Below are 72089 nucleotides of genomic sequence, written 5' to 3'. Positions count from 1 at the left end.
TGAGGACCCTGGGATGCAGACCATCAGGCCCAGGGGATTTATCATCCTTCAGTCCCATTGGCCTACCCAATACTATTTCTCGCCGAATGAAAATTTCTTTCAGTTTATCTACCCCCTTAGATCCTCTGTCCTCCAGTACATCTGGGAGATTGTTTGTGTCTTCCTTAGTGAAGACAGATCCAAAGTACCTATTCAACGCTTCTGCCATTTCCTTGTTGCCCATAATAATTTCACCCGTGTCTGCCTTCAAGGGACCCACATTTGTCTTCGCTACTCTTTTTCCCTTAACATATCTAAAGAAGCTTTTACTGTCCTTCTTTATATTCCTGGCCAGCTTCCCTTCGTACTTCATCTTTTCAGCACGTATTGCCCGTTTTGTTTCCTTCTGTTGTCCTATGAAAGTTTCCCAATCCTCTGGCTTCCGGCTACTCTTTGCTGTGTTATACATCTTTTATTTTAGTTTTATTCTATCCCTAACTTCTCTTGTCAGCCACGGTTGCCTCCTACTCCCCTTAGAATCTTTCTTCCTTTTTGGAATGAATGATCCTGCGTCTTCCGGTTTATGCCCAGAAATTCCTGCCATTGCTGTTCCACCGTCATTCCTGCTAGGATCCCTTTCCAGTCTACTTTGGCCAGCTCCCCTCTCATGGCTTCATAGTCCCTTTTGTTCAACTACATCACTGCCACTTCTGATTTAACGTTCTCCTTCTCAAATTGCAGATTAAAACTAATCATATTACGATCACTACCTTTCAGCGATTCCTTTACCTCGAGTTCTCTTATCATATCTGGTTCATTGGACAACACTAAATCCAGAATTGCCTTTTCTCTGGTCGGCTCCCTTACAAGCTGCTCTAAGAATCCATCTCGGAGGCATTCCACAAACTCTCTTTCTTGGGGTCCTGAACCAACCTGATTTTCCCAGTCTACCTGCATATTGAAATCCCCCATCACCACAGTAGCATTACCTTTGTTACATGCCAGTTTTAACTCCTGCTGCTACTTACACCCTACATCCGGGCTACTATTTGGGGGTCTGTAGATAACACCAATTAGTGTCTTCTTGCCTTTACAATTCCTCAACTCAATCCACAGTGACTCTACCTCGTCAGTCCCTATGTCTTCCCTCGCAAGGGACTGAATTCCCTCCCTCACCTGCAGAGCTACCGCCCTCCTCTGCCCACCTGCCTGTCCTTTCTATAGGATGTATAACCCTGAATATTAAGTTCCCAGGCCCGATCCTCCTGCAGCCACGTCTCAGTAATCCCCACAATGTCATTACTACCAACCTCTAACCGAGCCTCAAGCTCATCTACTTTACTTCTTATACTTCGCACATTCATATACAATACTTTTAATTCCTTACGCATCTCACCTTTCACATCGACCCCTATTACACTAAGCCATACTCTCCTATCCCTTTGTGAGCTTCCTTTCCCGTTAATTCTGGGGTCATTAACCATCTGCTGTGGATTTGGAAGCAACAGCAACAAAGAGCAGCAGGAGAAAACACTGATTGGCTCTAGCCCAAGTGGGAGGAGAGAAGTGAGGCAGAGGGGGGAAAACAGTTGAAAAGGAGAGGCAAAGCACAGGCAGACTTTACTCAGAGCTGCTGTGAATTTGGAAGCAACAGCAACAAAGAGCAGCAGGAGAAAATACTGATTGGCTCTAGCCCAAGTGGGAGAGAAGTGAGTCAGAGGGGGGAAAACAGTTGAAAACTGAGGAATTTGGTTTGTAAATTGGTAAATTAGGCAATTTATCAGTCAATATAAGCAAGACGGCTCTAAGGGAGCGGCAGTGAGTGAGTGGCCTTGTGAGGGAAGTGTCCTGTGAGTAAAGTGTGAGTCTTTGCCTCGAGAGTCTTAGGAGAGGAGGCAATGCAAAACGCTGGAGAGGGAGAGACGAAAGAAGGAGATGTCAGGCAAGCTGATTCGGTGTGATGCTTGCAGTATGTGGGAGGTCAAGGACACTGCTGGTGCCTCTGCCTGCTACAAATGTGAGAAGTGCATCCAGGTACAGCTCCTGATAGACCGTGTTGGGGAACTGGAGAAGCAAGTGGATGACCTCAGGTTCGTCCGAGAAACTGAGTCATTCCTCGACAAGTCATACAGTAAGATTGTTACACCTAAGGTACTGGAAGAGAGAAGGTGGGTGACGGTGAACAAGGGAGGGAAGCATCGGATGCAAACGCCCCCGGGTGTTGTACCTCTTGTGAACAGATTCACCCACTTAGAAGCTGTCGGGTCAGAAGACGTTATTACAACGAGCGGCGGACTGGCTTGTGATGCGAATAGGGCTGTTGAGCCAAAACCAAAGAGGCCAACGTCAGGCAACGCCATTGTAGTGGGAGACTCCATTGTGAGAGGTACGGACAGGGGTTTCTGCGGCAACAGATGGGATTCGAGGAAGGTGTGCTGCCTTCCTGATGCCAGGATCCAGGATGTCACGGACAGAGTGCAGAAAATCCTCAAGGGCGAAGGTGAACAGCCGGAAGTGGTAGTGCATGTCGGCACAAACGATGTCGGAAAGAAGGGGATGAATATTCTGCAGCGTGACTTCAGAGAGCTCGGAAAAATGCTGAAAAGCAGGACGTCCAGGGTTGTTATCTCCGGTTTGCTTCCAGTTCCTCGTGCTGGCGAGAGCAGGAACAGGGAGATACGGGACCTGAATGTGTGGCTGAGGAACTGGTGCACAGGGCAGGGATTTAGATTCTTAGATCACTGGGATCTGTTTTGGAGTAAGGGGGAACTGTACAAAAGGGACGGATTGCATCTTAACAGGTGGGGGACCATCATTCTGGCAGGCAGGTTTGTCACTGCTACACGGGTGGTTTTAAACTGAATAAGGGGGGTGGGGTGTCAAATGGGATAGTCGAGGATGGAGTTATAGGGAAAGGGTTTCTTAAATGTGTGAGCATAGAGATAGGGGTGTAAAATGAGGGTAGAAGCAATAGGTAGCAAGGTGAAAAGTAAAAGTGGCAGGCAGACAAATCCAGGGCAAAAATCAAAAAGGGCCACTTTTCAACATAATTGTATAAGGGGTAAGAGTGTTGTAAAAACAAGCCTGAAGGCTTTGTGTCTCAATGCAAGGAGCATTCGTAATAAGGTGGATGAGTTGAATGTGCAGATAGCTATTAATGACTTTGATATAGTTGGGATCACGGAGACATGGCTCCAGGGTGACCAAGGCTGGGCGCTAAACATGGAGGGATAGACAGAAAGGAAAAGGAGGTGGGGTAGCGTTCCTGGTTAGAGAGGAGATTAACGCAATAGAAAGGAAGGACATTAGCTTGAAGGATGTGGAATCGTTATGGGTAGAGCTGCGAAACACTAAGGGGCAGAAAACGCTAGTGGGAGTTGTGTACAGGTCACCTAACAGTAGTAGTGGAGTTGGGGATGGCATCAAACAGGAAATTAGAAATGCATGCAACAAAGGTAAAACAGTTATAATTGGTGACTTCAATCTACATATAGATTGGGTGAATCAAATTGGCAAGGGTGCTGAGGAAGAGGATTTCTTGGAATGTATGCAGGATGGTTTTCTAAACAACCATGTAGAGGAACCAACGAGAGAGCAGGCTATTCTAGACTGGGTATTGAGTAATGAGGAAGGGTTAGTTAGCAGTCTTGTGCGTGGCCCCTTGGGCAAGAGTGACCATAATATGGTTGAGTTCTTCGTTAGGATGGAGAGTGACGTTGCTAATTCAGAAACAAGGGTCCTGAACTTAAAGAAAGGTAACTTTGAGGGTATGAGACGTGAATTGGCCAAGATAGACTGGCAATTGATTCTTAAAGGGTTGACGGTGGATATGCAATGGAAGGCATTTAAAGACTGCATGGATGAGCTACAACAATTGTTCATCCCAGTTTGGCAAAAGATTCAATCAGGGAAGGTAGTGCATCCGGGGATAACAAGGGAAATCAGGGATAGTATCAAAACAAAAGATGATGCGTACAAATTAGCCAGAAAAAGTAGCCTACCAGAGGACTGGGAGAAATTCAGTCCAGCAGAGGAGGACAAAGGGCTTAATTAGGAAAGGGAAAATAGATTATGAAAGAAAACTGGCAGGGAACATAAAAACTGACTGTAAAAGTTTTTATAGATATGTGAAGATAAAAAGATTAGTTAAAACAAATGTAGGTCCCTTGCAGTCAGAAACAGGTGAATTGATCTTGGGGAACAAGGACATGGCAGACCAATTGAATAATTCCTTTGGTTCTGTCTTCACTAAGGAAGACATAAATAATCTGCCTGAAATAGCAGGGGACCGGGGGTCAAATGAGATGGAGGAACTGAGTGAAATCCAGGTTAGCCGGGAAGTGAAGTTAGGTAAATTGAATGGATTAAAGGCCGATAAATCCCCAGGGCCAGATAGGCTGCATCCCAGAGTACTTAAGGAAGTAGCTCCAGAAATAGTGGATGCATTAGTAATAATCTTTCAAAACTCTTTAGATTCTGGAGTAGTTCCTGAGGATTGGCGGGTAGCTAATGTAACCCCACTTTTTAAAAAAGGAGGGAGAGAGAAAACGGGGAATTACAGACCAGTTAGTCTAACATCGGTAGTGGGAAAACTGCTAGAATCAGTTATTAAAGATGGGATAGCAGCACATTTGGAAAGTGGTGAAATCATTGGACAAAGTCAGCATGGATTTATGAAAGGTAAATCATGTCTGTCGAATCTTATAGAATTTTTCGAGGATGTAACTAGTAGAGTGGATAAGGGAGAACCAGTGGATGTGTTATATCTGGACTTTTAGAAGGCTTTCGACAAGGTCCCACATAAGAGATTAGTATACAAACTTAAAGCATACGGTATTGGGGGTTCAGTATTGATGTGGATAGAGAACTGGCTGGCAGGCAGGAAGCAAAGAGTAGGAGTAAACGGGTCCTTTTCACAATTGCAGGCAGTGACTTGTGGGGTACCGCAAGGCTCAGTGCTGGGACCCCAGCTATTTACAATATATATTAATGATGTGGACGAGGGAATTGAATGCAACATCTCCAAGTTTGCGGATGACACAAAGCTGGGGGGCAGTGTTAGCTGTGAGGAGGATGCTGGGAGGCTGCAAGGTGACTTGGATAGGCTGGGTGAGTGTGCAAATGCATCGCAGATGCAGTATAATGTGTATAAATGTGAGGTTATCCACTTTGGTGGCAAAAACAGGAAAGTAGACTATTATCTGAATGGTGGCCGATTAGGAAAGGGGGAGATGCAACGAGACCTGGGTGTCATGGTACACCAGTCATTGAAAGTAGGCATGCAGGTGCAGCAGAGTGAAGAAAGCGAATGGTATGTTAGCATTCATAGCAAAACGATTTGAGTATAGGAGCAGGGAGGTTCTACTGCAGTTCACCAGGTTCACCAGACTGATTCCTGGGATGTCAGGACTTTCATATGAAGAAAGACTGGATAGACTCGGCTTGTACTCGCTAGAATTTAGAAGATTGAGGGGGGATCTTATAGAAACTTACAAAATTCTTAAGGGGTTGGACAGGCTAGATGCAGGAAGATTGTTCCCGATGTTGGGGAAGTCCAGAACAAGGGGTCACAGTTTAAGGATAAGGGGGAAATCTTTTAGGACCGAGATGAGGAAAACATTTTTCACACAGAGAGTGGTGAATCTCTGGAATTCTCTGCCAGAGAAGGTAGTTGAGGCCAGTTCATTGGCTATATTTAAGAGGGAGTTAGATGTGGCCCTTGTGGCTAAAGGGATCAGGGGGTATGGAGAGAAGGCAGGTACAGGATACTGAGTTGGATGATCAGCCATGATTATATTGAATGGCAGTGCAGGCTCGAAGGGCCGAATGGCCCACTCCTGCACCTATTTTCTATATTTCTATCCCTTTACCCTCTTTCCCTTTAACTCCATCCTCAACTATCCCATTTGACACCCCACCCCACCTTATTCAGTTTAAAACCACCTGTGTAGCAGTGGCAACCCCACCTGTTAAGATCCCTTTTGTACAGTTCCCCCTTACTCCAAAACAGATCCCAGTGATTTAAGAATCTAAATTCCTGCCCCCTGCACCAGTTCCTCAGCCTCACATTCAGGTCCCGTATTTCCCTGTTCCTGCTCTCGCCAGCACGAGAAACTGGAAGCAAACTGGAGATAACAACACTGGAGATCCTGCTTTTCAGCACTAGTCTTGCAAGTCAGTGTTTGGCCCATATCCCTCTAAACATGTCCTATCCATGTACAGTATCTGTCAAATTGTTTCTTAAACTCTGCACTTGGACCTGCCTCAACTCCCTCCTCCGGCAGTTCGTTCCACACACCCACTACCTTTCGTGTGAAAAAGTTACCCCTCAGGTTCCTATTAAATCTTTCACCCCTCACCGTAAACCTATGTCCTCTGGTTCTCGATTCCCCTACTCTGGGCAAGAGACTCTGTGTGTCTACCCGATCTATTCATCTCATGGAACATGGATATCAATCTCCGCTTTAAAGATACTCAATGGCTTGGCCTCCACAGCCGTCTATGGCAAAGAATTCCACAGATTCACCATCCTCTCACTAATTAAATTACCCCTCAACTTACACTTCATATATTTTATATCTTGTTCCAGCTCAAGATGTATTAATATAGTTAAAATATATGAGACATTTTAAAGCAACAATACATTTTGCGCATCTCGATTGTACTGTACCTCCTTAATTGTCTAGATACAGTGGATGTGGAGAGGATGTTTCAGGAATGCACTGACGTGGAGGGAACCTGCAGGTGGTGGCGCTTCCTTGCTCCATCTGCTCTTGTCGTTCTTCAGTTTAGTTTATTGTCACGTGTACCGAAGTACAATGAAAACCTTTTGCTGTGTGCTAAACCAATCAGCAGAAAGACCAGACAATTACTATCGAACCATTTACAGTGTACAGAAACATGATAAGGGAATAACATGTAGTGCAAGATAAAGCCAGTAAAATCCAATCCAAGATATACCAAGGGTCACCAATGAGGTAGATAGCAGTTCAGCGCTGCTCTCTGGTTGTAGTAGGATGATTCAGCTGCCTGATAACAACCGGGAAGAAACCGTCCCTGTATCTGGACGTGTGTGTTTTCACACTTCAATACCTTTTGCCCGATGGGAAATTGAGAAGAGGGAATGGCCAGGGTGCGACTCATCCTTGATTATGATGGTTGCCTTGCCGAGGCCGCGTGAGGTGTAAATGGAGTCAATGGAGGGGAGGTTGGTTTGTGTGATGGTCTAGGCTGCGTCCACAATTCGCTGCAATTTCTTGCGGTCTTGGATGGAGCTGTTCCCAAACCAAGCTGTGATGCATCCCCATAAAATGGTTTCTATGGTTCATCTTGGTGGTAGATGTTGGGCATTGGGAAATGTTGTTGGACTGGCCTGGGTGAGTGGCTCCAGTGCATGTACCAATTGTGCACACTGCGACCATTTTAGCTCCCCTTCCCGTTCTGCATGACAACCTTTCTGTCCTGGGCCTCCACCATTGCCAGAGTGAGGCCACATGCAAAATAGAGAAACAGCATCGCCTAGGAGAAGGGTCCTGAATCGAAACGTCACCCATCCTTTTTCTCTAGAGATGCCGCCTGACCTATTGAGTTACTCCAGCATTTTGCGTCTATCTTCGGTATAAACCAGCATCTGCCGTTCCTTCCTACATATTCTCATGGCCATCGGCCAGATCAATTCAATCACTCAGTGTTCTCATTGCTGTTCATAGTCATGGAGTCAGACAGCACGGAAACAGGCCCTTTGGCCCAACTCATCAATGCTGATCGAGATGCTCCATCCATGATACTCCCACTTGCCCACGTTTGGGTCATATTCCTCTAAACCTCTCCTATCCATGTAGCTTTTTGAAATGCTGTTATATTACCTTCCTTAACTACCCCCTCTAATAGCTTGTTCCATTAACACCCACCGCTCTCTGAGAGAAAAAGTTGCATCTGAGAGAAAACTCTGAGAGAAAGAGCAGGAAACATGTTCCCGATGTTGGGGGAATCCAGAACCAGGGGCCACAGTTTAAGAATTAGGGATAGGCCATTTAGAACAGAGAAAACTTGTAACAGGAAAAACTTTTTCAACCAATGAGTTGTGAATCTGTGGAATTCTCTGCCCCAGAAGGCAGTGGAGGCCGATTCTCTGGATGCTTTCAAGAGAGAATTAGACAAATGGCCTACTCCTGCACCTATTGTCTATGTCTATTGTCTAAAATCTTGCCCATCTCACCTTAAAACAATGTCCTCAGGTCATTGATTACCCTACTTTGGGTAAAAGACTCTGAGCATTCCCCCTATCCATTCCCCTCATCATGGTATGCACTTCTATAAGATCGCATCTCAATTTCTTTCTACACAGCACGTTATATTCCACGCTTACAATTATAGAATATAGTGCAGCACAGGAACAGGCCCTTCGGCCCACAATGTTCATGATGAACATGATGACAAGTGAAACTAATTTCATCTGCCTGTACATTATCCATATCCATATCCATCCATTCCCTGCATATCCATGTGGCTGTCTAAAAGTCTTTTAAATGCCACTTTTGTATCTGTCTCCACCACCACCCCTGGCAGCGTATTCAAAGTCCTCACCCCACTGTGTGAAAAACATGCCTCACACATTTCCTTTAATCCATGCCCATCTCACCTGAACTCACTCTCAGGCAAAGATCATTTAGCTCTGCTCTCAAGTATTACCATAGATAAGCACTTAGATACCTTAGATAAGCATCTTAGATACAGTACAAGTGTATAACAGTAGTACACTGAGACAGCATAAGGAGGCGCCAGTTTAGCACCATTTTCAAGTCCCAGTTGTTTTATGTTTAGTTTAGTTTAGAGATACAGCATGGAAACAGGCCCTTCGGCCCAGCAAGTCCACACCAACCAGCGATCCCCGCACACTAACTCCCTCCTACACACACTAGGGACAATTTACACTTATACCGTCTATTTACCTACAAACCTGTCCGTCTTTGAACTGTGGGAAGAAACCAAAGGTCTACGAGAAAACCCACCCAGTCACGGGGAGAACGTACAACCCGCGTACAGACAGCACCCATAGACGGGATCGAATACGGGTCTCCGGCTCAGCAAGCGCTGTAAGGCAGCAACTCTACCGCTGCGCCACCATGCCGCCACGTGTAGAGTTTGTAATCTGACCATGATGGCCCGTTGTGGCGATGTTGCAGAGTCAGCCTGGCCAAGCCAAACCAAGTTTTCATGGCTTCTGTACAGAACACTGAGATTTTTAGCAATGCTGGGGATTTTAATGGTAACTAGACCAAGACGTGTGGTTGCGGGGGAGAAGGGGGGGGGGGCTGGGAGGGGGGGGGGGGCTGGGATGGGAGGAGAGAGAGGGAGAGACAGGGAGAGAGGGAGGGGAGAGGGAGGAAGGGTGGGGGGGAGGGGGTGGAGGGGATGGCGGTAGGGGAGTGTGGAGGGGGAAGGGGGAATACTCTCAGCAGCTGGGCAACATTAATTTTTTTTTAAATGTCATGGAGGGGGAGAGATCTCCCACTCCTGTCCCATTGTGATGTGATTGTACATTTGTGAGATAGCATTGACTCATGCAGCAGTTTGATTTTAGTGGAACCACGTGAAGGTTCCAATCTCCCATCCCTGACCCATTGTGATGTCATATATGTAAATGAGATCCATTGTGATTGGATCTGTGCAGTGGCCCTGTGACTCATGCAGCAGTTTGATTTTTTTAATTTTTTGATGTTTTGTGAACAATTTTATTCAAAATCTGGGGGATTAATTGACCAAATCTAGAGAGGAGTGCATTTATGAAATCGTAAGTTAAATTCCTACCGAAATTGTAAAAATCTCCACTTTTTTGCGTCTGGTTTTCGCGAAAGTACGTTTCACATGCAAAATGACACACACACATCCACACACACATCCACACACACACACACACACACACACACACACACACACACACACACACACACACACACACACACACACACACACAGTTTTAATAGATACTAGACCATGTGCAGACCCGTTGGGTCTGTTCCTGCAACGCGCGGTTGCAAGGGGAGGCGGCCTGACGTCATCGCGCAACGCCACGCGCTAGGCGTACACCATCAAGATGCTGCGTACGACGTCAAGACGCTGCGTACGTCGAGACGCTGCGTACGCCCTCAATGCGCCTGCGGGCAGACAGGCCGTTGATGCGCGGGATTTTCGGACAGTGCAAGCCCGCGGGGACGGCGAAAAGCAGCGGGGGAGCAGCCAATCTGTGCCTTCCGCCAGCGTGACAGAGTCGGGCCATGGGGGGGGGGGGAGTGGAGGAGAGCCAGGCGGCAGCAGCGAAAATCACTAGCGAAATGTGAGAAGTGTTCTGTAGAGTGTTTGTTCTGCAGAAGTTTCTCGATCTCTCTGTGCCTTTAATCCACAGCGGCGGGGGGGGGGGGGGGGGGGGTGGATTGGTCGGCATGTGGCATTGTGACGTCAGCAGCTCGTGAGTCCCGTTTAGATTTTAAAATGAGTGAGTGGGGGGGGGGGGGGGTGAGAAGAATTTTATTTAAAAATGAGTGCATAAAAATGTCTAAATGAAATGAGTAGTGGATTAGCAAATGTAAAAGTGAATTCGCTAGCGAAATGGAAAAAAGCTTGGAGTTTCAGTGTTTGGTTTTGGCGGACCAAGGAATCAAAGAGCAAAAATCTAATCTGAAAACCTTTTTTTAGAAAGTGTTTTGTGTGTTGATTTGATTGCCTGTTACTGTTAGACTGTGTTAGTGCAGCAGTGCACCTTTCATGGTCCTCCTGACCTAACAACTTCACATCACATCAACTTCAACAAGAAATAGTGATGTGAATACAACATTTAGTTCGACTTCAATTTCCATCATGAAAATTGAAGTCAAACTAAATGATACATTTACAATACTATGATCGCTTTCAAACGAATCTATTTTACTGTCATACTATTATAACAAATTCTAGTTCCATGATGTCTCATAAACAAGATCACAAATCACATTTTGAATTCTCAAACATAACGTGATTGCGAATAATTGCAGAGCTGCCAAGTTTCACTGAGCATTTCTGTATTTTGATGGCTGAAAATTAGTATTTTGCTGGGGAAATTGGTATTTCTCACATACATGCAATAGAACGTACTACACAGAAACTGGATTTTTGAAAATCAGTATTTTGCATGCAACCTCATGTATTCTCAAATATTAGTATGGAATATTGAAAATCAGTACTACTGAATTGTGAAACCATTTTTGAAATGTGAATTTATAATTCTTGATTTTGTTTCCATTGCATAAAAATATATAATAACATAACATAACATACATTTCACAATTCATCATATAGTTTACCAAACAATCAAACATGCTGGCATGATGCTGCATAATCATTCAGGTGCTCCTGGTAAATGTCACAAAGGTGAGTAGAATTTTAAAGAATCACCCAGTGTTACTATTGTTGAGCGACACTGACTAGCATGACTGGAATTAGTTCATAGTTCACTGTCACTCAGCACTGCTGCAAAATCATTCAGGTGCTCATTATGCCATTTACCACTACTTCTACTAATGCTAAGGCATTTATAACCATATAACAATTACAGCACGGAAACAGGCCATCTCGACCCTTCTAGTCCGTGCCGAACACGTATTCTCCCCTAGTCCCATATACCTGCGCTCAGACCATAACCCTCCATTCCTTTCCCGTCCATATAACTATCCAATTTATTTTTAAATGATAAAAACGAACCTGCCTCCACCACCTTCATTGGAAGCTCATTCCACACAGCCACCACTCTCTGAGTAAAGAAGTTCCCCCTCATGTTACCCCTAAACTTCTGTCCCTTAATTCTCAAGTCATGTCCCCTTGTTTGAATCGTCCCTACTCTCAGTGGGAAAAGCTTATCCACGTCAACTCTGTCTATCCCTCTCATCGTTTTAAAGACCTCTATCAAGTCCCCCCTTAACCTTCTGCGCTCCAAAGAATAAAGCCCTAACTTGTTCAACCTTTCTCTGTAACTTAGTTGCTGAAACCCAGGCAACATTCTAGTAAATCTCCTCTGTACTCTCTCTATTTTGTTAACATCCTTCCTATAATTAGGCGACCAAAATTGTACACCATACTCCAGAATTGGCCTCACCAATGCCTTGTACAATTTTAACATTACATCCCAACTTCTATACTCAATGCTCTGATTTATAAAAGCCAGCACACCAAAAGCTTTCTTTACCACCCTATCTACATGAGATTCCACTTTCAGGGAACTGTGCACAGTTATTCCAAGATCCCTCTGTTCACCTGCATTCTTCAATTCCCTACCATTTACCATGTACGTCCTATTTTGATTTGTCCTGCCAAGATGTAGCACCTCACACTTATCAGCATTAAACTCCATCTGCCATCTTTCAGCCGACTCTTCCAACCGGCATAAATCTCTCTGTAGACTTTGAAAATCTACTTCATTATCCACAACCCCACCTATCTTAGTATCATCTGCATACTTACTAATCCAATTTACCACACCATCATCCAGATCATTGATGTACATGACAAACAACAGTGGACCCAACACAGATCCCTGTGGCACCCCACTAGTCACTGGCCTCCAACCGGACAAACAACCATCCACCATTACTCTCTGGCATTTGTTGGCCTTAGCCTATATGCCACCCCTGGTTCCTCGAATATAGCACCTCAGACCAGTTTATCCAGCATGGCAGTCCTCAGTTTGTTAATGCTATCAAAACATGTGTCGTTCCGCAGTACACTGATGTAGGTGGCCCTACTTCTACCTCTTCTTGCAGTGCCCCGTTTGGTCTCCCAAAGTGTGACTTTATCTTTAATGGCAGTCCTCAGTTTGTTAACGCTGTCCAAGGCCTGTGTCATTCCACAGCTAGTACACGGATGTTGGTAATCCAACTTCTACCTCTTCTTGTAGTGCCCTGTTTGGGCTCCCAAAGTGTGAGGGGATTAGCAGACAGTTCAGGGTTCCTCTCACAGACTTTGACAACACTCTTGGCAGACCAGCATATATTGCCATTTAGCCAAAAATCACAATTTCCAGTTCAATTTTCCAAGAATGTAATTGTGAAAACCTACTCACCACTTTGTGCAAGTCATATTGAATGTGCATTAAGGTGAGTGCAGACAGCATGTCACTGCTCATGGAAGTCCTGGTGTAGTGATGCAGGTGATGGACACTCGTGGCACGCCTGCAGATATTGCCATTTAGCCATAAATCATGTTTTCCAGTTCCATTTTCCAAGAATGTAACTGCACAAACCTAGTCACGACTTTGTCCAAGTTATGGGCAAAGTCATAGTGATTGTGGATTAAGGCAATTGCAGACAGCCTGTCATTGCTCATGGGAGTCCTGGTCTTTGCTTCTTCGCAGATGTGAAAATGTGTTTGTACTCGTTGGCTGGATCAAAGTAAGTTGCCGAGCGAGATCGCGCCCACTGCAAGCATGCCGCCTCAGGCGAGCATCCCTCTGCCGCTCAGGCTCATGACCAAAGGTCCCGGCTACCTCCGCAGTCAAATGGAGGGGGACAGGGGGGGTCGGCAGAACGCCGTGGAGAGACTGGCTGCCGACAAGGCCAAGTACTTGAACAGCCAGATGGCAAGGGGGTGCAAAGTGGACCCCAATGGTTTGGGCAGCTCTGCCCTCGAGGAAGGTAGTGGCAGTGGCAGCGGGGCCAGCAGCAACACGAAGACTTACCTGGCCTTCGGCAGCCCCCAGCAGAGCGGGCAGCTGGTGCTCCCGCCTGACATTGTGCGTCGCTCCAGCTCCAAGAAGCAGCTCAGGCCCGACTCGCTGGTCATGTACCGGCAGAAGTGCGAATTCGTGCGGGTAGCGGCGGCCACCAGCAGCGCCCGCAGTTTCAAGGGCAGTGGCAGCCTGGTCCGTTGGCTGCTGCCCGGCTCTAGTGGCCGGGGCGACAAGCAGCAGGGGCTGGCAACGGGAGCAGCAACGTCGGAAGGGGGAGAATTAGCATAGGGTACAGGTTGCAGCACCCCAGGGTGCACAAGTAACTACACCAGCAGCACTCCAGGAAGTACCAGTCGCCACACCAGCAGCATCCCAGGGTGCACAAGTAACCACGCCAGCAGCGCCACGAGAAGCAGCATCAGGTCGCTCCAAGGAGCCGCTCAAGCGGCAGGTTGGTGAAGACAGATTATGGCGCTTGCACTCCGACCTCAGCTGCGCTTCTCCCGAGCCTGCTCGGGCTTGGACAGTTTCCTCGAGCACTGCGGATTCGAGCTTGAGGTGATCGAGAACCTGGCCAGGGAGAAGTTTGCCGCCGACGCTGCCTTTGAAAGCCTTGCCCTGATGTTTTGCATCGTGAAAGGCCTGTCCCACTTGGGTGACATTTTCAGCGACAGCCTGAAAAGAGGTTGTCGCGTCGTGGTCGGGTTGTGAAGCGGCCTGATGCGTGGTGACGCATGTAGTGACGCTCGATTACTCCTTGTCGCTGCTGGATTTTGGAATGTTCAAAATCCAGGAGCGACATCTGGCTGTCTCATCATGTCGTGTGCCCTGTCACACGCTGACGTATGCTGTCCTGCGGGTGACCACCGGTTACGGTTAGGGTTGGGGTTAGGGACCACAGATGGGCTGTAAAATATTCTTCCTTCAATGCATTAATATATTAAAATTAATACAATAAAATCAATTGTGCAAATGAAAAGATATCCGTCCAGTTTTATTTACAGATGTATTTGTCTGCTTCCAGATCCAATCACCATCTCTAACTTTTCACAGGGATGGATTCAGTGAGTGTAGACTGAACTCTCCTCTCCCCTCCACCTCCCACTTCCCTTCTCCTGCCCCAATCCCTCCTTCTCCACTCCTCCCCCCCCCCCCCCCCCCCACCCCCCCCTATCCTTCTCCTCCCCCCTTCTTCCCTTCCCCCCGCTCCACGCTTCCCCTTCTCCACTCAGGGCTCTCACTTAACTTTCTTTCCCGGTTGCCAGCCGGGCAACCTAGGCAGCTTTTTAGGTTGTCAAATGACAGTTTAGGTGGTCATTCAAGACAGCTTGCATGGCGCATGCAATAATGTGCTCGGACGAAGTGCATAGTTACCAGTCGGAATTATGCACAATGAAGCATTCACATTTTATTTCAAAGTCACGTGAGTGACTACGTGAAGAGTCCGCCAGCCCCCATGCGCGTCAATGCGTCCAGCGCATGGCGTGAGTCGGAGCACTTTCGAACTGCTCTGACCAGGTAAGTCCATTTTTCACCGGGCCGCTCTATAGCGGGCCCAGAGTAGCTATGGAGAAGGCCGGGGGTTTGGGCCGCCGTGGAAGCTCCAATGGAGCTAGAGTAAAAAACATTTTTTCGCCGCAGTTCGAGCTCCCCACGGAAGCAGGCGGCTGAATTTGGAGACCACTGTAGGTGGTGACCGCTGCAGAGCTCCATACGGGAACAGGCAGCCAAAGGTGGAGGCAGCCGTGGAGCTCCGCAAGCAGCTAGAATTCAATATAGCGCTGCATGGCAGCAGGCGGAGGAAATTATATACCGCCGTAGGGCTCAATAGGGGCTGGGATAAGTTATTACCGCTGCCGGCAGCAAAGCTCCATACGGGAGAGGCAGCCATGGGGCTCCGTAAGGAGCTAGTATTCATAAATTGCGGCTGCCAGCAGCCAGGTCTATTATCGCTGCAGGAGGTTTCCAGCAGCCGGTGAGTTTTTAAAAATAGCCGCGGCCAAGAGCTACTGCTTAGGCAAGCTCAACTGCAGCAGCACCGGACAATTTTAAACATAGTTATGCTACACCTATGCTGCAACAGCATATAGTGTATACTTTATTTTGGGCAGCTATAACAGAGTAGGCATTATTACAGTGGCCACTCGGTCACGTTTGTGACTATCATTCTAAAAGTTATGTTTAATTCTTTGGCAATATAACAATATGTCTTATCATGCCAATGAAGTTTATGTTTTAAAAAAGATAATTACAAGGGACAATTATTATCACATACACCAATGGGGTAGTGAAATTGGACTTGCCATTGCAGTCCAGAGCTTCTGGCTTAGGAAGTATTTTGAGCTGTGCCTATCAGACACCTGTGGGAGCTACACCTGGTGGCGTCATGGTAATTTCCGCTCACTAGAGGGGACTGTTGAAGATTATTTTACAAGAGACTCCAACCATATGCATATCGATAAAGTAGTCGAATCTCTGATTTAATAGGGATAGGCTTCTTTTAATCATATAAACATAATTGCCTATGACAACATCTGGCAGGGTTGCAGTGTTTCTCCCACTCTGTCGGGGACATCCCCAAGTTGGGGCAAAGTCATAGCCAAGTCTTGGGACATCTATGGCAGATGTGATTGGGCATTTGTCTCAATTAGAACATCTGATGATTCAGATGATAGCACAAGAAATGCTCTGTGTTGCAAAGGCATGTCAGGCAGCAGCTCCTGGTTCAGGGTTGCAATTTTTCTCTCACTCGGATGTAAGGAGTAGTGGAGATGGTGCAAAAATATATGCACATATGCCTGAAGCAGCTCCTGGTTCAGGGTTGCAATATTCCTCCCACTCGGATGTATGAAGTGATGGAGATGAAACCATATATATTATGCTCCGTATTATGGAAGCATGCACAGGCAGTTCAAGTCATATGCCTGTAGCTGCCCTGGTTTCAGGGTTGGTATTTACCTCCCACCCGAAAGACTATCGGAGATGGTGTCACAAAATATCCTTGGTGTTATGGAAGCATGCACAGACAGTCTGAGGCATACGGATATGGCAACGCCTGGTTCAGGGTGTAAATTTCTCGCACTCTAAGAGAGTGTCAGAGATCAGTATGGACTGACTCCAAACGTGCCCCGAACATGACTATGTCCCGGATCCCATGCTTTAATGCATAATGTGCGACAATCGCATAAGGAAAAGCTGTGTGCTCTTGCCTCTAAAATTGCTGTTCCCTCGGGGACAGACAAACCACTACAAGAGGAGTTGGCCAGCGGCATCACCTATCTAACAGAAATGACAAACATGATGGACAGGGTCTGCAAATGGAACTTTGCTGAAGCTCCAACAAAGAAAATCGACCTGGGGTTAGAGACGCTGGTAAGTAAGGTCTCATTATTAACCTCCATAAACTCCGAAATGGAGCAGTCTGTCGGCCCAGCTTGGGTTTACTGCCAGCATGGGCTGTCTAGTCGACTTTCACTGTCTCTGGGATAAGATCAGGTTGATGTAGAGACATTGGCAAGGTGCCTTGCATAGTAACCTCTGTAAGTTCCAAGTAGCAACAGTTTGGTTACCCTGGATCAGGGTAGACCATCATGGAACGGGCTGGCCACAGGAGTCATAGTGACCAGGGAAGCACTGCTTCATCATCTATGAGAGGTTATCAGATTGCTCAATAGAATAAAGTAGCTGATGTTTTTCTCAACATATGGTTTATTTCTCCTCAGTTAGTAGAGTTACTGGTTCATTGGAATCATCATTGCCATCCTCTCTGGGGCAGGTAGTTACCAGCAGGAAGCTCGTCTGGCATATAATATCTTTATCTGACCTGCAGGTTTCATGTTGTGAATCAACTATGTATATATAATAATCCATAGGCTCGCAATACCAGTATTCCTGATTGAGTGGGGGGTCGAAGAGTTGGTGTTGTGCACTCTGGTGACTTAGACATGTGGTTTCAGTCAAAGGACTGCGAGGTAATTCCTGATTCAGCCTTGCATTATACTAATCTCCACTGAAGGAAAACGCTGAGTATTCATGGTGACTCTTAGTCAACAGTTCACAGGGAACTCGTATTCCCACATCTAAGGAAGACTGTTGATTCAGCTCTAGTCATTAGCTGCTGATTATATATTATCAGCGATATGTATGAATAACTAGATGATGCATTTTCTAGGAAAGACAAATTTTTCCGTCCGTAGGACCAATAGAGGAACAGCGGTTCCGAGTGCAATCAGTGACAGCTCATCCGAGGATGAGCGGTCTGGCCAAGGACTAGAGGGGTATATTTCTTAAGATTACAGAAATATGGTACAGGTCGAATCGGGAAGCAGTAGGCTAATCAAATTTTGGGTTTACTTACCCAGTTTAAGATGGATGATTGGGTGTCTGCAATTTAACTGACTCAGACAATCGATCTGGTAGTTGCATACTCTGCCATATCTATACACATATGCCACAGATTCTGCTGTTTAATAACAAAGCTAGTGGTGAAAGCCTATGCTGCCCTTCTCAGATTAAAGGGCATTATGTCATTGAGTTTTAGGTACCGCACCGGTAGACTAAAAAATAGTTTCTACCCATGTGCGATAAAAGAACTTAACTCTAACAGAGAACACTGGGGGAAGCACAATATATTTCGGGGTGCAAGATAATGCGCAATATTCTTTTAAAATATTTTTAATACCTGTTTATTATTTTCTTTACTGATCTTGTGTATATGGCTGTTGTGTTTTGTTCTTTTTAAATCTTTTATCCTGTGTCTTCTATGAACACACCAAAGGAGATGCAATGGAATTTCGTTGTAAAGTTGTTGTGCAATGACAATAAACGTATTCTATTCTATTCTATTCTATTATGCAAAATTGCAACTGATAAAATGGGATTTCGGTAGATATCTTTTGCGATATTACAATTGAGGCAACATGAAATTTAACAGTACCAATTTGCCTATTCAATCACGCCATGGTAGGCGGCTGAAGCAACTCTTATTTACTCAGTCACGAGTGACGGCTGGGATAGCCTGTCTTCTCGGGCAGCTAGCTCTGCACGATTGTATGAGAAGCTTGTGAACAACATATGTGAGTCAATTTTATACGGAAGTATCAGTGTGGCTTCCAGTTTGAGCCTAGAGGAACTTTATGGGATATTTCTGTAATACCATAAGTGGGACATAAATGATTGGTTCTTCACCCACTATTCACTATTTGACCACTCTAATAGCCTACACTCATTATTCTGTCGAAGAAGGGTTTCGGTCCGAAACCTTGCCTTTTTCCTTTGCTCCATAGATGCTGCTGCACCCGCTGAGTTTCTCCAGCATTGTTGTGTACCTTCGATTTTCCAGCATCTGCAGTTCCTTCTTAAACTCATTATTCTGTCCTCTGCTTGAATTTATGTGCAATAGCGCTATCTGTTGGACCTTTATTGTGAAAGGTCAGGAAGTAGGAAGCAGGAGGTAATTGGTCCATTAGAGAGTCAGAGTGGACAGCTATCTGCAGAGCCAAAAGAGATGGGGAGATATTGAACAATTTCTTTTCTTCGGTATTCACCAAGGAGAAGGATATTGAATTATGTGAGGTAAGGGAAACAAGTAGAATAGTTATGGAAACTATGAGATTCAAAGAAGAGGAAGTACTGACACTTTTGAAAAATATAAAGGTGGATAAGTCTCCAGGTCCTGACAGTATATTCCCAAGAACATTGAGGGAAGTTAGTGTAGAAATAGCAGGGGCTATGACAGAAATATTTCAATTGTCATTAGAAACGGGAATAGTGCCGGAGGATTGGCGTACTGCGCATGTTGTTCCATTGTTTAAAAAGGGTTCTAAGAATAAACCTAGCAATTATAGACCTGTAAGTTTGACGTCAGTGGTGGGCAAATTAATGGAAAGGATACTTAGAGATAATATATATAAGCATCTGGATAAACAGGGTCTGATTAGGAACAGTGAACATGGATTTGTGCCTGGAAGGTCATGTTTGACTAATCTTCTTGAATTTTTTGAAGAGGTTACTCGGGAAATTGATGAGGGTAAAGCAGTGGATGTTGTCTATATGGACTTTAGTAAGGCCTTTGACAAGGTTCCTCATGGAAGGTTGGTTAAGAAGGTTCAATTGTTGGGTATTAATGCAGGAGTAGCAAGATGGATTCAACAGTGGCTGAATGGGAGATGCCAGAGAGTAATGGTGGATGGCTGTTTGTCAGGTTGGAGGCCAGTGACTAGTGGGGTGCCACAGGGATCTGTGTTGGGTCCACTGTTTTTTGTCATGTACATCAATGATCTGGATGATGGTGTGGTAAATTGGATTAGTAAGTATGCAGATGATACTAAGATAGGTGGTGTTGTGGATAATGAAGTAGATTTTCAAAGTCTACAGAGAGATTTAGGCCATTTGGAAGCGTGGGCTGAAAAATGGCAGATGGAGTTTAATGCTGCTAAGCGTGAGGTGCTACATCTTGGCAGGACAAATCGAAATAGGACGTACATGGTAAATGGTAGTGAGTTGAGGAATGCAGTTGAACAGAGGGATCTAGGAATAACTGTGCACAGTTCCCTGAAGGTGGAATCTCATGTAGATAGGGTGGTAAAGAAAGCTTTTGGTATGCTGGCCTTTATAAATCAGAGCATTGAGTATAGAAGTTGGGATGTAATGTTAAAATTGTACAAGGCATTGGTGAGGCCAATTCTGGAGTATGGTGTACTATTTTGGTTGCCTAATTATAGGAAGGATGTCAACAGAATAGAGAGAGTACAGAGGAGGTTTACTAGAATGTTGCCTGGGTTTCAGCAACTAAGTTACAGAGAAAGGTTGACCAAGTTAGGTCTTTATTCTTTGGAGCGCAGAAGATTAAGGGGGGACTTGATAGAGGTCTTTAAAATGATGAGAGGGATAGACAGAGTTGACGTGGATAAGCTTTTCCCATTGAGAGTAGGGAAGATTCAAACAAGAGGACATGACTTGAGAATTAAGGGACAGAAGTTTAGGAGTAACATGAGGGGGAACTTCTTTACTCAGAGAGTGGTAGCTGTGTGGAATGAGCTTCCAGTGGAAGTGGTGGTGGCAGTTTCGATTTTATCATTTAAAAATAAATTGGATAGGTATATGGACGGGAAAGAAATGGAGGGTTATGGTCTGAGTGCAGGTAGATGGGACTAGGGGAGAATAAGTGTTCGGCATGGACTAGAAGGGCCGAGATGGCCTGTTTCCGTGCAGTAATTGTTATATGGTTAAATGGTTAGTATATCTTCCTTTTCCTTTATAGTTTTCACTCGTTTTTCAATATTAAGAATGTGACAGCACTGGAAAATCATTAAACTTAAGAGCTGAGATGCTAACTTCCTGACTCGTGTTTGATTATTGAATCGAGTTTACCTGGCTATCAATCTATGTTCTACTGTTAACAATCACGTGGGGAGGACAGTTACACTCATTGTAACGTGCGATGTATATCAGTAAATTGTTATGCAAATATTCCTCAACATTTTCCTAATGGGACCAGTATCTTAAGATGATTATGCTTTCAGCAACTGATCTCAGCATAAAGAACACAACCTTTACTCAATCTCTGGCTGAGTCTCCACGTCATACTGACATTAGGGTAGCTTGTTATAGAAATAATCTCATAAGCAAATGAGCAGGATTGCGTATATTTGAGGTTGACAGCATACCCACCAGAGCAGAGATCAGGATGTCATTAGGTATACAAGTGCACTCATTTGCTAGTGCCTATGAAATGGAAGATAGTTATTTTGTTTCAATAGTCTCAAGATATTGCTGATGGCTCATTAGCAGCCAATACAATGGATTACCCTTTCATCATACAGCATGAGGTTTACATAGTGCAGGTTAATAAATGATAGATTTTGTGGCATATGTCAGGATGCTTTTTGTTGATTACAGCTCAGCTTTTAATACAATCATACCCAGCAAGCTGATCACAAAAATGCTAGACCTTGGCCTCAGCAGTCAACTGTGTCGGTGGATATTGGACTTTCTCAGTGAACGCCCACAGACGGTGAGACTTGGACCCTACACCTCGACATCCCTGACCCTCAGCACAGGAGCTGTGTGCTCAGCCCGCTCCTCTACGCCCTACACACATGACTGCTTGCCCCATCACCCCGCAAATAGGATCATAAAATTTGCGGACGATACAACCGTGGTGGGGCTCATCTCAAATGGGAACGAGGTCGCCTATAGAGAGGAGGTTCACAGACTTTCTGAGTGGTGTGCTCACAACAATCTCTCTCTGAACACTAAAACGACAAAGGAGATCATCACTGATTTCAGGCGACATGGAGCGGAGCTCAGGCCACTGGAGATAGGGGGCGAGGAGGTGGAGAGGGTGCCTAGTTTTAAATTTCTGGGAATCAACATCAGTGAGGATCTTAAATGGTCTGTGAACTCTGCTGTAGTTGTAAAAAAAGGCGCAACTGAATCTTTACTTCCTCAGAACACTGAGGAAGGCCCATCTGTCTGCTAAACTGCTGGAGTCTTTCTACCGCTGTTCGGTAGAAAGCATACTGACTTACTGCATAACTGCCTGGTTTGGGAACTGTTCAGCATCTGACAGAGCAGCTCTCCAGAGGGTGATAAAAACTGCCCAGGGTATCATAGGACTCCCCCTGCCCCCTCTGGAGGACATTTACCACTCCAGATGCCGCAGCACCTGTAATATCGTGAAAGACATTACACATCCTTGTCACCACCTTTTCACACTGCTGCCCTCAGGAAAAAGGTACAGGTCGCTAAAGTCACGCACTGCCAGACTCAAGAACAGCTTTTACCCATCAGCAATCTTGGAACTGAACTCTGTCTCGGGTGCGGGTTATGGGGAAGGAGGGGGGGTGGGAGACAGTGTTAATTTATGTAAATGTGAATCCATGGGTGGGTTTGGGGAGGGAGGGAGTGTAAAAAGTATGAGTATGTGAATGTTTGAAGTTCTTTTAAATGGAGAGACACAGTAATCTCGTTGTATGTGACACATGCAATGACAATAAAGCATTCTGATTCTGATTCAGATTCTGATATTTGCAGATAGGATTATGCACATTGTTACATAAGTTATTGTCTAACTCAACAGCCTATTGGGACTACAGGCCAGTTTAGAGCAATGGCCATGTATGTAAGTTAGCATCATGATATTAATAACTCATGTTTTTTCCTACCATTAATGGTTTATCTGTTTAAGTGTTTCACACACAGATTATGTCACTGAATGAAACAACAGACTTTGAAATCTTCACGTAGTCACTCACGTGACTTTGAAATAAAATAGAAAGATTAAACGAGAACTTACCGTTTGAAGTTTGATCTTTATTTTATGAGAAGTTGGAGTGAGGGATTATGTGCCCTCCACTCCCAACCCTATTCTCATAAAGACCATTCGGTAGTTCTAGCCCTTCGATCTTTCTACAGCTTAGCTCAGCGACTGTTCTGTGGTTTCATACAGCTACTTTGAAACATAGAAACATAGAAACATAGAAATTAGGTGCAGGAGTAGGCCATTCGGCCCTTCGAGCCTGCACCGCCATTCAATATGATCATGGCTGATCATCCAACTCAGTATCCCGTACCTGCCTTCTCTCCATACCCTCTGATCCCCTTAGCCACAAGGGCCACATCTAACTCCCTCTTAAATATAGCCAATGAACTGGCCTCGACTACCCTCTGTGGCAGGGAGTTCCAGAGATTCACCACTCTCTGTGTGAAAAAAGTTATTCTCATCTCGGTTTTAAAGGATTTCCCCCTTATCCTTAAGCTGTGACCCCTTGTCCTGGACTTCCCCAACATCGGGAGCAATCTTCCTGCATCTAGCCTGTCCAACCCCTTAAGAATTTTGTAAGTTTCTATAAGATCCCCTCTCAATCTCCTAAATTCTAGAGAGTATAAACCAAGTCTATCCAGTCTTTCTTCATAAGACAGTCCTGATTGAAGATTGATGCTCATGCGGGCTGGCGGGCTCTTCACGTAACCCCTCACTTGCGAGGGTGCGAGGGCCCTGGGGGGGGGGGGGAGGTGGGAAAGGCGAGGGTCCGGGGGGGTGGGGGGGGGGGGTGGCGTGGACCCGGCCGGAGCACGGGTCCACGTCGGGTCACGGCCGCTGCCAGGACTGTGTGCAGAGTTAGTCGTTCCCGCTTCCTGCCCGGCGACGGGAGAACGGTCTCCCCGGACCGACCACTGGCAGCGGACGGGACCCGCTGGCGAGGCTCCGACCCCGCGGATGGAGCGGATGGACCGGGCAAGCAGACACCGCATCCCCCCACCCCCCCGGACCCGGAGAAACGGGAACTCCTTTTTTTGCAAATCATCCCGCGGGTCGGATTGGACCCTTCACGGGTAGTTTAGGTGACCATATTCCCGAATCAGAAGCCATGGATGAACAGCGAGGTCAGGCTACTGCTGAAAGCACGGGACACCGCTTTCAGGTCAGGCGATGCTCGAGCCTACAGTTCAGCGCCAGGGCTAACCTGAAGAGGGGCATCAAGAAGGCCAAGCACTGCCATAAGCTCAGGATTGAGGAGCACTTCAACAACAACTCCGACCCCGACGCATGTGGCAAGGCATCCAGGCCATCACGGACTACAGACCCTCCAACACCACCCCCACATCCAGCGACGCCTCCTTCCTTGAGGAGCTTAACCACTTCTATGGCCGCTTCGACAGGGACAATCTAGAGACAGCCATCAAGGCTGTGCTACCTGCCGATCACCAACCCCTCACACTCACCCCCTACGACGTATTCGTGGCACTGAGTAGGACTAATGCACGTAAAGCTGCTGGCCCTGACGGCATCCCCGGGCGCGTGCTCAGGGCCTGTGCTGCGCAGCTGACAGACGTCTGGACTGACATCTTCAACCTGTCACTTGCCCAAGCAGTTGTCCCCACGTGCCTTAAAATCACCTCCATCGTGCCAGTGCCAAAACACTCCACTGCGGCAAGCCTCAACGACTTCCGCCCAGTTGCACTTACCCCCATCATCACCAAGTGCTTCGAGAGGCTGGTCCTGGCACACCTCAAAAGCTGCCTACCCCCCACACTGGATCCCTATCAGTTTGCCTACCGCAAGAATAGGAGTACGGAGGATGCCATCTCAACGGCACTTCACTCTGCCCTCTCCCACCTCGACAACAGAGACACTTACGTAAGAATGCTGTTCATCGATTACAGCTCAGCATTCAACACCATTATACCATCAAAACTGATCACCAAACTCGGTAACCTGGGCATCGACCCCTCCCTCTGCAACTGGATACTGGACTTTCTAACCAACAGACCCCAGTCTGTTAGGTTAGACAAGCACACCTCTTCAACCCTCACCCTGAACACCGGCGTTCCACAGGGCTGTGTGCTGAGCCCCCTCCTCTACTCCCTCTTCACCTATGACTGCACACCTGTACATGGTACTAACACCATCATCAAGTATGCAGATGATACAACGGTGATTGGCCTCATCAGCAACAACGATGAGTCGGCCTACAGGGAGGAGGTCCAGCACTTAGCAGCATGGTGCGCTGACAACAACCTGGCCCTTAACTCCAAGAAGACCAAGGAGCTCATTGTAGACTTCAGGAAGTCCAGGGGCGGCACGCACACCCCCATCCACATTAACGGGATGGAGGTGGAACGTGTTTCTAGCTTCAGGTTCCTGGGAGTCAACATCTCCGATGACTTCTCTTGGACCCACAATACCTCAACTCTGATCAAGAAGGCTCACCAGCGTCTCTTCTTCCTGAGGAGACTGAAGAAGGTCCATCTGTCTCCTCAGATCCTGGTGAACTTCTACTGCTGCACCATCGAGAGCATCCTTACCAACTGCATCACAGTATGGTATGGCAACTGCTCTGTCTCCGACCGGAAGGCATTGCAGAGGGTGGTGAAAATTGCCCAGCGCATCACCGGTTCCTCGCTCCCCTCCATTGAGTCTGTCCAAAGCAAGCGTTGTCTGCGGAGGGCGCTCAGCATCGCCAAGGACTGCTCTCACCCCAACCATGGACTGTTTACCCTCCTACCATCCGGGAGGCGCTACAGGTCTCTCCGTTGCCGAACCAGCAGGTCCAGGAACAGCTTCTTCCCGGCGACTGTCACTCTACTCAACAACGTACCTCGGTGACTGCCAATCACCCCCCCCACCCCCCGGACACTTATTATCACTTATTATTATTTATTCAAATCATTTGCTATGTCGCTCTTCCAGGGAGATGCTAAATGCATTTCGTCGTCTCTGTACTGTACACTGACAATGACAATTAAAATTGAATCTGAATCTGAATCTGATTAACACCCCCGATAAAAAACAAACAGATTCCCCTTCTTGGCAATGCAACGCAATATTTCACGGTCCCACTCACCCAAACTAGGCCCGAGGCATCGAGGCGATGCATTGAAAATGGCGGTGATCTGATCCCGCCCACTGCGCACGCGTGGAGAGACAGCATCACCAGCTTTCCACCCCCCCCCCCCCCCCCTGTGCAGGCGCGGATGGTCGCAAATATTTTTTTACAAATCATCCCGCGGGCCGGAGCCGGTTTTAATTAATTTTGCATTAATTCCTTCAAAGTGGAAACACTGATTGCGATCCAATTTTGTTTTTCTCAGAATTTTTTTTACTCTGGAAAAAAAAGGGTGGTGCGATCGCCTGCCTTAACTACCTCCTCATCTTTACTCTGGTCAGCACGGATTCGGTGAGCCGAATCGCCTGTTTCCACGCTCTCTTTGAAAGACAAATTTAAAAAAAAATTCTAAACTAAATGTGATAATTGATCAGATCAAAGCTTCACTGCATTCTTTCCACATCAATGGTAATGCTGGTTACTTAATGTTGCTGGAATGTCACGGTATTCCCTTTCCACTATTGACTCCATCTACACTTCATGCTGGCTCGGAAAAGCAACCAACATAAAGGCTTGTCCCACCCCGGTCATTACTTCTTCTCCCCACTCCCTCTGGCAGAAGGTACAGAAGCTTGAAAGTGCGCACCACCAGACCCAGGTACACCTTCTTCCCCTCTGTTATTTGAGGAAAGATTGAAAATACTAGGCTTGTATTCCCTGGAGTTTAGAAGGATGAGATCTTATAGAAACATATAAAATTATAAAAGGACTGGACAAGCTAGATGCAGGAAAAATGTTCCCAGTGTTGGGCGAGTCCAGAACCAGGGGCCCCAGTCTTGGAATAAAGGGGAGGCCATTTAAGACTGAGGTGAGAAAAAAACGTTTTCACCCAGAGAGTTGTGAATTTATGGAATTCCCTGCCACAGAGGGCAGTGGAGGCCAAATCACTGGATGGATTTAAGTGAGAGTTAGATAGAGCTCTAGGGGCTAGTGGAATCAAGGGTTATGGGGAGAAGGCAGGCACGGGTTATTGATTCATCACAATGAATGACGGTGCTGCTCGAAGGGCCGAATGGCCTCCTGCACCTATTTTCTATGTTATCAGGCTTCTGAACAGTACTTCTCTAATCTACTGTCTGATTCACCCTTACCCCATTGCGGACATTAAGCCTTTGTCTAAGGAACTGATGCACTACAATGCTGAGAACTATATTCTGCACCTTTTGTTCGAAGTATTGCACTTGAGTTTGACTTAATTAGATTTGTATAGTTTTATCTTATCTGTTTGGATAGCATACTAAACAAAGCTTTTCACTGTACCTCGGTACAATTGACAATAATAAACTTAAACCTAAACCTGAACATCATGTGTAGGAAGGAACTGCAGATGCTGGTTTAAATTGAAGATAAATACAAAATGCTGTAGTAACTTAGTGGGACAGGCAGCATCTCTGGAGAGAAGGAATGGGTGATGTTTCGGGCCGAGACCTTTCTTCAGACCCTTCTTCTTCAGAAGGGTCTCAATCCGAATCATGACCCATTCCTTCGCTCCAGAGATGCTGCCTGTCCTGCTGAGTTACTCCAGCATTTTGCCTAATCTGATTGCCAACAGCCCCATGTTGAATGTGAATGCTGTGGGCGGTTTCCTCCATCTTGTCCAGGTGTGCGTGACACAGAGTCTCACTCAGGACCTCTTCACCCACTGAGGTTTCCCAGAGCAGTGTTTACCTCAGATAGTGCAGTTAGCAGAGCTGCAGCCTCACAGTGTCAGAGACCCAGGTTCAATCCTGACCTCGGGTGCTATCTCTGTTGAGTTTGCACGTTCGTCTTGTTTCATAGAATCATACAGTGCGGAAACAGGCCCTACAGCCCAACTTGCCCATGCCGACCAACATGCCCCAGCTACATTAGTCCCATCTGCCTGCTTTGCCCCATATCCCTCCAAACCTGTCCTATCCATGTACCTGTCCATACGCTGCATTAGTCCCTTGCCTCAACCACCTCCTCTGGCAGCTCATTCCATACACCCACCACCCTTTGTGCAAACGAATTACCCCTCTGGTTCCTATTAAATCTTTTCCCCCCTCACCTTAAATCTAAGTCCTCTGGTTCTTGATTCCCCTACTCTGGGCAAAAGACTGTGCGTCCACCCGATCTATTCCTCCCATGATTTTGTACAGCTCTATAAGATCACCCGCTCCAAGGCATAAAGTCCTAGCCTGCTCAGCCTCTCCCTGTAGCTCCGACCAAACCCACATAAAGTATGGGTTTCCTCCAGGTGCTCCGGTTTCCTCCCACAGCCAAAAAGATGTGTGAGTTTGTAGGTTAATTGGCCCTCTGTAAATTGCCTCTAGTGTGAAGGATGAGAAAGTGGTCCTAGTGATCCAGTCTGATGTAAAATGTAGGAAGGCAATGTAAAACTCGATGGTCGATGTGGACCTGGTGGGCCGTAGGGCCTGTTCAAAACAGTGCCTCTCAATAAGAAATAATGAATAAGACCCTTCGTTTGGGCAGCTTAAAACCCAGTGGTATGAATATTGATTTCTCTAACTTCAAGTGACCCTTGCTTTCCCTCCCTCTCTCTGTCCCTCCCCCATCCTTGTCGTCGTACTAGTTTCATTGTCGTCCTGTTGAGTTTCATTGTCTGTATAACTCATTACATCCCAGCGCACAGCCAACAATGGACCATTGTGGGCTCCACCTTTCCTTGATCATCATTACTTTTTTTGCATATCTTAATTCATTTGTTCTATGTCCCTTCTATCTCTTGTTTCCCTTTTCCATGATTATCGGTCTGAGGAAGGGTCTCACCCCAATGCTGCCTGACCCATTGAGTCACTCCAGCTTTTTGTGTCTATCTTCCCTTGAATGCAAAGTTTGCTCTATCTCATCTCTGAGCATCAGTGCGATGATGGGAATTGGGAATTTGTGGTCCCAGCACCTTTTTACTGATCCACCTGACTTGATATCACTAAACATTGTGGAGCACTGGAGGGCCGGGGCAAGTACGCAAAGTATGCAATCACATCTGATCCAAGAATGATTTACCAGTACCAGTTATTACTCCAGAAGGCAGAACAGTACAACTGACTCAGCTGGAGAGAGTCACAAAGGAGCAGGCAACATTAGCAGCTGCTAATGTTGCCTTACAACGCCAGAGACCCGGGTTCAATCCTAACCTTGGGTGCTGCCTGTGTGTGGAGTTTGCACGATCTCCCTGTGACCGCGTGGGTTTAGGTTTGTGCTCCGGTTTCCTCCCACATCCCAAAGGCTTTAATTGGCTTCTGCAAAACAGCTCCTGGAATGTAGGGAGCGGATGAGGAAGTGGAATAACATAGAACTAGTGAGGAACAGGTGATCAGTGGTTGGTGTGGACTCGGTGGGCCGAAAGGCCTGTTTCTATGCAGTGCCTCTAAACTAAACTAAACTAAACTAAACTAAATTAAATGAAACTAAACTAACTATACAGTAGAACGCATATTGACTGGTTGCATCACGGCCTGGTTCGGCAACTTGAATGCCCAGGAGCGAAGAAGACGGCAAACAGTGGTGAACACTGCCCAGTCCATCACGGGTTCTGACACCAAAGGGATTTACAGGATGCACTGCCTCAATAAGTCAGCCAGCATCATCGGAGACCCACACCACCATGGCCACACTCTCATTTCACCCCTGCCATCAGGAAGAAGGTACAGGAGCCTGAAAACTGTAATGTCCAGGTTCAGGAACAGCTTCTTCCCTACAGCCATCAGACTATTAAACACCACAATCTCAAATAAGCTCTGATCTCCAATAGACTATTATTGTTATAATTGCCCTTGTATTGTTTGTTTTTTGTGTGTGTGTGCATGTGTGTGTATCTATAGTGTGTGTGATCTAAATATATGTGTATTTGTGAGTATGTGTATATATACACACACTGAACTTTTTTTCTCTCTCTCGTTTATTATACTGTTTACAGTGTACTATGTTTACATATTCTGTTGTGCTGCAGCAAGTAAGAATTTCATTGTTCTATCTGGGACACTTGACAATAAAACACTCTTGACTTGAATCTTGGCTCTAAACTAAACTAAACTAACTAGCGTGGGAGCCAGTTCGCCATGTTCCGTTGTCAAGGTAGGATTAGACTGTCCCTTATAGCTTTAGCTTCAGTTTTAGTATTAATCAAGACTCTTTTAGCTTTAGTTTTAGTTTCCTCCGGGTGCTCCGGTTTCATCCCACATCCCAAAGGCGTGCGGGTTCTCAGGTTAAACGGCCCTCTGTAAAATGCCCCCAGTGTGTGGGGAGTAAATGAAAAAATGGGATTTACACACAAGGACTCAATGTTGTGAGGATCAGGGGATATGGGGAAAAAGCAGGAACGGGGTACTGATTTTGGATGATCAGCCGTGATCATATTAAATGGGGGTGCTGGATTGAAGGGCCGAATAGCCTATACCTGCACCTATTTTACTTCAGAGTCAAGTGAGTAATTCCGTGAAGACTCCGCCAGTCCGCATGCGCGTCAATTCGTCGTTCGCATGGCGTAGCACCGGACTGGCAGGCGCGTCGCTCCTGCCAGCGGTAAGTTTAAACCTACAGGTAAGTTTTGTATTTCTTGTGATTTTCCTGCAGGATCCTCTTCTTACAGAGGTTTCCTGCTGGATATTGTAGCGAAATCCGGACGAGCCATGGGGAAACCGGCTTTGGGCTGTGGGGAGACTCCGGTCCGGACCGCGGAACGCGGGTAGCCGGCGCACGTCGGGTTCACTACTCCAGTCGCTGACAAGGCGGTCAGCGCCTTCTAAATCCAGGAGGAAGGTGGTATCACCACCAGAGTAGCTGACAGTGTGGTCAGCGGCTCCTAGACCGCTGTGATCCCCTGGACATGGGGTAAAACCAACAATAGGTCGGTCAGGCCTATGGACTGGGACGAGTCGGGCTGGGAGGGTTCCCCTCCGGAATGGATACCGTTTTTTGTGCGGTTGTCCAAAATGGAGCTCCTAATGGAGAGGATGCTCCATCAAGATACACTCCGGCAGGAGGAGTTGTGTCTGCGCCGGCCTACGGGAGAGCCCGCGCCAGCAGTGCCTGAAACAGGGCTGCTTAATCGCTCCCTCTTGGAGGAGGAGAGCTTAACGGGTCAGTTTTATTCTGACGCCGAGTCTGTGGGTATAGCTGTGGAGCATACCCCAAGGGATGAAGGGCACGAGCCAGAAGTATCATTCCTGGCAGCAAGGTTTGCCATCCCAAGAGAGCACTCCAACAAGGGAGTTGTGTCAGCGCCGGCCTATGGGAGAACCCGCGCCAGCGGCACCTGTGTCAGGGCTGCTTAATGTCTCCCTCTTGGGCGAGGAGAGCATGCAGGGGCCTGAGCCAGCACCTGTTTCAGGGCTGCCTACGAATCTCCCTCTCTGTGGAGGGGAGTGCGAGTGGTCAGTATGTAACTGACTTCAAATTCAAAAGTATGTCCGTATGGCTTCAAGTGAATCCTCGCAAACAAAGGAGTTGCTGCCAGAAGAGTTGGTTACCAGCCGTTGGCAGAATATCCGGAAGGGGCCAGAGTTCCCCTCACGCTACAAGTGCCGGCAGTGAACAGTGCTATCAGGGGACGTTAGAGCCAGCCGCCGAACCTGCTATTCAGGTAAGACCTATTCAACAGGATGAGGAAGCAAAAGCTGGATGAGGAAGCAAAAGCTGTCGGACCATTCAAGGTACCAACGATGAGCAAAGCTTCATCGGTTCGGCGACAACACACCCCACGCCTCCATCGGCAGTAAGCGGTTCACTGAAGCTGATGGCAGCGTGAAAGCTGGACAGAGGTCCACGCACCCTACCAGTCCTACTCTACAACAAGGTAACCAGGCAGGTAGGTGGGTCTGGCACTTCCGAAACATGAGGTAAGTGGACCACTTACAAGTTGGTAATATTTACACTTGTCTGTACAACACACAAATGGAAGGCATTGTCATCTACTTAGCGGCATCTAACCATGTAAAACTGCACAATACTAGCATTCCAAGCAGGTTTGGAATTAGGGCCAGAATTGTCTTTTGAGGCAGGCTCAGTATTATGGCCAGGATTGCCTTCGAGACAGGATCGGAAATATGGCCAGAATTGTCTTTCAAGGCAGGCTCAGAATTATGGCCAGAGTTGCCTTTAGAGGCAGGTTCAGGATTATGAGGCAGGCTCAGTATTATGGCCACGATTGTCTTTTAAGACAGGCTGGGAAATCGGGCCAGACTTGTCGTTCGAGGCAGGCATGGAATGATGGCAGGCGTGGCCTGTTCATTGTGAAAGATGGAGAATGTCGTTTAACTCGCATGTGCAGTATAACCTTTTCCGAATAGGAAATTTTGTTACTTACTAACAACTAATTTCATAAGGATGTCAAAGATACATTCTATGCAATCCCCATTTACAGGGATCTCCGGAGTCATTTGAAATTATCAGACAAGACAATGATAACTGTGATGATAACAGTAAAACATTGCAAAGTTATTTACCCAGGGTATTTACCAAATTACTAAAATCAGTGCTTGGACTACTCAGAGTTCAAAACATTTGTTATGTCTTGTCTGGATGATATTCTTATGCTGTATTTTGCTAAAATCTACTGTTTCAGCCTCAAACTATATTTGTGAAATTGGGCCTCATTCATCCAGTGAATTTAAGTTGTTACCAAATAAACTTGTTGGTCATTGGGATTTACCTTTAACTATTAATTAACCTATGACTCCGCCCTGGAGCAAGAGATTGGCGTTAATAGAAACCTGTAACAACCTTGTTATTATAAAGCAGCCTTCTATTCATCAAGAGTAACTGGCAATATAGTAGCTGTGATTCAGCTGTGCAAGTGGGGGAACTGACATTGTGCAAAGTAGCAACCTCTCAAGTGCCATGTAGGTCATTGTTAACAAACCTATGCTATTATCAGCTGAAGCTACCAAAGTCACAATGATGGACAAACAGTATTCAGCATTGCTCCAGTAGTTTGGTCTGTAAATTTTCAGTTATATTACAAACTGATGTTAAGGGCTCTAACATGGAAAATTGCGAATGTCATCTCTAGTTCGGAGGTGGAGGAGATTTGCATGAGTTGCCAATTCTTCAGTTATTGGTTTCAACTATTTATAGACACTAGGTGCATTCTATGGGATAAAGGGTTATTGAGTGAATATGCATAATCTGCATGCTCAACTTCAAGTTGATACACTATAGTGGTGGCATATGTTAGGCACATGGGTGCAAACAAGTAAAAGTATCCTGTAATAATTTACCTAATCTCATTTGCCACTGGTGTATCATCAAGTACAGATCAATGACAACACAGAATGGGTGTTGGATCACAAAATATTTATGAACTTATGGTTTGATGAAACATCGAATATTGATATGTTGCTTTCATGCTTATTCACCAGTTGCAAAAATATGTGGCATAACAGTGGCGAGAGATACATTCTCGCTACAAGGAGGAGGAATGTTTCTTTTATGTCTTCCTCCATTTTGCCTCATTAGTCGGGTCTTGAAATAAAGTCAGCAAGATCCCGTTGTACGTTTTCGTACTGTCTGTCTGGCCTATGTGATTCTTGCTTTTGTCAGGAATAATAATATAACCGTATACGGTTATTCTAAACGTAAAACTTTGCTGGTTCAGCCTGTGGCTCGGGAAACTAGCCTCTGCATGATAAAATCAATTTATTGACTTGCAGATTCTGAGTAGACTGCTCCTACGGATCGGGTTGTCACACCGATCCATATTTGGGCTCACTCCAGAGTGCAGGGATAGAACCAAAAAAGCAGTATATTTCTTCAGGAGATGGGAAGCGTTTTGTTTAATGCTAAGGCTACATTTAATACGGTACAGATTACTGACGTCTTGGAGTTCATTTTTAAATGGTCTTTTGACAATAATTGAGTTATAGGGCCATTAACTGTGTCCAACATGCCTTCCCATCATATTTGCTGCAGCAAACGGGACCCACTCTGTCGGGTTTCACCCCCGGATATCGAGCTTGTAAAGGATATCTTTAGCACAAGTTCTCCCAGGACAAGTACAGGGCAGTATGGGATATTGACATTGTGTTAACACTACTTCACCAGGGGGCTCCAGCTACATCCTTAGCTTTGGCTGGCTCTCATAATGTAGTTACCCTCATGGTGCTGGTTTCAGCGCAACGGGTTCAGTCGCTACATAATTGCGACTGGACAGGATGATTACATCTGTAAATAATATATATAATATTTTATGTTATGATTTAATTAAGCAGAGCAGAATGGGCGTCGGGTCTCAAACTAGTTTCATGCCATACCCAAGGACCTTCGGTTATGTGAGGGCACACATACACAACAATACGTCAAGGTCACCAAGAGCCTTCGAGGCTCTGAACTAGCAATGCTTGTTAGTTACAAAAAACTTTATAAGAAGGTATCCGTTCAGACCATCTCCAGGTGATAAAGTGGGGTTTGATTTATGCAGGAGTAGATACTGATTTTCAAATCTCATTCCAACAGGGCTGCTACAACATCACATCAAGGGTTATTTACGTTCCGCTGGACCACATGGTCAAATGAACGAACTTTCCAAACATTTTATAATAACCCATTGCCAGACTAAGGGTATTTGCCAACTCTATTTTAGGTTCTATTTATAGTTCCCCTCCGGATGAGAGGGGTTACTATTATTATTACTTGTTCATTAAACAGCATCAGCATCTTTTAAATCTATGTCATGTCTGTATGCATTATGAATGTTTCCCTCATCTGTCAATGAAGCAGTTGTGGTTGTGTAGACTCGCTTCCCACGGCATGAAATCACAGAGCTTTGAAATCTTCACGGAATCACTCACGTGACTCCGAAGTAAAATAGTAAGATTAAACGAGAACTTACCAGTTTGAAGTTTGATCTTTATTTTATGAGGAGTTACGATGAGCGATTACGTGCCCAACGCTCCCGGCCCTCATATCATAAAGGTCATCTGGTATGGCTGGTTTATAATCCTACTATGTTACTTCAGTTACTGTTATCTGTGATTTCACACCGCTGCTTTGAATATTGACGCGCATGCGGACTGGTGGGGTCTTCACGTAATCGCTCATCGTAACTCCTCATAAAATAAAGATCAAGCTTCAAACTGGTAAGTTCGCGTTTAATCTTACTATTTTCTATGTTTCTATAATTATCAAGGCAAGACTTCATGTTTTCGCCAAACGCAACCTCTGTGAAAGAGTCAGAGGGATCGCAAAGTTGGGGAGTGGGGCAGATCAGGGTGTTCCCACCTGAAATGGTGTACATCGGTTTCTCTCCATAAACCCCCTCCAGCAGTTTGACTTGTTGCTCACAATTCCAGCAATCTGCAGTCTGGAGGAAAGAGTGTCGTAACATCCACTGCCTGATCTAAAGGTTAACTCCACCGCACACTGTGTGGAGATCACATCACTAATTCCCAATGGAAGTGGATGCGGTTGTGCATTAGTAATAACATCCTGTAATACGGGAACCCCAGGGGCATCATGCAATGCAAAAGGTCACAGAGAGAGAGAGGGGCACCAATAGTGAGAGAGGGGGGGACAGAGAGGCAGAGAGGGGCAGAGAGGGGGAAAGAGGGGGAAAGGGGAGAGAGGGGCAAAGAGGGGCAGAGTGGGCGAGAGGAAGGGAGAGAAGGGCAGAGAGGGGGGGGGAGAGGGAGGGGGAGAGAGAGGGGGAGTGAGAGAGAGAGAGAGAGAGAGAGAGGATAGCAAAGTTAGCTTGGTGATCAACGTTAGCTGATGACCCAAGGTTGTGACCCATTAGTGGTGAATGGATTGGTGATTGATATTTCCCATGCAATGTCGAGGATGTGACTTCACTTACTGGAAGGACCACGAGAAACCGCTCAGACTTTCTTCTCCAGGAAAGTGGATCAAATATTTTGAGCTCCGTCAACTGCCCGTGGAGATGAAGCTGCAACTTGCCAATGCTCATGATCAGGAACATGAAGATGTGACCCTTCTCCAACAGCCCTGCCAAGACCGCTCAACAATCATCTCTGCTGTGGACACAAATTGCTGGAGTAACTCAGCGGTTCAGGCTGCATCTGTGAAGAGATGGAATCATCTCTGCTGGATTCTTTCCATCAACCATGAAATGGAAGAATCAAGGAACTGCAGATGCTTGTTTGCAAAAAAAAGTGGTGGAGTAACTCAGCGGGCCAGGCCGCATTTTATCAGGATGCACCATAGCTTGTTTTTGGCAACAACTCCATGCAAAGCCGCAAGAAATTGCAGGGGACGCAGTCCAGCACATCACACAAACCAACCTCCCTTTCAAAGAAAACACATATGTCTATTTAGTCAGGTTCCATCTGCGCCTTTAATCAAAGTGTTTCCTCTGGAACGAATCTTTTCCTGATGCTGCACTCAATGGCATTGGGCTTACAGTCATAATTAATCAATGGTTCCATACTTCACGCTGCCTCGGCAAGGCCAGCAGCATAATCAAGGACCAGTCGCACCCTGGCCACTCCCTCTTCTCCCCTCTCCCATCAGGCAATGGGTACAGAAGTGTGAAAACAACGGTTTCTCGTGGTCCGTCCAGTAAGTGAAGTCACATTGCCTGGTGCACGTCCTCGACATTGTATGGGAAATGGCAAGCACCACTGGGTGGGTCACAACCTTGGGTCATAATCAAGGACCAGTCGCACCCCGGCCACTCCCTCTTCTCCCCTCTCCCATCAGGCAAAAGGTACAGAAGTGTGAAAACGCACACCTCCAGATTCAGGGACAGTTTCTTCCTACACAAAATAGGAACAATTTACACTGTCTCCGCCTTTTCCTTTCTTCTTTCCGCCCCCCCCCCCCCCCCCCTCCTCCCCCCACCCTCACATCAGTCTGAATAAGGGTCTCGACCCAAAACGTTGCCTATTTCCTTTGCTCCATTGATGCTGCCTCACCCGCTGAGTTTCTCCAGCATTTTTCCTTCTGTACTCAGTTTGTTAATGTTTCAAGTTAGGAATGCCTGGCAATTCAAAGACTACTTACGAAACACTTTCAGCCACTGAAATTATGCTAAGGTTTAGAGTTATTATTGTCACATAGAGTGATAAAGTCATAGAGTGATACAGCATGGAAACAGGCCCAACTTGCACACACAGTCCAACAAGTCCCATCTACACGAGTCCCACCTGCCTGTAATTGGCCCATATCCCTCCAAACCTGTCTTATCCATTATCAGGCAACTGAACCATCCCACCACAACATGAGAGCAGTCCTGAACTACTATCTACCTCATTGAAGACCCACGGACTATCCTTGATCGGACTTTACTGGCTATATCTTGCACTAAACTTTATTCACATTATTCCCTTTATCATTTATCTGTACACTGTGGAAGACTTGATTGTAATCATGTATTGTCTTTCCGTTGACTGCTTAGCAAGCAATTAAATCTTTTCAATGTGCATCAGTACACGTGACAATAAACAAAACTCAACTAAACTAAACTAAACTACCTGTCCACCTGTTTCTTAAATGTTGTGATAATACCTGTCGCAACGATCTCCTCTGACAGCTAGGTCCATATAACCACCACCATTTGTGTAAAAAAAAAAAAACCCCAGGTTCCTATTAAATCTTTCGCCCCGATATCCTATGGTTCTGAATCCCCCAACTCTGGGCAAAATACTGTGCATTATTTCTCTCATGATTTTGTCCTCTATAAGATCACCGCTCATCGCCGCACCAAGTAATAAAGTCTTAGCCTGCTCACACTCTCTAGAGCTCAGGCCCTCGAGTCCTTGCAACATCATCTTAAATCTTCTCTGCACCCTTTCCAGTTTAACAACATCCTTCCTATAACGGTGCCCAAATCTGAACAAAATCCTCTAAATGTCCTCTGTCTGTCTGTCTGTCTGTCTGTCTGTCTGTCAATCTATCTATTAAAACTCTCATCCTGATCACTTCCGGTCTCTGTTGCTTTTAAATTTGTGCCAAAACGGTACCCTATATTGCTAAGAATATTTCACCGCCTTATTCACCATTCTCCTCTACTCCAAGTGCACCAAGTTTTGTCCCGATCGGTGGAGGATTACAAAAGTTATGAAGGTTTTTAGAAAATCGTGAGATCAGCAGATTGGTCTTCTCGCCATGAAGGTAACGCCCCTTCCGGCACCCGCTGGAGAATTAGACCCCGGAGGCGGGGCTGAGTCCGTGAGCACGTCCCGAAGCTGCCGAGAATAAAGCTGAAGCAGAATAATGTGGGCTGTGTTCCGTGGGCGAGGATGGGCTGTGTTTGTGCGCTGCGTTCGCGGGCGGGGGCGGGCTGTGTTCGCGGGCAAGGTCGGGCTGTGTTTGCGGGCAGGGGTTGTGACCACGACAGACGCTGGGGACGGCAGCAGCTGAGTGAATCTGGAGCCGGGTCCTGGAGCCAGGAACCCATACACCCCCTCCCCTACACCCCTCTCCCCTACACCCCTCTCCCCTACACGCCTCCCCCCTACATCACTCCCCTACATCCTCCCTCCCCCACACCCCCCCTCTCTCACACTCCTCCTATCACCCGCACCCCTTCCCCCTCCCCCCTCCCATATACACCCTCCCACCTACCCCCACAACCTCACACACTCCCTTCCCCACACACACCCGTTTCCCCCACACACACCCCTCCCCCACACACACACCCTCCCCCACACCCCCCTACCCCACACATCCCCTCCCTCACACACACCCATTCCCCCACACACACCCATTCACCCACACACACACCCATTCCCCCACACACACCCACTCCCCCACACACACACCCTCCCCCACACGCCTCCCTCCCCCACACACCCCCTTCCCTACTCGTCCCCCCACCCCCACCTGCCTCCCCTCCCCTACCCTCGCTCCCCCACACCCCCTCCCCCACAAACACACCCTCCCCCACACACACACAACCTCCCCCACACACACCCGTTCCACCACACACACCCTCTCCCCCAACAGGCCCCACCTGAAGCCGTTCCCCTCCCCCGGCTACAGAACGCTCCCGCTGTTGTGTTGGGGAAACAGATGTGGTGGAATATTGTGTTGGGGAATGGATTGCGTTGGGGGTCCTGGCCTCTCGTGTGACTGGGACCCAACGGGTCCCACTTAGTCTAGTGTCTTATATAACTCTTATCGGTGGGGCAGGTGTGCATCGGTAGAGTTGCTGCCTTACAGTACCACAGACCCGGATTCTGTCCTGACTGTGGGTGCTGTCTGTATGGAGTTTGTACGTTCTCCCCATGATCACATGGGTTTTCTCTGGGTGCACCTGTTCCCTCACACACTCCAAAGACGTACTGGTTTGCATGTTGATTTGGCTTCGGTAAAATTATTATAAACTAGACTAAGAAGGACCCGTTGGGTCTCTATCACACAGGAGGCTTGTGTGACAGAGACACCCAACGCATTATTCCACCACTCACCCATAACCCCAACTGCACAGGCATAGCTCATTTCCCCTCATCCCCAGCACTCTCTCCCCCTCCTCTTCACCCTCACTCTTCTTTCCCCTCTCCTCCTCCCCTCCCCAAATCCCTCCCTCACCTCTCTCTCCCTCTCCTTTCCCCTACCCTAAGTCACTCCCTCCCTCCATAACCTCTCCTCCCCTCGTTACTCCACTCCTCTCCCGTCGGCGCCCTCAGAGCCAGGCCCGAGATATCCTTGGCTCGGCCCGGAAACACCAGCAGTTACTCTCGCGCCAGCATCTGGGCGCTGGGTGCTGGAGCTGCGAAGCATTGTGAAGGCGTTTCGTTTGGGAGTTTCGTAGTCGTCTTTCTTACAGTTTGGCTTTCTTCCCAACCAATTGTTCAAGCGCTTTTGATTGCAACATGCGCCTTAATTTAGTTCAACAATGAAACTGACAAGTTACTAAAGAACTTCACAACTTCTATACTCAAAATAGATACAAAAAGCTGGAGTAACTCAGCGGGTCAGGCAGCATCTCTGGAGAGAAGGAATAGGTGACGTTTTGGGCCGAGACCCTTCTGCAGACTGAGAGTCAGGGGAGAGGGAAACTAGAGGTATGAAAAGTACAAAGAACTCAACCCTCAATACTCTGACTGATGAAGACACCCTATCTACCTGTGACGCCACTTTCAGCTAAGGGAAGAGATTTTAACTTTTTTTCGCCTTCCACCACAGTGAGGAATGTGGAGGAGTCACTGTGGTGGATGTTTATGTTAAAATGTTTTATTTTTTATTTTGTTAGATTAGATTAGATTAGATCCTTTATTTGTCATTCAGACCTTTTGGTCTAAATGAAATTTAGTTGCCTGCAGCCATACATATAATAATAAACAACAAAACACACAATAAACACAAATTAACATCCACCACAGTGAGTTCACCAAGCACCTCCTCACTGTGATGGAGGCAAAAGTCTTAAAGTCACTGTCTCTTCCCCTCCTTATTCTCCCTCTGTGCTGAGGCGATTTGGCAAATGAAATTCCTTGTATGTTGCAAAACATACTTGGCTAATAAAGTATTATTGTGATTGTATTTGATTGCGATTTACTTACTTGACTAAAAAATGTACTTGCTCTGATATTGGGAGGTCAATGTAGTACTGTGCGTAGAACATCGAACAGTACAGTGCAGCACAAGATAAGACGCAAATTTTGAGTGAGTTTAGTTTATTGTCATTATTATTAAGCTTTGGTTGCATTCTAACCAGGTAGCAGAAAGACAATACATGATAACAATCGAGCCATTCACACATACATGATAAAGGGAATAACACGAATAACACTTAGTGCACAATAAAGCCAGTAAAGTCCGATCAAAGATAGTCTGAGGATCTCCAATGAGGTAGATAGTCGTTCAGGACTGCTCTCTAGTTGTAAGAGGAGAAACTGTTCCTGAATCTGGAGGTGTGCGTTTTCACACTATTATATCTTTTGCCCGATGGGAGAGGGGAGAAGAGGGAGTGGCCGGGGTGCAACTTGTCCTTGATTATGTTGGTGTGGTAGCGTCAGGTATATCTGTGGTGTGTGCGCGGTGAGTGAAGATGGGCAAAAAGGCTAACATGAATGAATGGGCTGAAGGGCCTGTGTTTGCATTCTCTGACCATTCTAAATTCCCCTATATGATCTTGCCTTCACAACCCTCTTGTTGTCGAGAAATTAAGAGATTCGCAACCCTTTGTCTTTTAAATGACCTGCCATCTTAACACCATTGAGGAGTTGCCCCTCAGGTTCCTATTCAGGCACAGGCATTTCGGCCCACCGAGTCCACACCGATCAGCGATCCCCACGTATTAACACTATTCTACACACACTTAGGGACAAATTTACATTTATACGTTTACACCAAGCCAATCAACCTACAAACCTGTGTGACTTTGGAGTGTGGGGGGAAAACGAAGATCTCGGGGAAAAACCCACACAGGTCACGGGGGGAACATACAAACTCCTTACAGACAGCACCCGTAGTCAGGATCGAACCCGGGTCTCTGGCGCTGTAAGGCAGCAACGCTACCACTCCACCGTCCCTAATTCTACGGAAACAATATTTTGTTTAATGCAAGGAATAAATAATCTTATTGTGATCTGTCTGACTCTTGATGTTATATATAATAAGTATATAACAAATGCCATCATTTACAGTTCTTGGAAACACCCCCATATTTTCAAGTTGTATCTTCGTGGCCACTACACTTTGTGACCAAGTGTCCCAAAGGAAACCATGGTTAATTATTATCTGATGACCTTACTTGACGCACTGGAAAGTTTGCTGGATGTCTCCTGCAGCAATGTTTTATAAATTTAAATAATTGATGTCTAAAATGTTCCATTTATTTCCCCCCTTTGTGTTGTCTGTGGTCATCTCTGCCCACCAATTAGATGCTGGGCCTGCTTATTTTCCACTGAATGATCCTGCCAAAGATTGCTTTAAATAACACAACCTCGTTAAGATGCGATCTTATAGGTCGAAAAGAACTGCAGATGCTGGTTTAAACCAAAGACCGACACAAAAAGCTGGAGTAACTCAGCGGGTCATACAGCATCTCTGGAGAGAAGGAATGGGGGATGTTTCAGTTCGAGACCCTTCTTCAGACTTATAGAGTTCTTTTCTGGGTCCACTTCTGTATTTGTTACCATGAGTCGGAAATAGGAGAAAACATGGCGCAAAAAAATTTTTGGGGCGTTAGAGTCATAAGTAATATTGCAGGGAAACAGACTCTTATGGTCAATTCATCCATGCCGATTATGGTGCTCCATCTAAGCTGGTCCATCTGCCCTCCTTTGATCTATATCCTCCCTGAACCTTTCCTATCCAAGTATCCTTTAAATGTTGTTACCAACAACCTCCCAGCACCAGAGACCCGGGTTCAATCCGGACCTCGTGTGCTGCCTGCATGGAGTTTGCACGCTCTCTTCGAATCAGGCTCTTCGGTCCAACTTGTCCAAGACAGGCTTACTGAGCATGAGAATCAGGACTAATTTCTGAAGGGACCACTGGTCACCTCTCAGCTCCTGATTAACTTACTCCTTCGCTTCATATATCCTGTACCCTCCATGAAAAAGTTGCCCCTTAGGTTCCTATTGCATTTTTCGGTAATCCATTCAGATGTTGACTTTGTTGAGAATACTGATATTTATTGTCCATCCCTAAATGCCCCTGAGCAGTAGCTCTGGCGTACCATATAAACCAGACTGGCATGGTGCAGCAGAGGCAGTGCATCATTACCACTTTTCAATGCTAGTTTAGTGGTCTCACGCTTACCAATGCTGAGAATAAATCTTTTATTTTAAAATTGCGGCTCCACAGGTTATATTCTTCGTAGGTTAAGGATGAGTTGCTTCCTCTCTGGTTGTGTGGATTTGCAGCATCATCAGAGACCCACACCACTCTGGCCACAAACACTGATTTCACCCCTGCCATCAGGAAGAAGGTACAGGAGACTGAAAACTGTAACATCCAGGTTCAGGAACAGCTTCATCCCAACAGCCAACAGGCTATTAAACACGGCAACCTCCAAATAAGCTCTGAACTACATAGACTTGGGGGCATTAGTTTTGTCTTTTTGCACTATTATTGTTTGTTTATTTGTTTTATGTGTATGCATGTATGCACACATCTTTGTTTGTATGTATTTATGCACACACACACATATACAGTGCATTCAGAAAGCATTCAGACCCCTTCACTTTTTCCACATTTTGTTACGTTACAGCCTTATTACAAAATAAATTAAATTCTTTTTTTTTATCATCAATCTACACACAATACCCCATAATAAAAAAACAACTACAGGTGTTCGCAAAGTAATTAAAAAGAAATAACTGAAATATCACATTTACAGAGGTATTCAGACTCTTTACTCAGTACTTTGTTGAGGCACCTTTGGCAGCGATTACAGCTTCAAATCTTCTTGGGTATGACGCTACAAGCTTGGCACACCTGTATTTGGGTAAATTCTTCTCTGCAGATCCTCTCAACCTCTGTCAGGTTGGATGGGGAGCGTCGATGCACAGCTATTTTCAGGTCCCTCCAGAGATCTTCGATCAGGCTCTGGCTGGGCCATTCAAGGACATTCACAGACTTGTCACAAAGCCACTCCTGCTTTGTCTTGGATGTGTGTTTAGGGTCGTTGTTCTGTTGGAAGGTGAACCTCCACCCCAGTCTGAGGTCCAGAACGCTCTGGAGCAGGTTTTCATCAAGGATCTCTCTGTACTTTGCTCCGTTCGACTCACCCTCGATCATGACTTTGGCAGGATAGATTACAGGGCTCGTCTAGGGAGGCTATTTGGGTGGAACTGAGAAATGTGAAAGGTGTAGCAACACTTATAGGGGTGTATTATATGCCGCCTAATGGGGAGCGAGAATTGGAAGAGCAAATATGTAAGGAGATAGCAGATATTAGTAGTAAGCACAAGGTAATGATTGTGGGAGATTTCAATTTTCCACACATAGACTGGGAAACACGTTCTGTAAAAGGGCTGGATGGTTTGGAGTTTGTAAAATGTGTGCAGGATACATTTTTGCAGCAATACATAGCGGTACCTACTAGAGGAGGGGCAGTGCTGGAGCTCCTGTTAGGAAATTAGACAGGTCAGGTGGCAGAGGTATGTGTTGGGGAGCACTCCGGGTCCAGTGATCACAATACCATTCGTTTTAATATAATTATGGAGAAGGTCAGAACTGGACCAAAGGTTGAGATTTTTGATTGGAGAAAGGCTAACTTTGAGGAGATGCAAAAGAATTTAAAAGGAGGGAATTGGGACATTTTGTTTTATGGGAAGATTGTAGTAGAGAAATGGAGGGCATTTAAAGGTGAAATTTTAAGAGTACAGAATCTTTATGTCCCTGTTCGGTTGAAAGGAAAACATAATAATTGGAAAGAGCCATGGTTTTCAAGGGAAATTGGACATGGTTCAGAAAAAGAGAGAGATCTACAATAATTATTGGCAGCATGGAGTAAATGAGGTGCTTGAGGAGTATAAAGAATGTAAAAAGAATCTTAAGAAAGAAATTAGAAAAGCTAAAAGAAGATATGAAGTTGCTTTGGCAAGTAAGGTGAAAGTAAATCCAAAGGGTTTCTACAGCTATATTAATAGCAAAAGGATAACGAGGGATAAAATTGGTCCATTAGAGAGTCAGAGTGGACAGCTATCTGCAGAGCCAAAAGAGATGGGGAGATATTGAACGATTTCTTTTCTTCTGTATTCACCAAGGAGAAGGATATTGAATTATGTGAGGTAAGGGAAACAAGTAGGGTAGCTATGGAAACTATGAGGGTCAAAGAAGAGGAAGTACTGACACTTTTAAAAAGTATAAAAGTGGATAAGTCTCCAGGTCCTGACAGGATATTTCCGAGAACATTGAGGGAAGTTACTGTAGAAATAGCAGGGGCTATGACAGAAATATTTCAAATGTCATTAGAAACGGGAATGGTGCCGTAGGATTGGCGTACTGCGCATGCTGTTCCATTGTTTACAAACGGTTCTAAGAGTAAATATAGCAATTATAGACCTGTTAGTTTGACGTCAGTGGTGGGCAAATAATGGATAGGACACTTAGAGATAATATATAATCACCTGGATAAACAGGGTCTGATTAGGAACAGTCAACATGGATTTGTGCCTGGAAGGTCATGTTTGACTAATCTTCTTGAATTTTTTGACGAGGTTACTAGGGATATTGATGAGGGTAAAGCGGTGGATGTTGTCTATATGGACTTCAGTAAGGCTTTTGACTAGGTTTCACATGGAAGGCTGGTTAAGAAGGTTCAATTGTTGGGTATTAACAGTGGAGTAGCAAGATGGATTCAACAGTGGCTGAATGGGAGATACCAGAGTGTAATGGTGGATAACTGTTTGTCAGGTTGGAGGCCAGTGACTAGTGGGATTACTCAGGGATCTGTGTTGGGTCCACTTTTGCTTGTCATATACATCAATGATCTGGATGATGGTGTGGTAAATTGGATTAGTAAGTATGCAGATGATACTAAGATAGATGGTGTTGTGGATAATGAAGTAGATTTTCAAAGTCTACAGAGAGATTTAGGCCATTTGGAAGAGTGGGCTGAAAGATGGCAGATTGAGTTTAATGCTGATAAGTATGAGGTGCTACATCTTGGCAGGCCAAATCAAAATAGGATGTATATGGTAAATGGTAGCGAATTGAGGAATGCAGTTGAACAGAGGGATCTAGGAATAACTGTGCATAGTTCCCTGAAGGTGGAATCTCATGTAGATAGGGTGGTAAAGAAAGCTTTTGGTGTGCTGGCCTTTATAAATCAGAGCATTGAGTATAGAAGTTGGGATGCAATGTTAAAATTGTACAAGGCATTGGTGAGACCAAATCTGGAGTATGGTGTACAATTCTGGTCGCCAAATTATAGGAAAGATGTCAACAAAATAGAGAGAGTACAGAGGAGATTTACTAGAATGTTGCCTGGGTTTCAGCACCTAAGTTACAGAGAAAGGTTGAACACGATAGGTCTTTATTCTTTGGAGCGCAGAAGGTTAAGGGGGGACGTGATAGAGGTCTTTAAAATTATGAGAGGGATAGACAGAGTTGACATGGATAAGCTTTTTCCCATTGAGAGTAGGGAAGATTCAAACAAGAGGACTTGATTTGAGAATTAAGGGACAAAAGTTTAGGGGTAACATGAGGGGGAACGTCTTTACTCAGAGAGTGGTAGCTGTGTGGAATGAGTTTCCAGTGGAAGTGGTGAAGGCAGGTTCATTTTTATCATTTAAAAATAAATTGGATAGGTATATGGACGGGAAAGGAATGGAGGGTTATGGTCTGAGTGCAGGTAGATGGGACTAGGGGAGAGTAAGTGTTCGGCACGGACTAGAAGTGCCGAGATGGCCTGTTTCCGTGCTGTAATTGTTATATGGTTATATGACTAGTCTCCCAGTTCCGGCCGGGTCGGGTGATGAGCGGTGCCTGGTTTCCTCCAGACGTGATGCTTGGCACTCAGGCCAAAGAGTTCAATCTTGATTTTATCAGACCAGAGAATCTTGTTTCTCATGGTCTAAGAGTCCTTTAGGTGCCTTTTGGCAATCTCCAAGTGGGCTGTCATGTACCTTTTACAAAGGAGCGGCTTCCATCTGGCCACTCTACCATAAAGCCCAGACTGGTGGAGTGCTGCAGATATAGTTGTCCTTCTGGAAGTTTCCCCCATCTCCACAGAGGAACTCTGTCAGAGTGACCATCGGGTTCTTGGTCACCTCCCTGACCAAGGCCCTTCTCCCCCGATTGCTCAGTTTGGCCGGGAGGCCAGCTGTATGAAGAGTCTTGGCGGTTCCAAAGTTTTTCCATTTAAGAATGACGGAGGCCACTGTGCTCTTCGGGACCTGCAATTCTGCAGAAATTGTTTTATACTCTTCCCCAGATTAGTGTCTCGACACAATCCTGTCTCGGAGGTCTACGGATAATTCCTTCATTTTCATGGCTTGGTTTTTGCTCTGACATGCACTGTCAACTGTGGGACCTTATATAGACAGGTGTGTGCCTTTCCAAATTATGTCCAATCAATTTAATTTACCACTGCTGGACTCCAATCAAGTTGTAGCAACATCTCAAAGATAGTCAATGGAAACAGGATGAACCCAAGCTCAATTTTGAGTGTCATAGCAAAGAGTCTGAATACTTATGTAAATGTGATATTTCAGTTATTTATTTTTAATTAGTTTGCAAAAATTTCTAAACACCTGTTTTTGCTTTTATATTATGAGGTATTGTGTGTAGATTGATGATAAGAACAAATAATTTAATCAATTTAACCCGCAGTTGCAGCCACCGAATCTCCGGAGGTCGGGTCGCAGCAGCGTCCACCACAGCTCCACCCGTTCTGGACTCGGCCAGCTCCGCGACGGTGAGATGAGTAGTCGGCACCACAGCCCCCGGTCTTCCTGTTGGAGGCCGCTCCTCGTTGCAGCCCCAACGACAACGGAGACCCGACAAAGAAAAGGTCGGGTCTCCCGTGCAGGGAGAGATTTAAAAGTTACCCCTTCCCCCCCACACCACCCCCACCCCCCCACACACATACCCCAACAAAAAATAACAAAAACTACATAAAAACATAGACATAAAATAATAAAAACGCAGACGGACTGCAGAGGCCGCTGCTGACAAGAGTCGCGCCGCCTACCGGATGTCAATGACAAATGACAATAAATTGAATTGTATTGTAATTGTATTGTATTAAAAATAAGGCTGTAACGTAACAAAATGAGGAAAAAGTGAAGGGGTTTGTATACTTTCGGAATGCACTGTAGATGAGGCTAAACTTTTTCACCCAGAGTTGTCAATCTGTGGAATTCTCGGCCTCAGACGGCAGTTGAGGCCAATTCTCTGGATGTTTTCAAGAGAGAGTAATGCCCCTGTCCCACTTAGGAAACCTGAACGGAAACCTCTAGAGACTTTGCGCCCCACCCAAGGTTTCCTTGCGGTTCCCGGAGGTTTTTGTCAATCTCCCTACCTGCCTCCACTACCTGCAACCTCCGGCAACCACCTGCAACCTCCGGCAACCACCTGCAACCACAAAACTATTTAGACAAACTAAAATTTAAAAAAGATAGGAAAAAACGGACAGGCTGTAGGCAGAGGCGCCTTCATGTCGCCCGGGTGTCGCCTGTATGGTCGTGAGTAGTCTCCTCAGTCGCCCAAAGAGTTGCAGCGTCTTTCTGGTTACCGCTGAATTTTCAACATGTCGCGTTAGTGGGACAGGTCCATAAAAGATGTGAACCAAACACCTGAAAATATAAAAGTATTTTCTCAATCACTTCGGAATCTCAATCAGTCTGAAGTAGTGTCTTGACCCGAAACATCACCCATTCCTTCTCTCCAGAAATGCTGCCTGTCCCGCTGAGTTACTCCAGCATTTTGAGTCTTTCTTAGATTTAAGCCAGCACCTGCAGTTCTTTCCTACACATCTTCAGATGCTTACAACAGCATAATAGGTGCATCGTTTAAATTAATTTTGTTTATTATTGTCATGTGTACCGAGGTAGAGTGAAAAGAGTACAGCATAGGGCGGCTCGGTGGCACAGCGGTAGAGATGCTGCCTTACAGTGACATTAGACCCAGATTCGATCCTGACTATGGGTGCTGTCTGTACGGAGTTTGTAAATTCCCCTGTGATCGTGTGAGTTTTCTCCGAGACCTTTGGTTTCCTCCCACATTCCAAAGATGTACGGTTTTGCAGGCTAATTGACTTGGTTTAAATGGATATTGTCCCTGGTGTGTGTAGGGTGGTGTTAATGTGCGCTGATCACTGGTCGGTGTGGATTCGGTGGGCTGAAGGACCATCTGGAGGTGTGCGTGTTCACACTTCCGTACCTTTTGCCTGACGGAAGAGGGGAGAAGAGGGAGACCGGTCCTTGATTATGCTGGTGGCCTTGCCGAGGCAGCGTGAATTGTAGATGGAGTCAATGGAAAGGAGGTTGGTTGATTAGACAAACATAGCAAAACAAATCATACTAAATTGTACATGACATGCTGAACGAAAGAGACCATGTAGGTTGTCCTCCGGGTGCTCTGGTTTCCTCCCATGTCCCAAAGTAGTCTGGGTTTGTAGGCTGGTTGGCCATCTCTGAAACTGACCCTAGTGTGCTTGGAGTTGATGAGAAAGTGGGATATCGTAGAACTAGTGTGAACATGATCAGTGGTTGGCGTGGACCCAGTGGGCCGAAGGGCCTGTTTCCATGCTGTATATCCAACATAAACTCCACCAAAACTAATTAATGCAAGGGTTGGGATGCAGTGTTCCTTTGTCAAGATAGAGTTATGCCCCTGTCCCACTTAGGAAACCTGAACGGAAACCTCTGGCGACTTTGCGTCCCATCCAAGGTTTCCGTGCGGTTCCTGGAGGTTGTAGGTGGTTGCCGGAGGTTGCAGTTAGTGGAAGCAGGTAGGGAGACTGACAAAAACTTCCGGGAACCTCCGGGAACAGCACGTAAACCTTGGGTGGGGCACAAAGTCTCCAGAGGTTTCCGTTCAGGTTTCTTACGTGGGACAGGGGCATGAGGCTGTTTGAGAGCGTTATACCTTTCGTTTTAGTTTTAAGGATACAGCGTGCAAACAGGCCCTTCGGCCCATCAAGTCCGCTCCGACCAGCAATCACCAGTACACTAGTTCTATCCTTCACTTAGGGACAATTTACAGAAGCCAATTAACCTACAAACCTGCACGTCAAGGAAACCGGAGCACCCAGAGAAAGCCCACGCAGTCACTAGGAGAATGTATCAACTCCATACAGCGTCTGTAGTCAGGATCAACCCCGGGTCTCTGGCGCTGTAAGGCAGCAACTATATCAGTGCTGTGGTAGTTGCAGGGATGTAAGTGTTCCTATCCCTGTTGGTGTGGCATCTGTGTCTTCTGCCTTGATGGTAGAAGTGCGAAGAGGGCATGGGCCAGATAAGTTCATGCTCTTGGAGCAGGAGTAGGCCGTTCGGCCCATCGAGACTACTCCGCCATTTAACCATGGCTGATCTATCTTCCCCTCCCCTGCCTTCTCCCCATTCCCCTGCCTTCTCCCCATAACCCTTGTCACCCTCAGTAATCGAGAACCTTATCAATTTCCACCTTAAAAATATCCACTGGCTTGGCCTCCACAGCTGTCTGTGGCAATGAATTCAATTAGATGGTGGGGATCGTTGATGATAGTTGCTGACTTCTCGAGACAGTGGTACATGTAGATATTTTCATTGAAGAGGAGTAGTGTGTTGACATAAGAAGGGCTGAGTTTGTCTCTGTTTGTGGCTCGGCATGTAGTTCAGAGGTTGCATAATGGTGAACGTGGCTCCAATCTTTTCACTTCCAAATCAGGGACTAATTGCCTTCTGTGGAAGTGCTGTAGAGATGTAGGCCGTGAATGTGACAGGAATATCCGGCCTGAGATCAAATGACAGGAAACATCAATGGCAAAGCAGAACCAATAACCAGACTAAAAAATGTAGGACACAAAATGCTGGGGTAACTCAGAGGGGCAGGCAGCACTTGTGCAGAGACGGAATGGGTGACGTTTTGTGTCGAAACCCTTCTCATTGTGAGGTCATTGTGAAACTGCTGATGAGTCATTTGGCCCATCGAGCCTACTCTGCCATACATAGGCACGATCGTACGTAAGTACACGAGTGTGAGAAAGGTAGGTTACATTGGGAAATGACTTCTTTTCCGGTGCTATCTTGTATCCTAGAAGTTTCAAAGTTATTAAAGTTCTGGGCTGGCACGGTGGTGCAGCGGTAGAGTTGCTGCCTTACAGCACCAAAGACCCGGGTTTGATACTACGGTTGCTGTCCGTACGGAGTTTGTTCATTCTCCCCGTGACCGCGTGGAATTTCTCCTGGTGCTCCAGTTTCCTCCCACATTCCAAAGACGTGCAGGTTTGTAGGTTAAATGGCTTGGGTAAAAATTGTAAATTGTCCCTAGTGTGTAGGATAGTGCTAGTGTACCGGGATCGTTGATCGGCACAGACTTGATGGGCCGAAGGGCCTGCTTCCATGCTGTATCTCTAAACTAAACTAAGCTTAAAAATGTCACGTTCATAAGTTATAGGAGCAGAATTAGGCCATTCGGCCCATCTAGCCTATTTTGCCATTCAATCATGGCTGAACCATCTTTCCCTCTCAACCCCATTCCCCTGCCTTCTCCCCATAACCTTTGACACTCGGTCTAATCAAGAACCTGTGAATCTCCTCTTTAAAAATACCCATTGACGTGGCCTCCTCAGCCAGCAGTGGCAATGAATTCCACAGATTCACCACCCTCTGGCTAAAGAAATACCCCCTCATCTCCTTTCTAAAGGTACGTCCTTTTATTCTGAGGCTGTGGCCTCTGATCCCAGGCTCTCCCACATCCTCTCCACATCCACTCCAGGCCAATGTTTAAAGAAAATGTGTGGGGCAAGTGTTTTACACAGAGGGTGGTTGGGGATGGTGGTGGAGGCAGATACGATAGTGGCATTTACGAGGCTTTCGGATAGGCACATGGATATGCAGGGAATGGAGAGATAAGGATTATTTGCAGGCAGAGAAGATTAACCTGGCATCGTGCACGTCACGGACATTGTCAGCTGAACTGAAGAAGGATCCTCACCTCAACTGTTGCCTGTCACCCAGACCATCACACCAACCTACCTCCCTTCCATTGACTCCATTTATACTTCACGCTGCCTCGGCAAGGCCAACATCATAATCAAGGACGAGTCGCACCCTGGCCACTCCCTTTTCTCCTCTCTCCCATCAGGTAAAAGATATAGAATTGTGAAAACGCACACCTCCAGATTCAGGGACAGTTTCTTCCCAGCTGTTATCAGGTAACTGAACCATCCTACCACAACCAGAGAGCAGTGCTGAACTACTATCTACCTCATTGGTGACCCTCGGACTATCCTTGATCGGACTGTACTGGATTTACCTTGCACTAAACATTATTCCCTTATCATGTATCTGTACACAGTAAATGGGTCGATTGTAATCATGTATTGTCTTTCCGCTGACTGGATAGCGTGCAACAAAAACTTCTAACTGTACCTCGGTACACGTGACAATAAACTAAACTAAACTTGAACTGAACTGTCCATTTCCTTCACCGATACTGTAGCGATGTTACAAAACTTACCTTCAGCGGTGCTGCAGTTCTGCCACTGGCCGTGTGCGAGACTTTGGCGCCTTTGGGGGGGGCTAGATTAAAATGCCGTTTTCTCCTGCCTGTCGGAGGCGGATTTCCTCGGGCTGCCAGCTGCTGCAGAAAAATCGATCCACCTCCAGTTCGCGCTACATATATTTTTTAAATCGCTGGACAATTTAATCGTTGGATTAAAATAAAAAGCTACTTCTAACGCCGTCAACGCCTACAAGGTGACGGATCTCAAGTACGGGACGAAACAAAGTGTAAGTCGTTTATTTTACATATAAACTTGCTTCTTGGGATGACTTTAATCAATCCTCTATAAGCGAAAATGTGATTTGGGCCCCATATGAACCGGCAGTGTTTTTCCGGCCGATATGGGGTTCAAATTCACTGCAAATGCAACGTTCCAATCGATCGCGTTCCAGAAGCAAGATGATTAAAATGCCCATTTTTTTTGGAGATAAGCCGTCTAAATTGTCTATATTTTGTGTTATTCTCTCTCTCCATGATCAATATATTTAAACTAAATATTCACAACAGTTTGAGTCACGTGTTGTGCAAAAAGCTATAATTTGATTATATTTTGGGTGGATGTTTCTAGATTAATTTATGGGAATTAAACATTAAATTCCTTCCATCTGGGATATAAATTCATGACTGAGATTTTAAAATCATGTTATATTGTGAATTCTTGTGTGAATGGGATATGTTTGTTATTTGGATACTTAGGCTATTTAAAAAATATATTATTTTCTTAACAAATGGAATCTACAGGACATTGTTAATGGAAAAGTAGCGGACAGAAAGGCATGTCATGTGTGGTTTGAAGAGCAAAAACTTGTAGTTTACAATGCCAAAATTGAAGAGTTGAGGAAAAACAAGGTGTACAGAGTTGCTTATTGGTTACAATCTAAGGAGTATGATGATGCTACTGATTATGATATGCCAATGTACCAGCTAGCAACTGATCTTCTCCATAAAGACTTGGTCTATTGCTAGAAGTAATTTATTTACCTATCTGTTACGGACTTACAGCATATTATACAATAATATTAAAGTTCTGATCTTGAGAATATCACATTTTTGAATTTTCAAGGCAGTCTGGGTTTATTTCCGTCACAACGGTCAATTTTGTAATTAGCTACAATTAGATAATTAACTAATTATATAATTTAATTTCAGGTCATCTAAGTAAGATGTTTTATATTTGTTTCAGAATGCTTCAATCTATAATAACTGAAAAATTCATTCAGTTCTCTTAATTTTTAAGAAAGTTATGGGCTTTTGACTGTCCTCGATCACAGCTTTTGTGTTAAGTCAATGGAAAAGCAATAGGGAACAAGATGCTAATTTCCGAGTATGAAAATTGCCATAACTTTTTAAATACTAAAGATATAATAGTGAATTAGGTGTCAAATTAAACTTATTTTTATGCTTTATCTGATGAGATAAATTGCAGACTTGATTTTTTAAAATCTCAACATTTTGTAACATTGCTAGATACTGTCTGATCCGCTGAGTTCCTCAAGCATTTTGTTTCTTTAGAAATTATTTGTCAATGGAACATGTGCCAGCCCTACATCTGTGTGGATGCCAGACAAGACCACAAATCTTACGGTCTGAAAGGTATTAGGCTTGGAATGCACGTCAACATGTCTGGTGCTACCCCAGCCTCTGAGATCATCCAAATATTTTGTTGTGGTCTCGACAAATGTGCAACACATCTTTCTCAGCAGCGAAGCTTCAGATTTTGTGTTTCTGGAGGATGGTTGGCATGTGGAACGATCTACCAGAGGAGGTAGTTGAGGCAAGTACTATAACAGCATTTAAAAAACACTTGGGCAGGTACATGGATAGGTCTGATCAGTCTGAAGAAGGGTTTCGGCCCAAACCGTTGCCTATTTCCTTCGCTCCATAGATGCTGCTGCACCCGCTGAGTTTCTCCAGCACTTTTGTCTAACATGGATAGGAAACGTTTACCAGGCAACTGAAACCATCTTATCATCAACTCGAGAGCAGCCCTAACCTACCATCTACCTCATTGGAGACCCTTGGACTAACTTTAATCGGACTTTACTGGACTTTATCTTGCACTAAACATTGTATAATGTTTCTGCTGACTGGTTGGCATGCAACAAAAGGTTTACACTGTACGTGACAATAAACTAAACTCAAACTCCAAGTAGTGTGAATATGTGATCAATGGTTGGTAAGGTGTTTCCATGCTGTATCATTCAATAGATCAGACAATCTAATCTTGCGATGAGAGACCTGGAAGACTAGATGGCACAGCATAAATAAGAGGAAACAACATATTTTTGCTGCATTTCGTTGAGGTGAGAAAGGGGGTGATTTTACTTTTTAATTCAACTTTTAAGTTTAGCTTTACATTGATCTCTCATTCCTTTGTGCCAAAGACTTGTCCCATCCTAATCAATCCTTCTCTCTGCTTCTCCCATGGCAGAAGGTACAGAAGCTTGAAAGCGCGTACCACCAGACCCAGGAACAGCTTCTTCCCCTCTGTTATCGGGCTTTTGAACAGTCCTTCCATACGCTAGGGCACTGTCCAATTCACCTCTACCCCATTGCGGACATTGGACCTACTCTCTGGAACTGATGCGCTACAATGCTGAGAACTGCGTGCTGTGAAAACGCACACCACCAGATTCAGGGACAGTTTCTTCTCAGCTGTTAGCAGGCTGAACTGAACCATCCTATCACCAACTAGAGAGCAGTCCTGAGCCACCATCTACCTCATTGGAGACCTTCAGAATATCTTTAATCGGATTTAACTGGATTTTATCTTGCACTAAACATTTTCCCCTTTATCCTGTAACTGTACACTGTGGACGGTCTGATTGTAATCATGTATGGTCTTTTCGCTGACTGGATAGCATGCAACAAAAAAAGCTTTTCACTGTATCCCGGTACATGTGACAATAATAAACTAAACTAACTTTAAAAAATATGCCCTATCTATTGTACTTGAGTTTGAACTGATTGTATCAATGTATGTTGTATCTGATCTGATTGGATAGCATGCAAAACAAAGCTTTTCACTGTACCTCAGTACAGAGTCTTTTGCCCAGGGTAGGGGAATCGAGAACCAGAGGAAGGGGCGTAAAATTTATGGTGAGATTTAATAGGAACCTGAGGGGTAACTTTTTCACACAGTGGGTGTATGGAACGAGCTGCCGGAGGAGGTAGTTGAGGTTGGGACTATCGCAACGTTTAAGAAACAAATGGACAGGTACATGTATAGGACAGGTTTGGATGGATATGAGCACAATGCAGGCAGTGGGGACTAGTGTAGATGGAACAGGTTGGTTGGTGTGGGCAAGCTGGAACCTAAATATAATTGCAGTGGTACGAATTGCTAAACAATTAGCCTTTAAATTCCCAGATAACAAATAATCAGTTTGGACTGATTATAGATACAGAATCATACAGCAGGCCCTTCAGCCCAACTTGTCCATGCCAACCAAGTTGCTCCATCTTAACTGGTCCCATTTGCCCTTATTTGGCCCATATTCTTCTAAACCTTTCCCATCTATGTACCTGTCCAAGTGACTTTTAAATGTTACTAGACCAAGTGCAGACCCGTTGGGTCTGTTTCCCCAACGGCGTTTGGAGGGCTGAGGCATCACACTCACATTAACCACCCCCCAAACACACAGGTGGGGGGAGGGGGGGTGAGAAGAGGGAAGGGAGGGGAGAGGAGGAGGAAAAAACGGGACAGATTTGGGAGGGAAAGGAGAGCGGGGTAGGGGGTGAGAGAGGGGGATGGGGAGAGAGATTGTGGGAGGGGGGGATGGGAGGGAGGTTGTTGGGAGATGTGTTTGGGTTCTCTCTTGGTCCCTCTTTTTCCGTCTCTTTATCTTCTTCCTTTTTTCTCTCCTTATTCCTCTTTTATTTCTTTCGTTTTTCTTGTAAGAGGGACAGAGTGGTAGGGGGAAGGGGGCGGGGGGAGAGGGAAGGTGGTGGGGTAGAGAGTGAAGGGGGGTGGGGGATAGAGGGATGGGTGGGAGAGGGAGAGGGGTGAGGAGAGGGAAACATAGAAACATAAGATTCTATAAGATCCCCCCTCAATCTTGTAAATTCTAGCGAGTACAAACCAAGTCTATCCAGTCTTTCTTCATATGAAAGTCATGACATCCCAGGAATCAGTCTGGGTAACCTTCTCTGTACTCCCTCTATGGCAAGAATGTCTTTGGGCATTGGGCATTGTGACATCACACGGTGGAAAGTTCACCAGGGGCTGGGGCTGGGGCTGGGGCTGGTGCAAAGGCATATGTAAATGGATCCATTCCGATTGGACATCTGCTAGCATTGGCATTGTGACATCACACGATGGAACTAATCAAAAGGCAGAAAGGCAGCCGGACGGACGGACGGCGGCAGCCACACAGTTTTAAATATAGACTTGACCAAGTGCAGACCAGTTGGGTCTGTTTCCCCAACGGCGTTTGTGGGGGGGGGGGGGGGGACTGCGGCATCACACTCACATTAACTACCCCCCAAACACACAGGTGGGGGAGGGGGGGTGAGAAGTGGGAAGTGTTGGGTGAGGAGGAGGAGGAAACGGGACAGATTTGGGATGGAAAGGAGAGCGGGGTAGGGGGTGAGAGAGGGGGATGGGGAGAGAGATGTGAGGGAGGGGGGATGGGGTGGGAGGAGAGGATGGAGGGAGGGGGAGAGGGGTGGGGGGAGAGAGGGGAAAGAGTGGGGAGGGAGAGTGGAGGGGGAGGGGGGAGAGAAGTGGAAGAGTGGGGAGGGAGGGGTAGGGGGGGTGGTGGAAGAGGGACTGAGGGGGAAGGGGGCGGGGGAAGAGGGAAGGGGGTGGGGTAGAGAGTGAAGGGGGGTGGGGGAGAGAGGGATGGGTGGGAGAGGGGTGAAGAGAGGGAAACATAGAAACATAAGATTCTATAAGAGCCGCCCTCAATCTTGTAAATTCTAGCGAGTACAAACCGAGTCTATCCAGTCTTTCTTCATATGAAAGTCCTGACATCCCAGGAATCAGTCTGGTTAACCTTCTCTGTACTCCCTCTATGGCAAGAATGTCTTTGGGCATTGGGCATTGTGACATCACACGATGGAACGTTCACCAGGGGCTGGGGCTGGGGCTGGTGCAAAGGCATATGTAAATGGATCCATTCCGATTGGACATCTGTGAGCATTGGGCATTGTGACATCACACGATGGAACGAATCAAAAGGCAGAAAGGCAGCCGGACGGACGGCGGACGGCAGGCGGCAGCCACAGACTTTTAAATATAGACTAGACCAAGTGCAGAACCGTTGGGTCTGTTTCCCCAACGGCGTTTACAGGGGGGGGGGGTGGCTGCGGCATCACACTCACATTAACCACCCCTCAAACACACCAGTGGGGGGAGGGGGAGTGAGAAGAGGGGAGGGAGGGGAGAGGAGGAGGAGGAAACGGGACAGATTTGGGAGGAAAAGGAGAGCGGGGTAGGGGGTGAGAGAGGGGGATGGTGAGAGATGTGGGGAGGGGGGATGGGGTGGGAGGGGAGGAGGGAGGGGGAGAGGGGTGGGAGGAGTGATGGAAGAGGCACAGAGGGGTAGGAGGAAGGGGGCGGGTGGAAAGAGGGAGGGGTGGGGTAGAGAGTGAAGGGGGGTGGGGGAGAGAGGGATGGGTGGGAGAGGGAGAGGGGTGAGGAGAGGGAAACATAGAAACAGAAATTAAGTGCAGGAGTAGGCCATTCGGCCCTTCGAGCCTGCACCACCATTCAATGTGATCATGGCTGATCATCCAACTCAGTATCATGTACCTGCCTTCTCTCCATACCCCCTGATCCCTTTAGCCACAAGGGCCACATCTAACTCCCTATTAAATATAGCCAATTAACTGACCTCAACTACCTTCTGTGGCAGAGAATACCAGAGATTCACCACTCTCTGTGTGAAAAATGTTTTTCTCATCTCGGTCCTAAAGGATTATCCTTTATCCTCTTATCCTTAAACTGTGACCCCTTGTTCTGGACTTACCCAACATCTGGAACAATCTTCCTGCATCTAGCCCGTCCAACCCCTTAAGAATTTTATACGTTTCTATAAGATACCCCCTTAATCTTCTAAAATCTAGCAAGTACAAGCCGAGTCTATCCAGTCTTTCTTCATATGAAAGTCCTGACATTCCAGGAATCAGTCTGGTGAACCTTCTCTGTACTCCCTCTGTGGCAACAATGTATTTGAGCATTGGGCATTGTGACATCACATGATGGAACGTTCACCAGGGGCTGGGGCTCCTGCAAAGGCATATGTAAATTAATCCATTCCGATTGGACATATGTGAACATTGGGCATTGTGACATCACACGATGGAACGTTCACCAGGGGCTGGGGCTGGTGCTGCTTCTATGGGTGAGAAGCCAGTTTTCTTTTGAAATTTGGGGGGGTGGGGGGGGAGAAGGATTTGATTAAAAATGTGTACATAAACACGACGAAATGTAATCAGGAGCGGAAACTTTGAAAGAAAAGTGAAATCTCTACCGAAATGGAAAAGATCTCGGCGATTCTGCGTCTGGTTTCGGAGTAGCAAGGAATCAAAGGAAGAAAGGCAGCCGGCAGCCGGACGGACGGCGGCAGCCACACAGTTTTAAAGAAAGACTAGACCAATTGCAGACCCGTTGGGTCTGTATCCCCAACGGCGTTTGCGGCGGGGGGGGGGTGGGGGGCTGCGGCATCACACTCACATTAACCACCCCCCAAACACACAGGTGGGGGAGGGGGGGGTGAGAAGAGGCGAGGGAGGGGAGAGGAGGAGAAGGAAATGAGACAGATTTGGGAGGGAAAGGAGAGCGGGGTAGGGGGTGAGAGATGAGGAGAGAGATGTGGGGGATGGGGAGGGAGGGGAGGAGGGAGGGAGGGGGAGAGGGGTGGGGGGAGAGAGGGGAAAGAGTGGGGAGGGAGAGTGGAGGGGAAGGGGGAGAGAAGTGGAAGAGGGGAGGAGGAGAGGGGTAGGAGGAGTGATGGAAGAGGGACAGAGGGATAGGGGGAAGGGGGCGGGGGGAGAGAGGGAAGGGGGTGGGGTAGAGAGGGAAGGGGGGTGGGGGAGAGAGCGATGGGAGAGGGAGAGGGGGAGGAGAGAAGGGGAGAGAAGTGGAAGAGTGGGGAGGGAGGGAGGGGTAGAGACGTAGCGGGAGTGGTGGAAGAGGGACGGGGGAGTGGTGGAAGAGGGACAGAGGGGTAGGGGACGGGGTGGGGGAGAGAGGCGAAGGGAGGGGAAGAGAGAGGGGTGGGGGAGGGAGAGGGGTGGGGTAAGGGGAGAGAAGTGGAAGAGTGGGGAGGGAGGGGTAGGGGGAGTGGTGGAAGAGGGACAGAGGGGTAGGAGGAAGGGGGCGGGGGAGAGAGGGAAGGGGTGGGGTAGAGAGGGAAGGGGGGTGGGGCAGAGAGGGATGGGTGGCAGAGGGAGAGGGGGGAGGAGAGGGAAACATAGAAATTAAGTGCAGGAGTAGGCCATTCGGCCCTTCAAGTCTGCACCACCATTCAATATGATCATGGCTGATCGTCCAACTCAGTATCCTGTACCTGCCTTCTCTCCACACGCCCTGATCCCTTTAGCCACAAGGGCCACATCTAACTCCCTCTTAAATATAGCCAATGAACTGACCTCAACTACCTTCTGTGGCAGAGAATTCCAGAGATTCACCACTCTCTGTGTGAAAAATGTTTTTCTCATCTCAGTCCTAAAGGATTTCCCCCTTATCCTTAAACTGTGACCCCTTGTTCTGGACTTACCCAAAGTCTGGAACAATCTTCCTGCATCTAGCCTGTCCAACCCCTTAAGAATGTTGTATGTTTCTATAAGATACCCCCTCAATCTTCTAAAATCTAGCGAGTACAAGCCGAGTCTATCCAGTCTTTATTCATATGAAAGTACTGACGTCCCAGGAATCAGTCTGATGAACCTTCTCTGTACTCCCTCTATGGCAAGAATGTCTTTGAGCGTCGGGCATTGTGACATCACACGATGGAACGTTCACCATGGGCTGGGGCTCCTGTAAATGAATCCATTCCGATTGGACATCTGTGAGCATCGGGCATTGTGACATCACACAATGGAACGTTCACCAGGGGCTGGGGCTGGGGCTGGGGCTGCTTCTATGGGTGAGAAGACAGTTTGTTTTGAAATATTGGGGGGGGGACAAGGATTTGATTAAAAATGTGTACATAAACATGGCAAAATGTAATCAGGAGTGGATACTTAGAAAGAAAAGTGAAATCTCTACCGAAATTGAAAAGATCTCGGCGATTCTGCGTCTGGTTTATAGCCAATGAACTGGCCTCAACTTCCTTCTGTGGCAGAGAATTCCAGAGATTCACCCCTCTCTGTGTGAAAAATGTTTTTCTCATCTCGGTCCTAAAAGATTTACCCCTTATCCTTAAACTGTGACCCCTTGTTCTGGACTTCCCCAACATCTGGAACAATCTTCCTGCATCTAGCCTGTCCAACCCCTTCAGAATTTTGTAAGTTTCTATAAGATACCCCCTCAATCTTCTAAAATCTAGCGAGTACAAGCCGAGTCTATCCAGTCTTTATTCATATGAAAGTACTGACATCCCAGGAATCAGTCTGGTGAACCTTCTCTGTACTCCCTCTATGGCAACAATGTCTTTGAGCATTGGGCATTGTGACATCACACGATGGAACGTTCACCATGGGCTGGGACTCCTGCAAAGGCAAATGTAAATGGATCTATTCCGATTGCACATCTGTGAGCATCGGGCATTGTGACATCACACGATGGAACGTTCAGCTGGGGCTGGGGCTGGGGCTGCTTCTATGGGTGAGAAGCCAGTTTTTTTTTAAATATTGGGTGTGGGGGGAGAAGGATTTGATTAAAAATGTGTACATAAACACAACGAAATGTAATCAGGGGCGCACACTTTGAAAGAAAAGTGAAATCTCTACCGAAATGGAATAGATCTCGGCGATTCTGCGTCTGGTTTCGGAGTAGCAAGGAATCAAAGGAAGAAAGGCGGCCGGCAGCCGGACGGACGTCGGACGTCGGCAGGCACACAGTTTTAATATAAGATAGATAGATGGATGGATGGATGGATGGATGGATGGATGGATGGATGGATGGATGGATGGATGGATGGATGGATGGATGGATGGATGGATGGATGGATGGATGGATGGATGGATGGATGGATGGATGGATGGATGGATGGATGGATGGATGGATGGATGGATGGATGGATGGATGGATGGATGGATGGATGGATGGATGGATGGATGGATGGATGGATGGATGGATGGATGGATGGATGGATGGATGGATGGAAGGAACCTGCCTCAACTGCCTCCTCTGGCAGCTCGTTCCATACACCTACTACCCTCTGTGTGAAAATGTTGCCCCTCTGGTTCCTATTAAACATGTCCCCTCGCACCAAGTCAGCTGTAAATAACCTGGAGACTAAATCCGTGGAATTAGCCAAAGCAACTGTTTTTTATGGTAGTGTCATCTGAGCAGAAACCGACATTTGGAAAGTTATGTTTTATTGTGGTTAGGACTGTGGTTGCCAGTTTAAATACATGGATTACATTTCACAATCATTTAAGGGCCTGAAAGGTCAGGGGAAGTATTGTAGGTGACGTTTTGTTTAATTTAGTTCAGTTTAGTTTAAAGTTTAGAGATACAGCATGGATTCGTCAGTCCCCATTGTCCACGCCAATCATTGATCACCCGTTCACACTAGTTCTTTGTTAGCCCACTTTCTCATCCACTCGCTCCACTCTAGGGGACAATGTACAGAGTTTTATTTTAGAGATAGAATGCGGAACCAGGCCCTTCGACCCACCGAGTCCGCACCAACCAGCCAAGCTTGCACATTAACGCCATCCTACACTCGGGACAATTTCTACATTCATAACAAGCCTATTAACCTACAAATCCATACGTCTTTGGAGTGTGGGAGGAATCTGCAGCTCTCGAGAAAACCCACTCAGGTCACGGGGAGAACGCACAAACTCCGTACAGACAGCGGCCGTAGCCAGGATTGAACCCGGTTCTCTGGCGCTGTAAGCGATGCAAGGCAGCAACTCTACTGATGCGCCACCGTTGCCGCCCAATTAACCTACATACCCACACGTTTTTCACATGTGGGAGCAAACCAGAGAACCCAGAGGAGATCCACGCTTTCACAGATCATGGGAAGAATGTACAAACTCCATGCACTGATTGCACCCGTAGTCTGGATGGAACCTGGGTCTCTGGTGCCGTGAGGCAGCGGCTCCACCTGCTGCGCCACTGTGCCACCCCTATTTTTTATTACTTCTATCTAAAGTATTTCTTGGCCTCGTGAGCCGACATGCCGTGGGATGTCAGGACTTTCATATGAAGAAAGACTGGATAGACTCGGCTTGTGCTCGCTAGAATTTAGAATTTTCTATGTTTCTATGTTGGCTCACCACTGCTGTTCTCCACTCAGCTGAGTCAGGCTTATCCCACCACTTTCCCCTCTCTGCTAGGAATATTTAATCACCAAACTTGATCACTTTGAAAACAGGAAATACCAATTGCACTGAATCCATTATGTCGATTTGCGTCATTAATTCGCTGACTATGACTCCAGTCAGATCATGAGCCATCAATTTTGTTTATGTAACCTATTTCCCTCTGATTTTAATTAGAGGTCCAATCTTATCTTTTATGGACGGTTCATTTCCGACTGATTCTTGTTTAGTGTTTAGTTTAGACTTGATACAGCGCGGAAACAGGCTCTTCGGCCCACCGAGACTGCATCGACCTGCGATCCCCGCACACTAACACTATCCTACACGCACAAAGGACAATTTTATATTTGTACAAGACAATTAACCTACAAACCTGGAGGTCTTTGGAGTGTGGGAGGAAACCGAAGATCTCGGAGAAAACAAATGTGGTCACGGGGAGAACATAAAACTCTATACAGACAGCACCCATAGTCAGGATCGAACCAGGGTCTCTGGCACTGTAAGGCAGTAGCTCCACCATTGCACCACCATGCCACCCTTATTACTGTTACCTATTTTGGTACTCTTGCTCCGAGAGTTTCAAATTCCTGGGCGTGCACATCTCTGAAGATCTCTCCTGGTCTGAGAACACTGATGCAATTATAAAAAAAGCACATCAGCACCTCTACTTCCTGAGAAGATTACGGAGAGTCGGATTGCCAAGGAGGACTCTCTCTAACTTCGACAGATGCACAGTAGAGAGCATGCTGACCGGTTGCATCGTGGCTTGGTTCGGCAACTTGAGTGCCCAGGAGCGGAAAAGACTCCAAAAAGTTGTAAACACTGCCCAGTCCATCGTCGGCTCTGACCTCCCTACCATCGAGGGGATTTATCGCAGTCGCTGCCTCAAAAAGGCTGGCAGTATCATCAAGGACCCACACCATCCTGGCCACACACTCATCTCCCTGCTACCTTAGGTAGAAAATACAGGAGCCTGAATACTGCAATGACCAGGTTCGGGAATAGCTGCTTCCCCACAGCCATCAGGCTATTAAACTCAACTCATACAAAACTAAACATTAATAGCCCATTATCTGTTTATTTGCACCTTATCAGTTTATTTATTCATGTGTGTATATATTTATATAATGGTATATGGACACACTGATCTGTTCTGTATTCATGCCTACTATATTCTGTTGTGCTGAAGCAAAGCAAGAATTTCATTGTCCTATCTGGGACACATGACAATAAACTCTCTTGAATCTCTTGAACGTTGAATCTTGACTTTATTGTGTAGGAAGGAACCGCAGATATTAGTTTAAACAGAAGATAGTGACAGAAAGCTGCAGTAACTCAGCGGGTCAGGCAGCATTTCTGGAGAAAAGGAATAGGTGACTTTTTGGATCGCGGCCTTTCTTCAGACAGAGAGTCAGGGGAAAGGGGCTTGACCCGAAACGCCACCTATACCTTTTTTCCAGAGATGCTGTCTGACCTGCTGAGTTACTGCAGCACTTTTTTGTTTATCCTTGACTTTATCATACAAAATGAAAAAAGGCCTTCAGGCCATTTTGTCCATGAGGCTGTTCATACTAATTAATTTTCCCTGAATTTGTCTCTGTTCCTTTAATTCTTTAATTGAGTTTAGTTTATTGTCACATGTACCGAGGTACTGTGAAAAGCTTTTGTTACGTGCTAACCAGGCAATGGAAAGACAATACATGATTACAATCGAGCTATCCACAGTGTACAGAAACATGAAAAGGGAATAACGTGAATAAAATTGAATGCAAGATAAAGTCCCATAAAGTCTGATCAAAGATAGTCCAAAGGTCTCCATTGGGTTAGATAGTGGCTCAGGACCACTCGTTAGTTGTTGGTAGGATGGTTCAGTTGCCTGGTAATAGCTGGGAAATACAATGGAGGGTGTAGGGCAGGCTGGTTCCTTCGCCCACCCAGAGTCACTGACCGCGATGCACCGCATTAAAACTCAAAAAAGAGTTACTGATTTAAAAACAAGAATGTTACATGTATAAATAGTTCTTACATTCATGAGGGTACACAAAAAAGCTGGAGAAACTCAGCGGGTGCAGCAGCATCTATGGAGCGAAGGAAATAGGCAAGGTTTCGGCCCGAAACGTTGCCTATTTCCTTCGCTCCATAGATGCTGCTGCACCCGCTGAGTTTCTCCAGCTTTTTTGTGTACCTTCGATTTTCCAGCATCTGCAGTTCCTTCTTGAACTCTTACATTCATGAGCCTGGTTAATTAAGTGGTGGGATTATTTCCCTGTCCTAACTATGCCTTTGTTTTAGCCGGTGGTTACATCCATTCTATCCCTCCCTCGGTTTGTTGCTGTTTCGGTTTCGTACGCTTTTGGTTATTTGGCGTTTCGGCTTCGCTTCCGTTCGGTTATTTGGCTTCCACTTCTTTGCTTCGGCTTCTCGTCCGCACACGGTCTTGGCCATTACTTGGATGTGGCTTGTCCAGCACAAGTTGATTCAACGATTGGTTATTGTTACACATAATAATAATAATAATGGATGGGATTTATATAGCGCCTTTCTAATACTCAAGGCGCTTTACATCGCATTATTCATTCACTCCTCAGTCACACTCGGTGGTGGTAAGCTACTTCTGTAGCCACAGCTGCCCTGGGGCAGACTGACGGAAGCGTGGCTGCCAATCTGCGCCTACGGCCCCTCCGACCACCACCATTCACTCACACACATTCACACACAGGCAAAGGTGGGTGAAGTGTCTTGCCCAAGGGCACAACGACAGTATGCATCCAAGCGGGATTCGAACCGGCTACCTTCCGGTTGCCAGTCGAACACATACCCAGGTACAGCGAAATTCTTTGTTTTTGCATGCAATACACAAAGTACGCAAAGAGCCGGGACAAGAGCCAGGACAAAGTTACGAAAGTACTCATTAGTCGTGTGTAGGAAGGGACTGTAGATGCTGGTTTACAACAAAGATAGACACAAAATGTTGGAGTAACTCAGCGAGCCAGGCAGCATCTCTGGAGAGAAGGAATGGTCGGCGTTTTGGGTTGAGTTTTTGTTACAATACTTACCTTCAGCGGCACTGCAATTCTGCCACTGGCCGTGTGCGCGATATTGGCGCAGTGGTGGGATTAAGCCCGACAAGTTAATCGCTGGAGTGATTTTAAAATCAGCTTCTGAAGCCGTCAATGCCGACAACGGGGCCGGATTTTATGTAGGGGACAGGTAAAAGAAAGTAGTTTATTTTTATGTATAAAAGTGTTTCTTAAGATGTATTTAATTCACATTTTAAGTTGCGAAACGGTGATTTAGTCCCTGAACGAACCGGCAGTGTATTTGCTGCCGATATGGGGACTAAATCACTGCAACCTCAACGTTCCAAATGGTCCCGTTCCAGAAAATCCCACTCGCAAGCTGATTAATCCATTAATTTACAGGTATTAAACATTAAATTCCTTCCATTTGGCCTATAAACCCATGACAATGAGATTTAAAAATTATGCTATATTCTGAATTCTTGTGTTTTGGATTTTGGACACTTCGGCTATTTAAAAATGTTAATCTATTCGTAAGAAATGGATAGATGTTTAGATCTAGTAATTGAATTTTGTAATTAGCTACAATTAGGTAACTAACTAACTATATGCTTTAATTTCAAGTCATCTAAGTAAGATTGTTTCATATTTGTTTCAGAATGCTTCAATCTATAATAACTGAAAATTTCTTTCAGTTCTCTTAATTCTTAAGAAAGTTATGGGCTTTTGACTGTTCTCGATCACAGCTTTTGTGTTAAGTCAATTAAAACGCAATAGAGAACAAGATGCTAATTTCCGAGTATGAAAATGGCCATAACTTTTTTAATACTGAAGGTGAATTAGGTGTCAAATTAAACTTCTTTTTATGCTTTATCTGATGGGATAAATTACAGACTTGATTTTAAAAATCTCAACATTTTGTAACATTGCTACTTCTTCAGACTGAGGGTCAGGGGAGAGGGACACTGGAGATATAAAGTATAAAGTATCCTTTATTGTCATTCAGACATTTCAGTCTGAACGAAATTGCGTACCTTGCAGTCATAACATAGAATAAAATAATGGAACACACAATGAACACAGTTTAACATCCACCACAGTGAGTCTACCAGGCACCTCCTCACCGTGATGGAAGGCAAAAGTCTTAAAGTCCTTGTCTCTTCCCTCCTTGTTCTCCCTCTGTGTTGAGGCAATCCAGGCTTCCGATGTTTGGCCCCCCCGCCGGGTGATGGTAAGTCCCTCGGCCTAATCCGAGCTCCGCGAACGGGCCGGTTCAAACTCCGCTGCCCGGGGCGGTCAAAGCTGCTTTATATATAAAGATACAGAGAATGTAAGGTGAAAAGGACAGATCAAAGCAGACGATGATCAAGGAAATGTAGAATGGTTCATTGTTAGCTGAGGGGAAGGTGACAACGAGGAATACAAACAGTAACATTAATCAGAGAGACAATAAAACTGGTCGGAGAACTAGGGTGGGGAGGGATGGAGGGAGAGGGAAAGCAAGGGTTACTTGAAATTTAGAGAAGTCAATATTCATACCACTAGGTTGTAAGCTGCCCAAGCTAACTATGTGATGCTGTTCCTACAGTTTGCATTGGGCCTCAAGGATCTGTCACACTAGGCAAATTTTTCAGGCGACTGCCGGTGACTACGACAATGGAATTCACCAAAGTCAGCACCGGCGACAACCTACGTCATCCCTGCGACAACCTACAACATCCTACGACAGCACCTATGTCAGGAGAAGACAAGCTACGACAAGCCCACGGTCGCCGACTGTCGCTGAAAAGTTTTGAACATTTCAAAATCCAGCGGTGACGAGAAGAATGCTGCGACTCTTTGGGCGACTGAGGAGACGACTCACGACCATACAGGCGATACCCCGGCGACCATGTGCAGGCAGCCTAGTCGCCTAAAACATCGCCTTAGTGCCACATGACCTTTACTCTGACAGTGGAGGAGGCCCAGGGCAGAAAGGTCAGTGTGGGAATGGGAGGGGGAGTTAAAGTGTTTGCCAACTGGGAGGTCACGTTGGCCGAGGCGGAAGATATTCTGCGAAACGATCGCCCAGTCTGTGATGTCCCTCATAAGAGTCATGTTGGTTCCTCTTCATTATCGCCTTTTTCTGCTGCTGGTGAATTCCTTTCATGTACATAAAAATGACCATTATTGCTGTTGTGGAATAACCTCTGGTTATATTTCAAAACCAACCAATGAGGAAACTCTAAGATAGCCCACAATGGCATTACTTTTCATCAGCAGATGTGAGTGGGCACGGTGTAAATGGAAAGTTCCTCTTTTGACTCACAAGACCAGTCAAGTCATGACACAATGAGATGAAAATCTGTTGCCAATCCACCCCCCCCCCCCCCCCCCCCCCCCCCCCCCCCCCCCCGCAATGATCACTAGAAATAGAAATTACACATGATTATTGCAAGACCACAACATAGGGTTGTTTAGACCAAAGATGGGTACAAAGCGGGAGTAATTCAGTGGGTCAGGCAGCAACTCTGGAGAACATGGATAGGTGACGTTTCGGGTCAGGACCCTTCTTCAGACTTGTTTAGGTTTTGGTTTATGTTTATTACAGTCACATGGACCAAGGTAAAGTGAAATCAGATGATACAATGCATGAATACAATCAAGACAAACATAAGTGGTGACACGATGGCGCAGCAGTAGAGTTGCTGCCTTACCAGGGTTCGATCCTGTTTAAGGGGACTGTCTGTACGGAGTTTGTACGTTTTTCCCGTGCCCACGTGTGTTTTCTCCGGATGCTCCAGTTTCCTCTCATTCTCCAAAGATGTACTGGGTTTGCAGGTTAATTTGGCTTTGGTAAAAATTGTAAATTGTCCCCAGTGTGTAGGATGATGCTAGTGATCGCTGGTCGGTGTGGACTCGGTGGGCCAAAGGGTCAATTTCTGCGCTATATCTCCAAACTAACATTCTGAAGAAGGGTCTCGACCCGAAACGTCGCCCATTCCTTCTCTCCATAGATGCTGCCTCACCTGCTGAGTTTCTCAAGCATTTTTGTCTACATTCAATTTTTCCAGCATCTGCAGTTCTTTCTTAAACTAAACTAAATGTACAATAGGTGGGGTGAAGAGAAAGATACAGATTGCAGAATACAGTTCTCAGCACTGTACTGCAACAGTTTCTTAAAGTTTTAAAGTTTAGTTTAGTTTAACATTGCCACGTGTACCGAGTTACAGTGAAAAGCTTTTTTTGTTGCATGCTATCCAGTCAGCAAAAATACTATACATGATTACAATAAAGCCGTCCACTGTGTACAGTTACAGGATAAATGGAATAACATTCAGTGCAAGATAAAACCTAGTTAAGTCCGATTAAAGGTTGTCTGAAAGTGTCCAATAAGGTAGATAGTAGCCTCGGACTGCTCTCTAATTGGTGATAGGATGGTTCAGTTGCCTGATAACAGCTGGGAAGAAACTGTTCCTGAATCTGGAGGTGTGCGATTTCACAGCACGCAGTTCTCAGCATTGTAGCGCATCAGTTCCAGAGACAAGGTCCAATGTCTGCAATGTGGTAGAGGTGAATCGGACAGTGCCCTAGCTTATAAGGCCCAGGGAGCTGTTGGTGCGAGGGGAGGAGTACCTGCGCTGTAAGTATAAAATACATCGCGGGGTTTGCTTTCACAGAGGCCCAGGGACCTGACACCAAAATCGGCAACGTTCCAGAGAAGGAGTCTAGTGGAAGCCTCTGATTGGTGGAAGGGGACCAGGTTTACATTTTTACATTTCTGCCTTCAAGTTAAGGATTCTGGGAGTTACGTGTACAGTATTTATTAGTATTTATTAGTAAAGTTTAAAGGATAAAGTTTTGTGTTTTTTAATATTTAATATAGAGTTAATTTGGGAGTAAGATATGCCAGTGGAGATTGGCCCCGTGGTTTGCTCAGCCTGCAACATGTGGGAGATCAGGGATATGGTCGATGTCCCTGGTGACTACGTTTGCAGGTAGTGTGTCCAGCTGCAGCTCCTGGCAGACCGCATTGAACGATTGGAACTGCGGCTGGATTCATACTGGAGCATCCACGATGCTGAGAAAGTCGTGGATAGCACGTACAGTGAGTTGGTCACACCGCAGGTAAAAGGTAAGAGGACAGAAAGGGAATGGGTGGCCAATAGCCAGCAAAGCAGTACAATACAATACAATACAATACAATTCAATTTATTGTCATTTGGACCCCTTGAGGTCCAAACGAAATGCCGTTTCTGCAGCCATACATTACAAACAAATAGACCCAAGACACAACATAATTTACATAAACATCCATCACATTGCTGTGATGGAAGGCCAAAAAAACGTATCTCTCCACTGCACTCCCCCACCCCGATGTCAGAGTCAAAGTCAAAGCCCCTGCGGGCGATGGCGATTGTCCCGTGGCCATTAAAGCCACGCCGGGTGATGTAAGGTCGCACACCGGGTTCTAGATGTTAGAGCCCCCGGCGTGCACTCGCAGTCCCGCAGCCATTCCAAGCCGCGCGGGGCGGTGCTGTAAGGCCCCGCTCCAGGAGCTCTTCAACCCCGCAACTCGGGCGGGAGAAGTCGCCGTTGCGGGAGCCCCGAAAAGCGGACTCCCTCCAGGGTCCCGCGGGCTCCCGGTGTCACTGTCCGCCAAACCCGCAGTTGCAGCCTCCGAATCTCCGGGGGTCGGGTCGCAGCAGCGTCCACCACAGCGCTACCCGCTCTGGACTCGGCCAGCTCCGCGACGGTGAGGTGAGTAGTCGGCACCACAGCTCCCGGTCTTCCTGTTGGAGGCCGCTCCTCGTTGCAGCCCCAACGACAACGGAGACCCGACAAAGAAAAGGTCGGGTCTCCCGTGCAGGGAGAGATTTAAAAGTTACCCCCTCCCCCCCACACCACCCCCACCCCCCCACACACATACCCCAACAAAAAATAACAAAAACTACATAAAAACATAGACATAAAATAATAAAAACGCAGACGGACTGCAGAGGCCGCTGCTGACGAAAGTCGCGCCGTCCCCTGCGGTCATCTCCCTCCTAAACAGGTATACCATTTTGGATACTGTTGGGGGAGATGGCTCATCAGGGGAATGCAGCAGCAGCCAAGTTCATGGCACCATGGGTGGCTCTGCGGCACATGAGGGGGAGAAAAAGAGTGGAAGGGCAATAGTAATAGGGAATTCAATTGTCAGGGGAATAGATAGGCGTTTCTGCGGCCGCAAACGAGACTCCAGGATGGTATGTTGCCTCCCTGGTGCAAGGGTCAGGGATGTCACTGAACGGCTGCAGAACATTCTGGAGGGGGAGGGTGAACAGCCAGCTGTCGTGGTGCATATTGGCACCAACGATATAGGTAAAAAAAGGGATGAGGTCCTACAAGATGAATTTAGGGAGCTAGGAGATAAACTTAAAAGTAGGACCTCAAAGGTAATAATCTCTGGATTACTACCAGTGCCACGGGCCAGTCAGAGTAGAAATAGCAGGATATTGCAGATGAATACGTGGCTTGAAAAATGGTGCAAGGGGGAGGGATTCAAATTTTTAGGGCATTGGAACCAGTTCTGGGGGAGGTGGGACCAGTACAAACAGGACGGTCTGCACCTGGGCTGGAATGGAACAAATGTCCTTGGGGAAGTGTTTGCTAGTGCTGTCGGGGAGGATTTAAACTAATGTGGCAGGGGGATGGGTACAAGAGCAGAGAGGCAGGGGGGTGTAAAATGAGGGTAGAAGCAATAGGTAGCAAGGTGAAAAGTAAAAGTGGCAGGCAGACAAAACCAGGGCAAAAATCAAAAAGGGCCACTTTTCAACATAATTGTATAAGGGGTAAGAGCGTTGTAAAAACAAGCCTGAATGCTTTGTGTCTCAATGCAAGGAGTATTCATAATAAGGTGGATGAGTTGAACGTGCAGATAGCCATTAATGATTATGATATAGTTGGGATCACGGAGACATGGCTCCAGGGTGACCAAGGCTGGGAGCTGAACATCCAGGGATATTCAATATTCAGGAGGGATAGAGAGAAAGGAAAAGGAGGTGGGGTAGCGTTGCTGGTTAGAGAGGAGATTAACGCAATGGAAAGGAAGGACATTAGTTTGGAGGATGTGGAGTCGGTATGGGTAGAGCTGCGAAACACTAAGGGGCAGAAAACGCTGGTGGGTTTTGTGTACAGGCCACCTAACAGTAGTAGTGAAGTTGGAGATGGTATCAAACAGGAAATTAGAAATGCGTACGACAAAGGCAAAACTGTTATAATGGGTGACTTCAATGTACATATAGATTGGGTGAATCAAATTGGCAGGGGTGCTGAGGAAGAGGATTTCTTGGAATGTATGCGGGATAGTTATCTAAATCAACATGTAGAGGAACCAACGAGAGAGCAGGCTATTTTAGACTGGGTATTGAGTAATGAGGAAGGGTTAGTTAGCAGTCTTGTTGTACGTGCCCCCTTGGGCAAGAGTGACCATAATATGGTTGAGTTCTTCATTAGGATGGAGAGTGACATTGTTAATTCAGAAAC

The sequence above is a fragment of the Amblyraja radiata genome, chromosome 10, assembly GCF_010909765.2.
Source record: "Amblyraja radiata isolate CabotCenter1 chromosome 10, sAmbRad1.1.pri, whole genome shotgun sequence".
Lineage (NCBI taxonomy): Eukaryota > Metazoa > Chordata > Chondrichthyes > Rajiformes > Rajidae > Amblyraja > Amblyraja radiata.
The sequence above is the reverse complement of the archived record's forward strand: the minus strand, read 5'-3'. Positions refer to the sequence as shown.